This window comes from Phyllobates terribilis, unplaced genomic scaffold (genome assembly GCF_046119375.1).
Source record: "Phyllobates terribilis strain yellow unplaced genomic scaffold, ASM4611937v1 Scaffold_5__5_contigs__length_657084704, whole genome shotgun sequence".
NCBI classification, from domain to species: domain Eukaryota; kingdom Metazoa; phylum Chordata; class Amphibia; order Anura; family Dendrobatidae; genus Phyllobates; species Phyllobates terribilis.
In genome coordinates this window covers 239186779-239258358 of record NW_027362765.1, presented here as the reverse complement: position 1 = coordinate 239258358, position 71580 = coordinate 239186779, and the positions used below count along the sequence as shown (strand labels likewise).

At 48.9% G+C, this 71580-nt stretch overlaps 1 non-coding gene and 10 pseudogenes across 1 annotated transcript; all 11 read right to left on the bottom strand.

Annotated features, from left to right (window-relative positions):
- Positions 1 to 31947: 31947 nt before the first annotated feature.
- On the bottom strand, positions 31948 to 32048 carry LOC141150901 (U2 spliceosomal RNA; annotated as a pseudogene).
- A 2237-nt stretch (positions 32049 to 34285) lies between these two features.
- On the bottom strand, positions 34286 to 34437 carry LOC141150978 (U2 spliceosomal RNA; annotated as a pseudogene).
- A 2167-nt stretch (positions 34438 to 36604) lies between these two features.
- On the bottom strand, positions 36605 to 36811 carry LOC141150897 (U2 spliceosomal RNA; annotated as a pseudogene).
- Positions 36812 to 37428: 617 nt separating this feature from the next.
- LOC141150875 (U2 spliceosomal RNA) lies at positions 37429 to 37547 on the bottom strand (annotated as a pseudogene).
- A 3677-nt stretch (positions 37548 to 41224) lies between these two features.
- LOC141150928 (U2 spliceosomal RNA) lies at positions 41225 to 41325 on the bottom strand (annotated as a pseudogene).
- A 10042-nt stretch (positions 41326 to 51367) lies between these two features.
- Positions 51368 to 51479, bottom strand: LOC141150983 (U2 spliceosomal RNA; annotated as a pseudogene).
- Positions 51480 to 52699: 1220 nt separating this feature from the next.
- LOC141150990 (U2 spliceosomal RNA) lies at positions 52700 to 52818 on the bottom strand (annotated as a pseudogene).
- A 14738-nt stretch (positions 52819 to 67556) lies between these two features.
- Positions 67557 to 67739, bottom strand: LOC141150884 (U2 spliceosomal RNA). Its single transcript, XR_012246948.1, has one exon. It is a non-coding gene; the product is annotated as a U2 spliceosomal RNA (small nuclear RNA).
- Positions 67740 to 68403: 664 nt separating this feature from the next.
- LOC141150975 (U2 spliceosomal RNA) lies at positions 68404 to 68520 on the bottom strand (annotated as a pseudogene).
- Positions 68521 to 70445: 1925 nt separating this feature from the next.
- On the bottom strand, positions 70446 to 70546 carry LOC141150889 (U2 spliceosomal RNA; annotated as a pseudogene).
- Positions 70547 to 71227: 681 nt separating this feature from the next.
- On the bottom strand, positions 71228 to 71328 carry LOC141150934 (U2 spliceosomal RNA; annotated as a pseudogene).
- Between the last annotated feature and the right edge of the window lie 252 nt (positions 71329 to 71580).

Sequence of the window (71580 nt, the reverse complement as noted above, 5' to 3'; positions counted from 1 at the left end):
CCCTGCTACTAGGCACAAAGTATTTCCTGGGCTAGATGCAGTTAAAAATTTGTAATTAGATACTCTCGTTGGATGCTGAGAAAGCATTCCATAGAGTCTCCTGGCACACCATATATGATTCTCTTAAAAAGCTTGGGGTAGGGGTCTAGGGGACCCTTTTATAGCCAAAATCACGGCCCTGTATCGCAATACGTCACCTAGGCTGAAGATAAATGGAACTGTAGCACCCTGAGGGCTCGGTTGCTACAGAGGTATTGCACCTCACCCAGAGGTGTGATATCTCACTCTCAGGTAAGGATGTAGTGTGGATCAGGACTCGGCACCTGCATGCATTACACCACATTGCCGTGGGGCAGGGCGACCAATATGCCCCTGAGATGGGCACGACAGTCCCTGTCCCTGGCTGGAGTGGGGGGAGGGAACACTGAGGAAGGGGAACCCTGTAGTGCAGGAGCAGGGAGGAAGCAGTTCCTGGGTGCATTGAGAAGGGAGTATAAAAGGTGGGCACCATCTTAGTTCAGTGCAGAGAAGTCTGAGCAGAAGTGGCAGGGAGCAGGGGCTCTGCATGAGCTCTGCTCCGGAGGCGGGCCTAGTAACAGAGGCCCAGGCCTGGAAGAGGGAGAAGGAAGGAAGAGGAGCGGAGAAGGCTCCAGGAACGAGGAACGAAGGGATCTCAGGGGTGCGGACGGGCGAGTCGCCACCGCACGCCCGAATCCACCTGCGTGGAGGGGTCAGGCCAAAGGGGGAGACCAGTCCCCGAAACTAGTGGAGGTAGGAAACGACCCTCAGCTAGAAACAGGAGGCTGTGACATTTTATGTGGCGCAGCCCCTCGCTACACCCTCTAGGAAGGCACCACATAGGGTCAGGGAAACTGGCGCCAAGTTTACCAAGAGGAGGCCCGAGGCAGCCGGACAGAAGGGTTGGTAAGAAAGGCCAGACAAAGGACATACAAAGGGGGTCCTGTGAAGCACTCGAAAGTTATCTGGGAGTTGTCTGAGCCCCTCACCTGGTGAGCACAGTACGACGTGGGCAGCCGTTACCTGCAGACGTGGTCTGGATAATAAGAACTGTGAGTAAAGGCCCTGGACTGCATCACTGACTCCGTGCCATTACTGCTGCTGCCCTGCACCATCACCCCCATCCTCCGCATACACTGCCCTGAGGCTATACTCCTCCCGTGGGGAGTTATGCTACGCTCTGCTGCACCCACAACACCAGCCTCAGCGGTCGCCCTGGAGCGGCGGTTCACTCTGACCGCAATTTACGGGTGGCGTAGTCGGACATTTAAACATCAAAACCACATAAATAGTTCCGCCACTGGTTTGACCGCCCTGAGCCACGGAACCGGGTTGCCGCCACGGAGACTACAACCACCAGCATCCACCAAAAAGGGTCCGGCTCCGGGTGTCCCAAGGCCCAGGGGGCGCGTCAGAACATTTTCATCACCTTTCACAATCACCAATGGGACAAGGCAGGGATGTTCTCTGTCCCCTCTCTTATACATCCTAGTAACGGAGCACCTGCTCTCATCAATTCGCCATAACCCCAATATTAGGTGGATTGAGGTGGGAGGCACCGAGTACAAGTGCTCTCTATTTGCTGATGATGTCCTAGTATATATCACTCAATCACATATATCCATCCATGCTGTTATGGCTGAAATAGATCACTTTGTTACATGGTCGAATTTTAAAATCAATGCAGCGAAGTCTGAGGCCCTCGATGTCTCCCTCCCCAAATCCATATAGGATTCCATCCAGTTCAACTTTCCCTTTGCCTGGCCCTCACAGGGTATCAAATACTTAGGAATTCCTATTCATAGAGACCTCTCCCATCTATGTTATCTTAATTTTGGGCCCTTTATTGAACAACTCCATACAGACCACGGTTGGCAAGTTAGAACTGTAAGATTCACTACGTGAACCACTGGTGTTTTGTGGAAAAGCACATGTACACTGTGTTCCAAATTATTATGCAAAAAGTGTTTAGGAGTGATAAGGGAAGAATTTGTTTGTTTGTCAGTTAAACTCATTGATGGTGATGTGTGTCAGGGCTCTTTATATCACTGTAAGCAATTGCAGACACCTGTGCTAATTAGTTTGGCAGGTGTGTCCAATGAAAGGCAAGACTGCTTAAGAAGGCTGTCTCACATTATTAAGCAGCCTACATTTTCTGCCAAAATGGGAAAGAAAAAGGATGTGTCGGCTGCTGAGAAGCAACAAATTGTGGAGTGTTTAGGTCAAGGCATGACTACAATCAACATTGTGCGATGATCAGGATGAAGTGTCTTGGCAATCAAGAAGTATGTAGCTGATTCACAGTACACACGTGTGCGTGCTGATAAGGGCAAATTGAGGACTCTTTCCTACAGGCAATTACGTCAGGTTGAAAGAGCAGCGGCAAAAAAGCCTTGTCATAGCAGCAGACAAGTTTTTGAAGCTGCTTGTGCCTCCAACGTCCCCCGAACAACAAGATGCAGGGTCCTTCAGAGGTTTGCAGCTGTGCATACGCCATCCTGTCGACCTCCTCTATCCACTTCACACAAGCAGAAACGGCTCCAGTGGGCCAAACATTACATGAAGACTGATTTCAAAACTGTTTTGTTCACGGATGAGTGCCGTGCAGCGCTCGATGGTCCAGATGGATGGAGTGGAGGATGGCTGGTTGATGGACACCCCACGCAAACACGGCTACAGCGCCAACAAGGAGGAGGTGGAGTAATGTTTTGGGCTGGAATCATGGGGAGAGAGATTGTCGGCCCCTTTAGGATCCCTGAAGGCGCTAAAGATGAACTCCATAATGTATGTGGATTTTCTCAAACAGCACTTCCTGCCATGGTTCAAGAAGAAGAACCGTGTATTTCACAGCAAGATCATTTTTCTGCATGATAATGCACCATCTCATGCTGCACATAAAACATCTGCATCTCTGGCTGATATGGGCATAAAAGGGGACAAACTTATGGTGTGACCCCCATGCTCCCCTGACCTCTACCCCATTCAGAACCTTTGGAGCATCATTAAAAGGAGTGTCTATGATGGCGGGAGGCAGTTCACATCTAAGCAACAGCTCTGGGAGGGTATTCTGTCCTCATGCAAAACAATTGAAGCAGAAACCATCCAAAACCTGACAAATTCAATGGACGAGAGAGTTCAGAAGCTCCTTTCGAACAAGGGGTCCTATGTGAAAATGTAACATCACCTAGAATAAAGTTTTGAGTTGAAAACTGTTTGATTTCAGTTTCTAACAACCTGCTAATGCTTATAATTTCAAAAATGACCATTTTTTTGGTCTTTATTAAAATGAAAAGGTTGATCGAAAAGTTTGGGGGATCTAAGAGTGTGGCAACCCAGTAGTCATGATTACTTCGAATTCTGACAATATGAGGGTCATGCTGCAGGTAGTGCAGCAAGAAGGCACTTATGTGTCTTGCGCATCTCGGAGCCCCAAAATTATTTTCCGGGCTAGATGCAGCTAAAAATTATTATTAATTTTAAATCTGGTGAAGCTTTAGTATAGATGGCCTAATAGGATCAGTGCTGCACACTGCTACAAAGCCCAAATTATTTTCCAGCCAAGATACAGATAAACATGATTAGTAATTTGAAAGCTTAAAACGGTTGGTAGGGTGATTTTAACCAATCATCAAGCTTTTACTCTCCCCAGGATGACACAGGGGTAGAAAAGTCGTTTCGGATCCATGATTTGTTCATCTTTATGAACGTGTCTGTCTACATTATCAGTGGAGAGCCGCGTGCACTTATCTGTCAGCACACCACCAGCAGCGCTGAACACACGTTCAGACAGAACGCTGGCTGCGGGGCATGACAAGATCTCCAAGGCGTAAGTGGCTAGCTCCGGCCATTTATCCAGATTGGAAGCCCAAAAAGAGCAAGGGTCCAGTGACACAGTCGTGTCTTCAATGTTTACTTGGAGATACTCCTGTACCATTGTCTCTAGGCGATGACTATGTGTCAGACTTCTTGTCTCCTGTGGCCTTTCAAAGGATGGGCTAAAAAAGTGGTGAAATGATTCCGCAAAATTGATGTTACCAGCAGATACTGTGGTTCTGTTACGGTTTGAGTGCTGAACACTTGACGGTCCCACGGTTGGCAAGTTGGAACTGTGAGATTCACTACGTGCACCACTGGTATTTTGTGGAAAAGCACATGTAAGATTCTGCAACAGTCTCTGCTGATACTCCTGCATGCGTGCATCCCTTTCTATGGCAGGAATAATTTCTGCAAATTTACTTTTGTACCGGGGATCTAACAGTGTGGCAACCCAGTAGTCAGGATTATTTCTAATTCTCACAATTCGAGGGTCATGTTGCAGGTAGTGCAGCAAGAAGGCACTCATGTGTGTTGCGCATCCAGGAGCACCAAGTCCCTGTTGTGTTGGTGGCGAGGTAACAATCATGCTTCCTTCCTCTGTCCTCTCCCCCCAACCTCGCACAACAGAAATGTGATCAAGGTCTCCCTCATCTGATGAGTCTTCCATCAGTTCGTCCTCCACTTCTTCCTGGGCTCCTGCACCTTCCTCACTAGTTTGGCTGCTACCATGCGCCCTGGTAAAATCATCTCCCCCACCCTCACATGCCTGCCGCCTTGGTGCTGCCGACCGTCTGGACCTTGCAGATGTTAGCCCTTCCGCATACAACTCCTCCTCCTCTACTTCCTCCACCTCCTCTTGTGCCACCACCTGACTCCGAATTCTGTTTAACATGTGCTCCAGCATGTAAATCACCGGAATAGTCATGCTGATAATGGCATCGTCAGCACTAAACATCTTCGTCGCCATTTCAAAACTGTGCAGAAGGGTGCATAGGTCCCTGATCTGAGACCACTCCTCCAGCGTGATTTGCCCCACCTCTGGATCTCGTTAGCCCAGGCTATACGTCAGAACGTATTGCACCAGGGCTTGTCGGTGCTGCCACAGTCGCTGCAACATGTGCAGAGTTGAATTCCACCGGGTAGGCACATCGCATTTTAGCCGGTGAAGTGGCAGGCCCAACGACTTCTGTAGAGATGTAAGTCGCTGAGCTGCGGGATGCGAACGGCGAAAGTGAGCACACAGCGACCGTGCCCTCTGCAGAAGGCCATCTAGTCTGGGATAGTGGGCTAAAAATTGCTGGACAACCAGGTTCAACACGTGAGCCATACAAGGCACGTGTGTGACATTGCCCCGGCGAAGGGCCGCACCCAGGTTTGCAGCATTGTCGCACACGGCCTTCCCTGGTTTCAGGTCCAGTGGAGACAACCATTCATGAAATTGGTTCTCCAGAGCTGACCACAACTCCTCAGCTGTGTGACTCACATTTCCCAGACATTTCAATGTAAAAACCGCCTGATGACGTTGAGCCCTACTGCCAGCATAGTAAGGAGGTGTGCAGGATCCCTTCTGCGCAGTTAGAAAGCTTGTGGCATGACCAGACAGGCTTTGGGTGCAGGTGGAAGACCGAGAGGAGGTTGAGGAGGCAGAAGCAGTGGAGGAACTTTGACATAAAGAGGATTGACGCACAACTCGTGGGGACGGCAAGACTTGGACAGCAGCCCCTTGTCCTGCTGTCACCATAGTTACCCAGTGCCCAGTCAGCGACATGTAACGCCCCTGTCCATGCCTACTCGTCCAAGTGTCTGTGGTGAAATGCACCCTGTCACACACAGAGTTTCTCAAAGAAGCGGTGATGTTGTGTGCGACATGCTGGTGGAGCGCAGGCACACCTTTCTTTGAGAAGTAGTGCCGACTGGGCATCTGGTACTGGGGCACTGCGACGGACATAAGGTCTCGAAAATCCTCTGTGTCCACCAGGCGGAAAGGCAGCATTTCTGTAGCCAAGTACTTGCAGATGGTGAAATTCAACCTCTTAGCTTTCTCATGGCTAGGAGGAAATGGTCTTTTACTTGTCCACATCTGAGGGACCGAGGGCTGGCTATTGTGCTTAAACGGGGTTGATAAGGGTGTCCCCGGCAAACAGCCGGTCTGTGAGGAAGATGCAGGCGGACATGTTAGGTTGCCTTGATCCAAAGGTGGTGCTATCGATGTCGGACAGCGCTCAACACCAGCTGGTGTTACCACCTCCAAAGAAAATGATGACCTGCCAATCACGCTGGCTGTTGCGGGTAAAGAGGTGGCAGGTCTGCGCCCCAAAACAGGTGTGACTGCTGTCCCCCCAGTCACAGAGGATGAAGAGGCCGCGGATGCACAAGATATGGCAGACGGTGGTTGGCCCGGCTGGCTAGGCCGCATTGTAGCACACTGAGCTTCCCACTGCAACTTATGCTTCATGTCCATGTGCCGGTTCATGCATGAAGTACTCAAACTATGTATTTTTTGGCCTCTACTTAGCTTTTGCTGACAAATGTTACAGATAACACGAGTTGGGTCATCTTTATCGATCTGAAAAAATGCCCAGGCTATGCAAGGCTTAGCACCCATGTGACCTGAAGAGCCACCACGACTCGTGGTGAGAGGCAGAGTTGTGTTTGAGGATGCAGTTGTTGACGTGCTTCCAGTACTACGTCTCTGTCCAGGAAGGCGCAACCTGACCTCGTCGTCACTAGCATCTTCCTCCACCTCCTCTGCTGACCTCATCTCTTGGCTGACTGTGGGTTGACAGTAAGTGGGATCTCCAACCTCATCATCATCACCCTGTGCGTTATCACACCCGTCGTCCTCAGAGCCAACCTGTTCCTGCCCTGACAAAAAAGTAAAGTTGTCGCTCCAATCAGGTATTTGAGTCTTATCATCGTCTTCCTCATTGTCTCCACCAACAGGAGTTACAGTTTGGGAATGAGGGTCTACATTATGGTCAGAACCTTCTGCGTCTGGTCCTGGATCCGACTCATAAAGATTCTGGGCATCAGTGCAGATCATTTCCTCGTCTGGATTCACAGAAGCGCTGGAGTCGACCTCTGATTCCCAGGCTATAGTATGAGTAAACAGCTCTGCAGACTCAACCATCTGTTCTACCTCATACTCAGACGGGCAGCTGGAGATTTGGGAGCTGTGAGGAAGCAAGTGCGATTGGGGTGACACCTTTGAGGACTGGAGTATTTGTGATGTTGAAGTTGATGTGGAGGAGAGCCCACTTAAAGGAGCACTTGATATCCGTTGAAGCACCTGCTGTTTTTGTGCCTCATCTGGAATTTGTAGCGATTGGCGTGGCCGTAAGAAAGGGATCTTATCACATTGTCCGCTAAAAGAAGTAGACATTTTAGTTTGGCTGGAAGATGGTCTTTCTTCTGCAGATGTTACTGTTGCTTTAACACCTACCCCACGGACACAACCTTTTTTCCCCTTCCCAACACGCCTATTCCCCTTTCCACCAGCAGCAGGCCTTTTTCCACTCATTTTGGTGGTTAACTAATTCACAACTCTGGAGATGTTTGCACAAAAAAACAATGGATGGGAACCGAGCAGAGCTGAGTGGCCAAACTGTGGTATTAGGCCAAAACTATTGGCTGGGTTAGATGTAGAAAAAAATTATATTCAATTTGCAACCTGATGGAGGTCAGTATAGATGGACTAATAGAGAAAGTCCCACACACTGCTAGAAGGCCAAATATTTTTTCAGAGCTAGATGCAGATAAAAATTATTTTTAATTTGCAACCTGATGGAGGTCAGTATAGATGGACTAATAGAGAAAGTCCCACACACTGCTAGAAGGCCAAATATTTTTTCAGAGGTAGATGCAGAAAAAAATATATTCAGTTTGCAACCTGATGGAGGTCTGTATAGATGGATTAATAGAACAAGTCCCACACACAGCTAGAAGCCAAATATTTTTTCAGAGGTAGATGCAGAAAAAAATATATTCAGTTTGCAACCTGATGGAGGTCAGTATAGATGGACTAATACAACAAGTCCCACACACAGCTAGAAGCCCAATATTTTTTCAGAGGTAGATGCAGAAAAAAATATATTCAGTTTGCAACCTGATGGAGGTCTGTATAGATGGATTAATAGAACAAGTCCCACACACAGCTAGAAGCCCAATATTTTTTCAGAGGTAGATGAAGAAAAAAATATATTCAGTTTGCAACCTGATGGAGGTCAGTATAGATGGACTAATACAACAAGTCCCACACACAGCTAGAAGCCCAATATTTTTTCAGAGCTAGATGCAGAAAAAAATTATATTCAATTTGCAACCTGATGGAGGTCAGTATAGATGGACTAATAGAATGATGCTATGCCCAAAAGATTTTACTTCACTAGGTGCAGTAAAAAAATTGGTATTCTATACACAGGTGGTATATCTTGCAACACAGATAGGCTACTCCACTGACTAACACACTCTGCAATAGGCCAAAAAGGATTAGCTTTGCTAGATTCAGCCAAATGCTGTGAAAAAAACTTGCACAGCACTGGCACAGACCTGCCTGGCAAAAACTGATAGGAACTGATGTAACCTAGTCCTGAAAAGGACTCCAATTACAATTAGTCTTTACTCCCACAATCTATCTATTTAAGAGCACAGACCTGCCTGATAAAAGTCGTAGGAAATGCTGTAACCTAGTCCTTAAAAGGACTGCAATCACAACTATTCCCTACTCCCAAGCTATCTGTAGATTTGTGCGAAAATTGGCTTGAAATTAACAAGGTATAGCGCACACAGCAACAGCGGTGCCGTCTAACACGCAGCTGCAGCAGTGAGAAAATGGTGGCGACGGGGAAAATGGCTTGGTCTTATAGGGCAAGGACATGTGACATACACTGCCAATGACACATGCCCTTGCTTGTGTGAAAAAAAGCACTTCGCTCCGTGTGTGCGCTGCTGATAGGCTGACAGATTGCACCTCCCCACTGTAAATGCGGGAAAGAGGAAAAAAAAATGGAGATCTTCATTGTTCCTGCAGAGATCCATCCCCTGCCCCTCCCCCCACCCCGCTGTACACTCAAACTGCGTATTAACATTAATTTTCATCATTACTGAGAAAAAATCCAGTTATGATTTTGGTGCACGAACAGTTATCGAATATAACCTCGAACAGCCGAATTTTTCTCAAATTGTTCGTGTTCGCCGAACGGCTCGAACACCGCCCAAAACAGCTCGAATTTGAGATTGGCGAACAGTTCGAGTAGAACAACGCTCATCTCTATCAAAGAGGTGACCATTAAGGTCGGTAAGGACAACTGGCGGCACAAGGACTGATTATTGTGGACATTGACCGTCATGAGAGTCACCCTAGAATAACCTTGGGAACTAACGTGATTGAAAATTGTCTTGCATAGGTGATTCTCATTTTACAGCAGGTTGCCAAGAACGCCAGTTCCAGCCAGCAGCGTGTGCTCCAAAAAGAGATCCGGGCACTGATGAAGTGGCAACAAGTGGAACTATCTGGTGGTGAGATAGGTAGCGTGAGAATGTGTGATCCGTTCCCTATTGCCATGCCCCCCGAAAAGTGAGATGATGATCTGGTGCCGGGCAGCTATTGGTCTGAGAGGTAGAGACTACCAAGCAATGGTAGAACCCGTCTACTCAGACAGTAGGCCCACCATTTTGACAGCACGGGGGGTGGTCGATGTATGCCATGGGAGGGTGCCCGTCCGCATCATAAATATCGGGGAGAGAGAAGTATACCTGCCCCGGTATGACACTCTAGCCAAATTGTTCACCATAAACCAAAATTCTGTAAGGGCCGTGGAACCCTTGCCTCCATCTCAACCAGAGGAAGGTAACGGCTCTAAGAAACAAATGGAGGACTGGTGTCAGCAACTGCATTTGGGTACTGACTCCACTCCCTCACACCAAAAACAGGGAGTCTACCGGGTGGTTCAGGAGTACGAAAGAGTCTTTAGTAAACACCCGCTAGACTTCGGGCGAGTAAAGGGGGTAGAACATCACATCCCCACAGGAGACCATCCGCCCATAAAGGAAATATACCGACCTGTACCCCCTGCACACTATCAGCATGCAAAAGGGATGTTGTGGGACATGAAGGAGGCTGGGGTAATCAGGGGCAGCTGTAGCCCCTGGGCAGCTCCACTAGTTCTAGTGAAAAAAAAGGACAACACCATGAGAATGTGTGTAGACTACAGAAAGGTCAACCGTATCACACACAAAGATGCGTACCCGTTACCTAGGATAGAAGAATCTTTAGCAGCATTAAAATCTGCTAACTTCTTCTCCACTTTGGATCTTACTAGCGGGTACTGGCAGGTTCCTGTAGCAGAGGCAGACAAGGAGAAGACTGCATTCACCACCCCGATGGGCCTCAGCGAATTCAACTGTATGCAGTTCGGACTCTGCAACGCACCAGGAACCTTCCAACGGTTGATGGAATGCTGTCTGGGACACCGGAATTTCGAGACGGTCCTGTTATACCTGGACGATGTCATCGTCTATTCCAAAACCTACGAGGACCATCTGAAACACCTGGCAGAAGTGTTTGACGCCCTGGCAAGCTACGGCCTCAAAGTGAAACCCTTCAAGTGTCACCTGCTGAAACCAAAGGTGCAGTACCTGGGACACGTGGTGAGTGCTGACGGAGTGGCTCCCGACCCCGATAAGATCACCGTGATTAAAGACTGGCAAAGACCCTCCAGCATAAAGGAAGTGCGGCAGTTCCTCGGGTTGGTAGGCTACTACCGAAGATTCATTCCCGGTTTCACCAAAATGGCGGCCCCTATGCAGGACCTCCTGATAGGTCAATCCAGGAAGGCCGAAAACCAGAAGCCGCCCTTCAGGTGGGAAAAGCTGGAAGAGGAGTCCTTCCGCCAGCTGAAGATGGCCCTCACGTGGGATGAAATCCTGGCGTACCCTGACTACGGCCAGCCCTTTATCCTCCACACGGACGCGAGCAACATCGGGCTAGGAGCCGTACTGTCCCAGATCCAGCAGGGGAAAGAACGGGTAATTGCTTACGCCAGCCGGAAACTACGGCCCACAGAGAGAAACCCTGAGAATTATAGCTCATTCAAGCTAGAGTTCCTGGCCGTGGTGTGGGCTGTGACCGAACTTTTCAAGCATTACCTTGCCTCTTCCAAGTACACCGTGTACACGGATAACAACCCATTGACACACCTGGACACTGCAAGACTTGGTGCCCTGGAGCAGAGATGGATGGCCCGCCTGTCCAACTATGAATTCACCATCAAATACCGGGCGGGACGCTCAAATGCCAACGCGGATGCCCTGTCGAGAATGCCAAACCTACCGGACGTAGGGGAAGATCCAGAAGAACTGGAAGAAATCGAACTCCCTGCGTTCCACCGCCATGGGATTACCCTGTATTCCCACCGTGTGAGGGACAGGCGCTCTGCTACATTCAACCCCTTACCCCACTACAGCTGGGCAGAGACACAAGACAGTAATCCCGCAGTCCGTCTGGTGAAGGAAATGCTGACACAGGCTGATGCCCGTCTTGACCCAGACGCTCCGGAGGAGACCAAGCAACTGTGGAAGGAGAAAAGCAGGCTGTTTCTTTACAAGGAGAAGCTGTGCCGGAGAATGGTCAACTCTAGAACACATGAGCTGACCTGGCAGGTAGTGGTCCCAAGACGAGACGCGGCTATGGTTCTGGAGGCGTACCACGACGGAGCAGGACACTTCGGATGGAAAAAGCTGGAGTTCTTGTTGCGTGAACGGTTCTACTGGGTAGGCATGAGAGGAGCCATCGAGAGGTGGTGCAGAGACTGTGGCTCATGCAACCTAAGAAGAAAGGACCGTGCCAGCCAGAAGAGTCCCCTGCAGCCCATCATCACCAGGCAGCCACTGGAACTGGTAGCCCTGGACCATGTGAAACTGGCTCCAAGCAAATCTGGGTATGTCTACTCCCTCACCATCGTAGATCACTACTCCCGGTTTCTAGTGGTGGTCCCTGTCAAGGACTTAACGGCCCAAACAGCAGCCAGGGTGTAGCATCGGCGTCTCTGCCCCATACTAGGCAGAGACGCCGTCCCTCTCACCTCCCCGCTCCTGGCGCGGCGTCCTCCAGCGCTTCTCTTCCCGCTGCTTCCGGCACGCGCTCCTTCCCCGGCAGTGTGCTTAGGGCGCGCGCGCTCCCCCACTCTTAAAGGGACCGCGCGCGCCGTCCTAAGGAGTCCCCGGCCAATTGCCGGAGGACCTCCCATATATAAGGCACCTCCTCCAAAAAGGAGGTGCCCGAGCCATGTTGTTGCAAAGCCTTCACTCTGCTTCAGCCCTCAGGTCCCGTTACCAATTACTTGCCAGTCACCTGCCAGATTCCTGCTTGTTACCTGCCAGTCACCTGCCTGATTCCTGCCTGTTACCTGCCAGTCATCTGCCAGATTCCTGCTTGATACCTGCCTGATATCCGCTTACCAGCTTGCAAGCCTGCGGTCCGACGGTCTGCTCTCCGACACCTGTCAGTCTGTCTATGGACCAGCCTGCCCGCTCAACTGGGAGCGCTCACCTGTTACCTGCCTGCTAGCCTACCTGGAGGCTCTGCCGTCACTTGCCGTGACCACCTGCCTGTCCAGAGACTCTTGCCCGCTCACCTGGGAGCGCTCACTTGCTACCTGCCTGCTAGCCTACCTGGAGGCTCTGCCGTCACTTGCCGTGACCACCTGCCTGTCCAGAGACTCTTGCCCGCTCACCTGAGAGCGTTCACCCGCTACCTGTCTGCTAGTCTACCTGGAGGTTCTGCCATCACTTACCGTGACCACCTCCCTGTCCAGAGACTCTCGCCCGCTCACCTGGGAGCGCTCACCAGCCACCAGCCCGCTGCCCTTCTACCCAGAGACTGTCCCTGTCACTTGCCGTGACTACCTGCCTGTCTTTCATTGGAGCCACCCGCTTCCTTACAAGGACTGCCCCCTTGTATAGTTGCTCAGAGGTTCCACCTCCCAGACCCGTTACACAGGGCCTTCCAGCTGCACTTCTGCCGTCCACACGGGTACCCGGAGCAAGTGCTGACGGACCAAGGACCAGCCTTCGAAGCGGAGGTCTTCCAGGAGTTCTGCAATCTGTATGGCTGCAGGAAGATAAGAACAACACCCTAGCACCCTCAGACCAACGGACTATGTGAGAAAATGAACCAGGTGGTGATAGACTTGCTAAAAACATTGCCCCTGAAGGAACATAGTCTGTGGCCTGAAAAACTGCCTGATTTGGTGGACTTGTACAATCACATCCCCGTAGGCTCCACCAACTGTACCCCGGCTTACCTAATGAGAGCAAGACCTGGTAGGCTGCCTATTGACCTGGATATGGGAGTCCTGACACCTGAGGACACCTCGCCAGAGGCGGACTGGGATACAGAACGGCAGCAGCAGTATCGGAAAGTACAGGAGAGCGTCGAGCGAAGTCTGTCTCAAGCAAGAGAAAGGCAAGAGAAGGCTTATAACCAGTATGCTCCCGCTGTTCACCTGGTACCTGGAGAGCAGGTCTTGAAGAGAAAGAGGTGGCTCCACAAGTTGGACGACCAGTGGGAGAAGGACCCGTACACCGTACTGCCCTCAAGTCATGAGAACCCAAAAGTATGTATCATCAGTAAGGATGGAGGAGACACCACAGCCATTGTCTCCAGAGACCACCTGAAAAAGTGTCCCGAGCAGCTGCAAAGCCCTGAAGAAGATCAAGAAAACCCTCAACCCGCAGAGGAAAGGGAAGAAATGATCAGTACCGTACTCGGAGACTTTCCCCGGTCCTGGACTCAGATCAACAACGCAGTCGTGGTACCCGTCCTCACCTTTCTCCAGCCAGCCCCTCAAGGACCTACAGAAGAACAGGTAGTGTCAGAAGAGCTGCCGGCCCAGGAGGCAGAAGAATCCATACCAGCAGCCCAGGAGAATCAACCCTCTGCTAGTAGTGAGCCTGCCGTGCCCCTAGTGAGCCAAAGAGTACGCAGAAAGCTGCCAGACCTACCCGCAACACCTCCTACACCCTGTAGTGCAGAACCAGATAGTGGGTTACGTAGGTCCACCAGGAGCACTAGAGGACAAATGCCCGCTCGCTGGAGAATCTAAACTGTGATACCTGTAAACTGCAAATGTTGAAAATGGTTTATGTTTTTGTTGCCTGTTCATTAATTATGTTTCTCTAGTTACCCTTCAGGTTTATTTGGACTGACAGGTTATGGACGCTGAGTAACCGGAACTACATGTAGATAGTTGCACCTTGGTGCCTCTTGCGAAGATGGCCACGGAAGAGAAAACCTGTCTGGCGTGGCCTCCTTGTGGCCCAAAGTAGCTAGCCTCAGCCTTGCAGCCACGCCCAGGGCCAACGCTTGGGGTTTGCTTTGGACAGGTCCCCTACTCTGTGCCAAGACTTCACCTTGTTGGGTGATATGGACACCCGGTTACGGACACGCCGTGACCTCTAAAGACTAAAGCTTCTGGTATATATGTTATTGTATTATTGTTTATACCCTGTATTTGTGTTTTCTTAAAAATGTGTTTAGTCCCGGAGTACTAAAATTCACTAGGGGGGAATGTGGCACCCTAGGGGTCTGGTTGCCACAGTAATAGAAATATTACGTCTGAGAGCAAGTGGGAGGTTTCTCTGGTCAGGAGCCCTAAGCATGCAACACTTCCTGCCCAGACCTGGGAGGGGAGGAATCTGCCCTTATAAACTGGGTCTGGGGCGGGATTAGAGAGTTCAGTCAGAGCCTGGAGACAGTTCCAGACATAGGGAGAGTTACAGCAGGAGCTGTGTAGGAGCAGTAGCTGAAGACCAGGGGCTGGAGCTGAGCAGAGCTCGCCCTGGCAGAAGAATCTGATAACCGGACACCGGAGGCTGTGGGGACTGATATCCACCCAGCAGCAGAAACCAGCCGGCAGGGGATTCCAGGTCCTCTGGCCATAGAAGCCCGGAGGCTCAGTCACAAGGAAGGGACCAGCACCGCCATCCAGGAGCGGAGGCTAACAGAAGGCCCCAAGTCACCAGCCATACGGGTGAGCACCACACGGTATACTCAGGGACGTGGGCTACTTCTACCCGCTTACAGCAAGGTAGCCAGAAAGAGTGCAGATAGACGGGGAGGCCTACAACTCCACCTGGCCAGGGGAACTCCTGTTTGCTCGCAGACTGACCAGGCCCCTTATGTTAGCCAGTATTCCCGGGAGGGTCTGCCTTAATATCACCAGTAAAGACCCTGAACTGCACTGCAAAGACTCTAAGTCATTTCTGCTTCATCACCACACCAGCACTACTAGTGCTCAGACTCCCGTGCACCCTCACCATCAACTACACTGCCCTGGGGCTCCACTCTTCCCGTGGGGAGTCACACTACCTCAGCTGCACACACCATCAGCCCCAGCGGTCTGCCTTGCAGCGGCGGTCCGCGCTGACCGCAATCCACGGGTGGCGCAGTCAGACAATTAACCTAAAACCCCACAAAATACCGCCATCGGCCTGACCACCCTGAGCCACGGGACTGGGTCACCGCCACGGATTCTACAACCCCCAGAGACCCGGCTCCGGGTATCCCACACACGTCCACACTAGGCCCAGGGGGTGAGTCACACACTCTGGCTTAGAAGGCGTGCGAGTGGCTGGCGTAACAGTCCCCCCTCTTTTGCCCCATCTCTTTTGATCAGACAAAAGGAGAAATCTTTCAAGGATAGTAGCAGCGCTGATGTTTTCTGCAGGCTCCCAAGATCTCTCCTCTGAACCAGAACCCTTCCAAATGATTAAATGGAATGTCTTCACTCTTGGAATGTCTTCACTCTTGGAATCCAGAACGTCTTTGACCTCAAAGATATCCGAAGGCCACTCAGGAATGGAAGTAAAAGCAGAAGTATGGACCTTGGAGAAGAGATTCAAGACCACCGGCTTCAGGAGTGAGACATGATTTGCTGGGAGTTCAAGACAGTAGGTCACTGGATTAAGTTGCCTGAGGATTTTGTACAGACTGAGGTACCGGGAAATAAACTTGTATGACGGCACCTTCAAGTGAATATTCCGGAATGGCAGATATCTCTAGGAAGATAATGAGGCGGCGAACCTCTCTTTTTATCTGCATGAGTTTTCATCCGAGACACGGCCTTAAGGAGGGATGCCTGAGTCTGCTACCAGATCTGTACAAAGTCGCTGTACGATGCATCAGCTACTGGTACCCCGGAGGAAGTAGACATAGGAGAGTGCACTTGAGGAGGCTGGGAGTACACCACGAAGAATGGAGATGCTCCGGAAGACTCCCCAACCTGGTTAATGAAGGAATACTCCACCCAAGGGAGTAGTTGTACCAAGTCATCCTGACAGGCAGAGATAAAATGGTGACAGTAGTTCTCAAGAATCTGATTAACCCATTCTACTTGCCCCCTGGTCTGTTGATGGTACTCGGAGGAAAAGTCCAGCTGGACATTCAGCAGTTTGCACAGAGTTCTCCAAAACTTTGAGGTGAACTAGATTCCATGATCAGAGACTATGTGGAGAGGAAAACCGTGGAGATGAAACACATGGTAGAAGAACTGCATAGCGAGCTTAGGAGTGGAGGGAAGGCCAGCCAGAGGAATGAAGTGAGCCATCTTAGAGAACCGATCCACCACAATCCAGATGGTGTCTCTGGTGCCCTTGGAGGACAGTTGGCGTTACTCCTCTGGTGTCTGCTCAAGCTAAGTTTATCCCTTTTGTTTGTCTACCTTGTTGTCTTTAGTTTGTAGTGAGGCCAGATCAGTGCTCATCCCTCCCCCTCCCTATTTAGGGCCAAGCTCTAGGGACATCCAGGGCTTAGGGTCCTGTGAAGATCCGGTGTCTTCCGTGGGCATAGCGCTACTCAGACAACACAGGGTGTTGGTAAAACAGCGTGGCAATGCTTTATTGAACTACAAAGCGGACAATAAACACTTAGAACAGTCCCAGAAAATACCCAAGATGGAGCTGACTCGCCCCCTGGGCTGTGGGGCACTCGGATCCGGGCAATAGGGGGGAATGATGGGAGTAGTAGTGGCAACCCGGTTCCGTGGCTCAGGGTGGTCAGGCCAGTGGTAGTCCGTTTTGTGCTGTTGGTTTTGTCCGACTACGCCACCCGTGGATTTGCGGTCATTAAGAACCGCCGCTGCAGGGCAGACCGCTGGGGCTGATGATATATGCAGCTGGGATGGTGTGACTCCCCACGGGAAGAGTGCGGCCCCAGGGCAGTGTAGTGGATGGTGGGAGTGATGGTAGTGAGAGTCCCGGTGCTGATAGTGCTGGAGGAGCAAGGAGCACACAGACAACAAGTTGCAGTCCAGGGTCTTTACTAAAACAGGTAAACTGACCCATAAACAGTCCCGGCTAGGAGGGGACCTGGATGTCTGAGAGCAACGGGGAAATTGGCCCTGGTCAGGGTGAGGGTGTAGGCCTACCGTGCTTTCTGCGCTCCTTCTGGCTATCTCCTCGTTATAGGGTAACAGCCCACGTTTCCGAGCTTTCCGTGTATTCTCGCCTGTATGGTCTGCGACGTGGGTTCCTTTCTGCTCCCAGCCTTGTACGGCTTTACTGGTCCCTTCAGTTGTGGCAGGGCCTCCAGGCTTCTTAGGCCAAGGAATATACAGTCCCTTGCGGACTGGTTTTCTGCTAGGGGATGTAGAATCCTCCCAGCCTCAGACACCAAAGTCTGGTAAAGTAAGTCTTTTATCTGCCAAGACAGGCTCTCTTCGCCTCTTGTCTCTGGCTTGTGGCTCTCCTCCTACCACACTTCCTCTTAGGTGCAATACAAAACTGTCTGTCCCTGCTCTGCTCTGGGACAAGTCTCAGTCCTGAGACAGGCCTTCAAGTTCTCTCTAACCCTGCCCCCAGCACCAGCTTTTATAGGGGCAGCCTGCTCCCCCTACTGGCCTGAGACAGGAGGTACTGCATGCTAATGTTCCCCTGATTAGAGAACCTCCCCCTTGCTCTCAGACACAGCTTTATTACATTTTGTGGCATCCAGGCCAGGGTGACACATTCCCCCCTAGTGAGATTTAGTACTCCGGGGCTAAACAGTAAATAAAGAATAACATGCATAACCATAAAACATTATCAGGAAAGTGACGCACAAATTGAGTTCTTAAGGTCACAGTGTGGTCTGTGATCGGGTGTCCATATCACCAATACAACGGGGAGCTTTAACCAGGTGGGGGTCTGTCCTACCCCAAGTCCTTCACAGTCTTAGTTCATTCCTTGGTTAGGCTCCGAACGCAGTCCATACAAGGTCCCGGTTATTTAAAGTCCATAACCTTTGAGTCCTTACGGTAGCTGCAAGAAACTGAAATACAGAATTACTAATCTCGCATGTAACTTGGCAAACAATTCAACATTTGGCAACAAGGTTATTTACAATTTTAGTACACTCTATATTTTCCAGCGAGCGGGTATCTGCCCCTTTGTGCTCCTGGTTGACCTACGTAGCCCACTGTCTGGTGGTGGACCAACCTGGCTTTCCCCACTAGCGTTAGGGGTACAGCTACCAGCTGGGTGTACAGGTAGGGCAGGCAGCTGTCTGCGGGTTCTTTGGCTTACCGCAGGCATGGCAGGCTCACTGTCAGCAGAGGGTTGACTCTCCTGGGCTGCTGGTACAGGCTCTTCTGCCTCTGGAACCGCTTGCTCCTCTTCACCTTCCTGCTCTGGTGTTGGTTGTTGCTGTGCCAGTTGCAGGAAATGCAGGACGGGTACCACTATGGCATCATTTATGCGAGTCCAGGACTGAGGGAACTCTCCGAGAACGGTGCTGATCATTTCTTGCTTGTCCTCTGCGGGTTCAAGGTCACTCTGATCCTCTTCTGCACTACGGAGTTGCTCGGGGCACCTTTTGAGGTGGTCTCTGGAGACGACACTAGTGGTTTCTCCTCCGTCCTTGGTGATTACGCACACCTTTGGGTTGTCATGGTCAGACTGCAGTACGGTGTAGGGTTCCCTTTCCCACTGGTCGTCCAACTTATGTAGCCTTCTTTTTCGCTTTAGGACTTGCTCACCAGGTTCTAGGGGACCAGCAGGGGCGTGTTGATTGAAGAGTTTTTCTTGCCTCTCTCTCACCTGGGCCAGGCTCTTCTTCACACTCTCCTGTACCTTCTTGTACTGCAGTTGCCTTTCCGTATCCCAGTCCGCATCCGGGGAGGTGTCCTCAGGTATTAGGACTCCCATCTCCAGGTCTACGGGCAGCTTACCTGGTCTAGCTCGCATCAGGTAAGCCGGGGTACAGTTTGTAGCATTCACCGGGATATTGTTGTATAGGTCTATCAGGTCCGGCAGTTTTTCTGGCCACAGGCTGCGTTCCTCCAGGGGCAACGTCTTCAGGAGATCAATGACTATATTGTTCATCTTCTCACACATCCCGTTGGTTTGGGGGTGGTAAGGCGTTGTCCGGATCTTCTTACAGCCATAGAGGTTGCAGAACTCTTGGAAGATTTCAGCCTCGAACGCTGGGCCCTGGTCTGTCAGGACCTGTTCCGGATACCCGTGTGGACGGCAGAAATATTGCTGGAAGGCTCTGGCCGCTGTTTGGGCTGTCAAGTCTTTTACCGGGACCACCACGAGAAAACGGGAATAGTGGTCCACGATTGTAAGGGCGTAGATGTACCCTGACTGGCTTGGAGCCAACTTGACGTGGTCTAGAGCTACCAGCTCAAGAGGCTGCGTGGTGACGATGGGCCTCAAGGGTGTCTTCTGGCTGGTGCGGTCCTTCCTCCTTAGGTGACAAGGGCCACAGTCTCTGCACCACTTTTCTACAGCTCCTCTCATGCCGACCCAAAAGAACCTTCCTCTTAGCAGGAACTCCAGTTTCTTCCAACCGAAGTGTCCCGCTCTGTCATGGTAAGCCCCCAGGACCATAGCTGCATCCCGCCTTGGGACCACGACTTGCCAGGTCAGCTCGTGCGTCCGGTGGTTAACAATCCTTCTGCACAACTTGCCTTCGTAGAGGAACAGCTTGCTCTTCTCCTTCCATAGCTGCTTGGCTTCCTCTGGGGCATCTGGATCTAGGCGGGCGTCTTCCCGGGTCAGCAGATCTTTCACCAGGCGGACTGCAGGGTCACTATCTTGGGTCTCGGCCCAGCTGTGGTGAGGTAGGGGATTGATCATCACAGTTGTTAGATCCTCCTCCTTCACGCGGTGAGAGTGTTGAGCGGCTCCATACCGGTGAAACGCAGGGAGCTCTACCTCCTCCAGCTCTTCTGGGTCTTCGTCACCCTCAGTTAAGTGAGGCATTCTTGATAGGGCGTCCGCGTTGGCATTGGTTTTGCCTGCCCGGTACTTAATCACGAAGTCATAGTTGGAGAGACGGGCCATCCACCGCTGTTCCAGGGCACCCAGTCTTGCACTGTCCAGGTGTGTCAACGGGTTCTTGTCCGTGTACACGGTGAACTTTGCGGAGTCCAGGTAATGCTTGAAGCGTTCTGTCACGGCCCACACCACCGCCAAGAATTCTAGCTTGAAGGAGCTGTAATTCTCCGGGTTCCTCTCAGTGGGCCTCAGCTTCCGGCTGGCGTATGCGATCACCCGTTCTCTGCCCTGTTGGTTTTGGGACAGTACGGCTCCCAGTCCCACATTACTGGCGTCTGTGTGAAGGATAAAAGGCTGGCCATAATCAGGGTAGGCCAGGATCTCATCCCCCGTGAGGGCCATCTTTAGCTGGCGGAAGGACTCCTCTTCCGGTTTATCCCACTTGAAGGGTGGCTTTAGACTTCTGGACTTAGACTGTCCGATCAGGAGGTCCTGCATAGGAGCTGCCATCTTGGTGAACCCTGGGATGAACCTTCGGTAGTAGCCTACCAATCCGAGAAACTGTCTCACCTCTTTGATGTTCGAGGGGCTTGGCCAGCTCTTGATTGCCGTGACCTTGTCAGGGTCGGGGGCCACTCCTTCCGCGCTTACCACGTGCCCTAGGTACTGGACCTTTGGTTTCAGCAGGTGACACTTCGATGGTTTCACCTTCAGGCCATAGCCTGCCAGGGCTTCGAACACCTCAGCCAGGTGTTTGAGATGGTCCTCGTAGGTCTTCGAATAGACGATCACGTCGTCCAGGTAAAGGAGAACCGTCTGGAAGTTTCGGTGCCCTAGACAGCATTCCATCAGCCGCTGGAAGGTCCCTGGTGCGTTGCAGAGCCCGAAAGGCATACAGTTGAACTCGCTCAGTCCCATCGGGGTGGTGAAGGCGGTCTTCTCCTTGTCAGCCTCTGCCACAGGAACCTGCCAGTACCCGCTAGTAAGGTCCAAAGTAGAAAAGAAGTTAGCTGATTTTAGTGCGGCTAAAGACTCCTCTATTCTAGGCAGCGGATATGCGTCTTTGTGGGTGATACGGTTGATTTGTCTATAGTCCACGCACATTCTCATGGTACCGTCTTTCTTTTTCACCAGAACCAAGGGGGCTGCCCAGGGGCTACAGCTGTCTCTAATGACCCCAGCTTCTTTCATCTCTCTTAGCATGCCCTTTACGTTCTGATATTGTGCAGGGGGTACAGGTCTCTGCCTCTCTTTTATTGGTGGGTGGCTTCCTGTGGGGATGTGGTGTTCTATCCCTTTTACTCTGCCGAAGTCTAGCGGGTGCTTACTAAAGACTCTCTCGTACTCCTGTACCACCCGGTAGACTCCTTGTTTTTGGTGCAGGGGAGTGGAGTCAGCACCCACATGGAGTTTCTGGCACCAGTCCTCCTTTTGTTTCTGGGAGCCATTACCCTCCGCCTGTGGAGATGGGGGCAAGGGTTCCACGGCCCTGATAGCTTTGTGTTCGACCACAAACAGCTTGGCGAGTGTAGCGTACCTGGGTAAGTGTACTTCCCTCTCCCCAATGTTGAGGATGCGGACGGGCACCCTCCCATGACGGACATCAACCACCCCCCGGGCTGTCAAAATGGTGGGCCTGCTGTCTGAGTACACGGGTTCTACCATGGCTTGGTAGTCTCTACCTCTCAACCCGATTGCAGTCCGACACCAGATCATCATTTCACTTTTGGGAGGCATGGAAATGGGGAATGGGTCACTCAGTCTTACGCTACCGATCTCAACACCAGACAGTTCTACCTGCTGCCGTCTCATCAGGGCTTTTATCTCCTTGTTGAGGACTCTCTGTTGGCTGGAACTAGCATTCACCGCCACCTGTTGTAAGATTACAATTACCTCTGAAAGACAATTTTCAATTACATTAGTACCCACAGTTATTTTAGGGTGACTTTCACGACGGTCAATGTCCACGATAATTACTCCCTGTGCCGGCAGTTCAACTTTACCAATTTTAATGGTCATCTCTTTGAACCCCATCTGCGGCACGGGCAAGCCATTACTGGCGATGATGCTCAAGTTACTGTCTGGATACCGTGTGATATCAGCATCAGTCCAATACTGCTTAAAAAGTACATAAGGGATAGTGGTTACTTGCGACCCAGTATCCAGCAATGCGCTCATGGGGATACCGTCCAGCACCACGGGTAAAACCGGGCGCCCCCCAACTTACTTATCACGCCAATTATAAGGGCCTGGTGATCTTATGCCTGGGGGTTGGCCCTCTGCCCCAGGTTGGACCCGTTTAAATTACAGTACCTGGAAATGTGTCCGGGCTGGTTGCATCGACGGCAAATGGGCTGTCCATCCTCTGCGTAGCGGTCTGTGGGCCTCCCTCGGAACGACGGGATCCTCCTCTGTTGACGCCACGGGACATCCTCCGGACTTGAAGCCAGCTCGATGGGTCTTGACGGGTCCACTTGCAACGCCTGGACGGTCCTGGTCAACGCTGCGACACTCCTGGTCAGCTCCTGGACTTGGTGGTGCAGGTCTTTCGACGAGGCTTGGTTCAGGGCCTGTGCATCAGCCCCCACGGGGTCCATAGAGGAGGGCGCCGCCTCCTGTTGGTAGGTGAGAGCAGGGCGCCGGGGGTTTATAGCGCCACTGGTCGCAGATTCACGGAGCACCCTTATGGCCCTGTCTTTAAATTGGGCAAAGGTCAGGTCGGGGTTCTGAAAGAACATGAGGCGCAGTTGGGCCCTGTGGGCGCTAGACAGCAGACCTTCTATGAATTGTTCTGTTAGCAGCTTATCCGTTTCCTGCACACTGCCAGGGTCAGTTTGTTGAATAGCCCTCAAGGCTTCCTGCAGATTTAGGTCATAGTCTCTGATGCTGTCCTGTGCCCGCTGCTTACATCTATAGAACCTCATTTTAATCTCAGCAGAGGTATGTGTGTCAAAGGTACCCCGCAGCAGAATACCCTTCACAGTCCTTTTCTCCTCAGTGGGCCATGATTTTACCTCCCTTTGGGCTGCGCCAGTTAACTGCCCTGTCAATATGCTGACCTTCTGCTCCTCTGTCAGGGGGTAAACCTGGAACAAACTGTACAGCCTTTCTTTAAAGTCAGTTAGGGCATGGGGCTCCCCTGAGTATTTGGGCAGCCAGGCCGCTCCAGGGATGTAGGGCAGGGAAAAGGGCATCACCGCTGCTGCAGCTGCGTTGGTGGTAGTGGGCGCCTCTGTGTCCGACATCTTCCTTCCCCCTAGTTAAGCGTGGCCTACCTTCCGACGATCCTCTTCTGTAGGCCGCGGCTCCGCTGCTGCTGCTCTGGACGAGGACCTTGCGTCGCGTCCTGATGACGTCAGCGTCGCTCTCTCTCCCTTCCAGGACCTTGCGCAGCGTCGGTGCGTGGGGCGGAGCTTCGGATCTCGCGCGGTTTTGACGTCCACGCCCCTCCCGCGCGGCGTCCTGAAGATGGCATCCGATGGCGGGAAGCAGCTGCGGATGGCGGGAAGACGGCAGAAGACGGCGGGAAACGGTCCAAGATGGCGTCTGATGGCGGGAATCGGCTCCGGATGGCGGGAAACGACTCCGGACGGCGGGAAACTTCGCCACAGGTAAGTTACAAAAGTCTTTTTCAGGCACGCAGTACCCGGTGGTTGCGGGCACGAAATCCTGCCGACTACGCCAAAGCTGACTTGCCCCCTGGGCCGTGGGGCACTCGGATCCGGGCAATAGGGGGGAACGATGGGAGTAGTAGTGGCAACCCGGTTCCGTGGCTCAGGGTGGTCAGGCCAGTGGTAGTCCGTTTTGTGCTGTTGGTTTTGTCCGACTACGCCACCCGTGGATTTGCGGTCATTAAGAACCGCCGCTGCAGGGCAGACCGCTGGGGCTGATGATATATGCAGCTGGGATGGTGTGACTCCCCACGGGAAGAGTGCGGCCCCAGGGCAGTGTAGTGGATGGTGGGAGTGATGATAGTGAGAGTCCCGGTGCTGATAGTGCTGGAGGAGCAAGGAGCACACAGACAACAAGTTGCAGTCCAGGGTCTTTACTAAAACAGGTAAACTGACCCATAAACAGTCCCGGCTAGGAGGGGACCTGGATGTCTGAGAGCAACGGGGAAATTGGCCCTGGTCAGGGTGAGGGTGTAGGCCTACCGTGCTTTCTGCGCTCCTTCTGGCTATCTCCTCGTTATAGGGTAACAGCCCACGTTTCCGAGCTTTCCGTGTATTCTCGCCTGTATGGCCTGCGACGTGGGTTCCTTTCTGCTCCCAGCCTTGTACGGCTTTACTGGTCCCTTCAGTTGTGGCAGGGCCTCCAGGCTTCTTAGGCCAAGGAATATACAGTCCCTTGCGGACTGGTTCTCTGCTGGGGGATGTAGAATCCTCCAAGACTCAGACACCAAAGTCTGGTAAAGTAAGTCTTTTATCTGCCAAGACAGGCTCTCTTCGCCTCTTGTCTCTGGCTTGTGGCTCTCCTCCTGCCACACTTCCTCTTAGGTGCAATACAAAACTGTCTGTCCCTGCTCTGCTCTGGGACAAGTCTCAGTCCTGAGACAGGCCTTCAAGTTCTCTCTAACCCTGCCCCCAGCACCAGCTTTTATAGGGGCAGCCTGCTCCCCCTACTGGCCTGAGACAGGAGGTATTGCATGCTAATGTTCCCCTGACTAGAGAACCTCCCCCTTGCTCTCAGACACAGCTTTATTACATTTTGTGGCATCCAGGCCAGGGTGACACAGTACAACATTACACAGTCTCACCCTTCCTTCTCCGCCTGCCTGGGATAGAAAAGCTGCGACTTTGGAGACTTCCAGGGCCGACTACCTCAACCAGTGGCCCTACGCTTCTGGTGAGCCCCCATAGAGACAAGGTAGCAGCAAGCTTAGGAAGCTAGCAGTCCATCGAGGTACAAGGCCAGGAGACCTGAGTGTCCCAACCTGGCCTACGCGAGAGTTTCAGTGGGTTGCAGGCCACCGATGGGTCCCTCCTGCCAACCCCAAACAACATATCTATGGGGCCAGGTGACTTCCTTGTTCCACCCTGGTCTCCCCAAAATGTATCCATGTCTCTCTGATGGTCAATGGAGCAGATCCGAATCTTTCCAGTCAGGGCCGGTACCCTTAGGCTAGAATCATACAGAACACAAATCTGAGTCTCTTTGGTAATGCCACGTAATCCAACTGCTGTCCTGAAGGATGTCTCTCATTCTCCTTGTAAAGTCTTTCTGATGCTCCTTGATTCTCTCTCCCAAGTCTGACTGCTACAAAAACACATGTCCCTTCTGCTTCTCTGGGCTCAGCCTCCTAAATGGCAGAACTGCTCTCACCCTCCTCCCCCAAAGCTAAATGTGCATTAGTGGAGGTATCTTTTTCAGGTGACCTCATCACGTGGGTCTATATGTGAGACACTTTCAACACTTACACAATGGGCCTAGACAATTTTTTGAACAATGGTTAGAGGCTCCTGAGATACTAATGAGATTAGTGGAATGCTGGACACTTTGCAAGTTAAATTAGTGTACATAAACTGACGAACAAGGAGAACATTAGTAAAATACAGCCAGCAATCTCTAATAAAACACAATAATGTATTTCTCTTGGATTAACAAATCTAATCATCTGGCTAATTAAAATTTTACTCTCTATCGTCACAGGTCCTGCTTGGCGATAGGTGTGGAACCTATATAGGGATGGTAGGGTAGGCAGGGTGATATTAGATCTGCCTAGGGGTCTCCACTCCCCCTTTCCCTAGGGTTTGGGCTTCCTCCCCCTCTTCCCTTCGTGTTGCACTTTGTCTTTCCCCCACTTTGTGAGACTATCACTGGCCTTGCATAAATAGAAAAAAAAAAAAAGCCGACACGTGGTTTTATTTGTGTGTGTGTTTTTTTTTTTTTCGGGTGTTTTTTTTTTCTTTCTCATGGATCCTGTTGCAGAGCTGGTAAAATAGTTGCTCAGGCTGTCTCTGGAGGTGACTGACCTCCACTATGAGGTTCAGCAGCAGCAACAGTGGCTGTCGGTCCCTAATGTTGGGGTCTCTGTGGGTAGGCCGGTCCAGCTTGAACCCAAGGTTGGTCTCCCGGACAGGTTTTCATTAGGTAGGGACAAGTTTTTTGTGTTCAAGGAAGCTTGCAAACTGTATTTTAAACTTCGCCCTTACTCATCTGGAGATGAGGAGCACCGAGTCGGGATTGTGATCTCACTACTGGATGGAGATCCTCAATCCTGGGCTTTCTCTTTGCCACAGGGTTCGGTTTGTCTCCAGTCTGTGAAGGGGTTTTTCAGGGCTCTAGCCCTTATATATGATGATCCTGACCGAATCTCCTTGGCTGTGTTCAGGCTGCGTCGCCTTCAGCAGGGCAATCGGTCAGTAGAGACGTATAGCTCCAAATTCCACAGATGGGCAACTGATACAAAATAGAATAACACAGCTCTCAGAAGTCAAATTTGTCAGGGCCTTACTGAAAGGTTAAAAGATGTTTTGGCAGTGTATGTGTGACGCTCGCAGCCCTGCCCTGGGAAGATGGGGGTACTCGGAGCCAGGTCAGATGTCGAGGGGATGTAGCCGTGGCCTGGACCCGTTCCGTGCCCAGGGCCGTCACATTAAAAATAATGGGCTATCGGTGTTGATGAGGACGAGTGGTGGAATTGAGACTACGCCACCTGCTGTGTCTGGTGATGCGCCACCAGCACTGCTAGCAGTCCTCTGAGGCTGGATGTTATGGCAGCTTGAGATGTTATGACTCCCCACAGGCGGAGCTGGGCTTCAGGGCAGGGGAGCAGGAGGATGGAAGGAGTAGTTATAGGAATACTCTGGTGCCGTGTGGTGCGGTGCAGAATAAAGAGTCCGGAGGCCTTAGGGGTAGTCTTCCAGGTCTTTTACTCACGTTATTGTAAGCAGCAGCAAGGCTTCTCCCTGCTCCTCACGGATTACTGCGGTCACCAGAGACGAGGGCTCAGCGCACCCAGGATATTCAGGCACTTCGATCAGGACCCTCTGAGTGTTCCTAAACTGTCCCCTTCGACCTCTCCTGTCCACGTGCGTGCAAAGGCTGGGTCTCCCTCTGGACTATGCACAGATTTGGGGCACGGCGGCAATTGCTGTTCCGTCCGTCCCGCGACGGGATCCACTGTAGCCTTCCGGGCTTCTCTGACAGAGACGGGAAGTGGCAAAGTCAGATGTCGGGGGCCGGTACCCCTCTTGCAGCAGGAATCCCTCTGCCTGGGCCAGAATGGAGAGTACAGTTGGCGTACGCCGCTCCGTCCATACTCCCTGGGATCCTTTTGCTTGTGCAGCTGTTTCACTATAGCTCCCGACCTTCTTGAGCAAGGCAACTTGACCGGGGTAGAGACACTGTTAACTCATACCCGCTCCTCGTGTCAAGGTCAGAGCACGAGGACCGTGCATCAACAACATGCTGCAGGCTCCACCACATGGCCGTTGCCAGCTGTGAAGATCACACTCCATGAATAGGAACTAAGAATCAAGAACCTTGTGCTCAAGATAGCTGGCTATTATATATCAAATTATGTGTGTAAACTAAAACTGTGTTCTATCCTTCACCCACTACATGGTTCCCCTAACTTTTGGTTCCCCCCCCACTTGTGATCCTGCTGAGGCAGCACTATGGTGCATACTTGCCTCCCATAGGTCAGGAGTGTGTAGTGTTGAATGTAGATTAGGGTCCTGACCAGTGCACCTTCCTTACCTGGGTGAGGAGACACTACACCTGCTGACAGGCTGCAGTATCCCCCCTTGTGGCGACCGAACCCTCAGGGGCGCCACATATGAAACCCCAGAGTCCTTTGAGGCTGCCATGTCTTTAGCTATATGTGTTGATAGACGCCTTCGGCATAGGTGGGTGAGACCGCATTCTCCAGAGCCCTCTTTTCGGGGTAATGCCCCTTTGCCGGGGGAGCAGTCTGGGGGTGAACCTGTACTGGTTCATGTAGTTAGGGGGTGCCCCTGCATCGTACCTTTCCCCTGAGATCCGCCAAAAAAAGGGCGTGTGTTTTTTTTCTAAGCAAAAGGAAACCCGATTAACTCTTGGTAGTCTGGAGTTGGATAATCAAGGGGTGCGTTTATCATCAACCTGCAGTTCTCGGTTTGTGCTCACGGCGAGGTGGTGCTAGAGAGTAAGACTGAGAATATTTCTGTGTTTGTTGACAGTGGAGCTGGAGTCAGCATGGTTGATGCTGAGTTTGTGAGAACTCATAGTCTTGCTTGCTGTACTTTAGCTAAGCCCATTCCCAACTTCGCCATCGACTCAGCGCCACTTGCACAGAAAGCTCTAATTCAGATTGTACATAATGTAAGACTGAGGGTGGGGTCTATTCATTGTGAGATAATCCCTAGCTTTGTCCTGGACGGTCTTCTCACTCCAATTGTACTGGGTTTGCCCTGGTTGGTGAAACATAATCCGATAGTGGATTGGCAATTCAGAGAGATCATTGAGTGGGGAGATTACTGCCATGGGAACTGTTTAAACATTTCCCTTTCTACAGTCTCTACAAAGACCTTACCTGCATTTTTGTCTGGTTTTGAGGAGGTTTTTTCTGAGAGGGGGTGTCAAGATTTGCTTCCTCATCGTGCATATGACTGTCCTATTAACCTGACCCCCAGAGCTAAACTACTAAAGTCCAGACTGTATGATCTTTCTGGCCTTGAGAGACAAGCCATGAAGGATTTCATTGCAGAAAGTCTGGAGAAGGGACATATCAGACCCTCATCTTCGCCTGTGGCAGCAAGGTTCTTCTTTGTGAAGAAAAAAGATGGCTGTCTGTGTCCCTGTTTAGATTTACGGGAATTAAATCAAATTACCATCCGAGATCCATATCCTCTTCCTCTGATTCTAGATTTGTTAAGCCAGGTTGTGGGAGCTAAGGTTTTCTCCAAGTTGGATTTAAGAGGAGCCTACAATCTGGTTAGAGTCACAAAAGGGGATGAATGGAAAACAGCATTCAATACCCCTGAAGGGCATTTTGAGAGTCTGGTTATGCCTTTCGGTTTGACAAATGCACCTGTGGTGTTCCAATATTTCATTAATGATATCTTCCATCATTTGGTGGGCAGGTTTGTGGTGGTCTATCTGGATGATATTTTGGTTTACTCATCTGATTTTGAGACACATCGGTGGCATGTTAAACAGGTGCTTCAGATATTAAGGGATAACATACTATATGCCAAACTAGAAAAGTGTGTTTTCGCTGTCTAGGAGGTGCAGTTTTTGGGGTACCTGTTGTCATCTTCAGGTTTTCAGATGGATCTGGAGAAGATCCGTGCTGTCCTTGATTGGGACCATCCCGAGAACCTGCAGGCTCTACAGCATTTTCTGGGCTTTACTAATTTTTACCGGAAATGTATCCAAAATTATTCGGTAATTGTGAAACCCCTCACTGAAATGACAAGGAAGGTGTCTGATCTTTCTAAATGGTCAAATGTCGCCCTGCAGGCTTTTTCCTCCCTAAAGAGCTGTTTTGCCACAACACCTATACTCAGTCAATCCAGTGTTTCACAGCCCTTTATTGTGGAAGTTGATGCGTCGGAGGTGGGGGTTGGGGCTGTGTTGTGTCAGGGTCCGTCCCCAGGTAAATGGCGTCTATGCGCTTTAGTTTCTAAGAAATTATCTTTGGATGACAGAAATTTTGACTTGGGTAATAAGGAAATTTTGGCTATTAAATTGTCGTTCGAAGAATGGCGACATTGGTTAGAGGGGGCTGTCCATCCTATTAGTGTTATCACGGAACATAAGAACCTGTCATATCTTCAATCGGCTAAACATCTCAACCCTAGGCAAGCTAGATGACCCCTGTTTTTTAATAGTTTAAATTTTGTTGTCACTTTCCGTCCAGGTGTCAAAAATGTCAAGGCAGATGCTTTGTACCGGAGCTTCCCTGTTGGTGGTGACCATGAGAACCCTGCCCCGATTTTGCAGAAGGGGGTAGTCATTTTGGCATTGTACCCTGAACTGGAGGGTGAGGTGTTGGAGGCTCAGGTGGATGTCCCTCCCTCCTGCCCCTCAGGAAGGTTATTTGCACCACCTAATTTGTGCCACAAAGAAACAAAGGGAACATCACAACTCTGTGCTTGCTGGTCATCCAGGTGGTAAGGCAACTGCGGACCTCCTTTCTCGTAGTATTTGGTGGCCGGGGTTGCATCGGGATGTGATTGAACATGTATCTGCTTGTAGTATTTGCGTGCGTTCTAAAGTATCGCATACTCGTCCCTCTGGTCCTCTTCTTCCGCTACCTATTCTTAGCAGGCCATGGTCACACTTGCCCATGGATTTTATTACTGATCTACCGGTATTTGCAGGCCAAACTGTGGTTTTGGTGGTTGTAGATAGGTTTAGTAAAATGGTTCACTTCGTCGCATTACCTGCACTTCCGAATGCCAAGACTCTTGCTCAGGTGTTTATAAGTGAGATCGTGAAGTTTCACGGGGTTCCCTCCGATATGGTGTCAGATCTGGGGACCCAATTTGTTTCAAAGTTCTGGAAAGCATTCTGTTCTTGACTGGGGGTGCAATTATCCTTTTCCTCTGCCTTCCATCATCAGTCGAATGGGCAAATAGTGCGCATTAACCAGAACTTAGAGACTTATCTCAGGTGTTTTGTCTCCGAAAACTAGGAGGATTGGGCATCTTACTTACCGCTGGCAGAATTTGCTATTAATAATCATCGCCAAGAATCCACCAGCAGGTCCCCGTTCTTTGGTGCATAGGGTTTCCATCCATAGTTTGGTACTTTTAGTGGGGAAGGGGCTTCGAGAGTTCCTAAGGAGGAACATTTTGCTCTCTTCTGTGTGGCAGGGGGTTCTGAGTAATTTGAAGATCATGGGAGACAGGTACAAATGTATGATTAACCAGAAACGCTCGCCATGTCTGGACCTAAGTGTGAATGACTTTGTGTGGTTTTCTACCAGGAATATCAAGTTGAAGGTTCTTTCCTGGAAGCTGGGACCTAGATTTATTGGTCCCTATAAAATAACCGCCGTCATTAACCCAGCAGCATTTTGTCTTGAGCTACCTCAGGCCCTTAAGATCCACAATGTCTTTCATAGGTCTCTGCTTAAGAAATATGTAGAACCTCTTGAGTACTCTCCCCTACTGCTGCCCCCAATCATGGTTGATGGTAATCTGGAGTTTCACATTTTGAGGATTGTAGATTCTTGTCTCCAGCGTCAATCCCTACAGTACTTGGTGCACTGGAAGGGTTATGGTCCAGAGGAAAGGATGTGGGTTTCAGCATCAGAGGTGAATGCCCCTAGGTTGGTTTGTGCATTCCACACCTCTTATCCTGAGAAACCTGGTCCTGAGTGTCCGTAGGCCACTCGTAGAAGTGGAAGGTACTGTCATGGGTGTGTCAGATGTAGTAGACAGTCGCTCTGGATATGACTATAGAAGATCACTGCACTTGGCATTACAGACACCTTTTTAATCCTTTTTCCTTTTTCCTTTAAGACCCAGCGGCGACCTCCCTCCTGCTGCTGATTGACACACCCTTTCCAGGGAGTTAAAAACACTCAGTTTGCTCCAGGCAATCGCCTGTGATACTTTTATGTACCCTTGTGAAGGCTTGGAGCACTAGCCATCGGCTAGCTTCTTGTTAGAGGGCAATGGAACAATGGGATAATGGAATAATGCAAGAATGCAAGAATGGAATAATGGAACAGGCATTGCACGTGTCATAATGGGCTCCTGGCTTTTATCTAGCTGTGCTGCAGCAGCCAGCTTCAGTCTGTAGGGAGCCTGCAGACTGGGAAGCAGGGGGACAGCTGCTTGTCTGTTAAATAATAAGCTATCCGCTCTATCCACCCACTTCTTGATCTTGAGGCGCTTGGGACATTATGGGGGAGGAGAGAGGAGAATGTGTGAACATTTGTGGATGTATAAGGGACGTATCAGATGTTAAACTGATAAGAAAAGATGCTACACTCGATCTTAGCCAAAAGGCCGAGAAGCGATTACCTGAATTGGTTTTGGCCTGTGGCTGCTCCCTGGCCCCAAGAAGGCACCCATTGTAGGAATAGGGACGAAAACTCCCCTTAGGAAGACTCGTTGTTCATCAATAGACACCTTAAAACACACAACTATACTGCTTGTTGCAGATGCACCCCACACATTTTTAATATGCATAAGTTCATCTATTTTCACACATTCTCCCCCCCTAATGTCCCATGTGCCTCAAGACCAGGGAGGGGAGTAGAGAGGATAACTAATTAATGAACAAACGAGCAGCGATCCCCCGGCTTCCCAGTCTGTAGGCTCCCTACAGACTGAAGCTGGCTGATGCACCGCCAGATAAAAGCCAGGAGCCCATTATGAAACGTGCAATGTCTGTTCCATTCTTGCATTATTCCATTGTCCCCTTGTTAGGGGGCAATGGAACAATGGGACAATGGAATAATGCAAGAATGGAAGAATGGAACAGGCATTGCACTTCTCATAATGGGCTCCTGGCTTTTATCTAGCTGTGCTGCAGCAGCCAGCTTCAGTCTGTAGGGAGCCTGCAGACTGGGAAGCAGAGGGACCGCTGCTCGTCTGTTCAATAATTAGCTATCCTCTCTAACCCCCCCTTCCCGATCTTGAGGCACTTGGGACATTAGGGGGGAGGAGAAAGGAGAATGTTTGAAAATTTGTGGATGTACATTACAGACCAAAAGTTTGGACACACCTTCTCATTTAAAGATTTTTCTGTATTTTCATGACTATGAAAATTGTACATTCACACTGAAGGCATAAAAACTATGAATTAACATATGTGGAATTATATACTTAACAAAAAAGTGTGAAACAACTGAAAATATGTCTTATATTCTAGGTTCTTCAAAGTAGCCACCTTTTGCTTTGATGACTGCTTTGCACACTCTTGGCATTCTCTTGATGAGCTTCAAGAGGTAGTCACTGGAAATGGTCTTCCAACAATCTTGAAGGAGTTCCCAGAGATGCTTAGCACTTGTTGGCCCTTTTGCCTTCACTCTGCGGTCCAGCTCACCCCAAACCATCTCGATTGGATTCAGGTCTGGTGACTGTGGAGGCCAGGTCATCTGGCGTAGCACCCCATCACTCTCCTTCTTGGTCAAATAGCCCTTACACAGCCTGGAGGTGTGTTTGGGGTCATTGTCCTGTTGAAAAATAAATAATGGTACAACTAAACTCAAACCGGATGGAATAGCATGCCGCTGCAAGATGCTGTGGTAGCCATGCTGGTTCAGTATGCCTTCAATTTTGAATAAATCCCCAACAGTGTCAGCAGCAAAGCACCCCCACACCATCACACCTCCTCCTCCATGCTTCACGGTGGGAACCAGGCATGTAGAGTCCATCCGTTCACCTTTTCTGCGTCGCACAAAGACACGGTGGTTGGAACCAAAGATCTCAAATTTGGACTCATCAGACCAAAGCACAGATTTCCACTGGTCTAATGTCCATTCCTTGTGTTCTTTAGCCCAAACAAGTCTCTTCTGCTTGTTGCCTGTCCTTAGCAGTGGTTTCCTAGCAGATATTTTACCATGAAGGCCTGCTGCACAAAGTCTCCTCTTAACAGTTGTTGTAGAGATGGGTCTGCTGCTAGAACTCTGTGTGGCATTGACCTGGTCTCTAATCTGAGCTGCTGTTAACCTACGATTTCTGAGGCTGGTGACTCAGATAAACTTATCCTCAGAAGCAGAGGTGACTCTTGGTCTTCCTTTCCTGGGGCGGTCCACATGTGAGCCAGTTTCTTTGTAGCGCTTAATGGTTTTTGCAACTGCATTTGGGGACACTTTCAAAGTTTGCCTAATTTTTCGGACTGACTGACCTTCATTTCTTAAAGTAATGATGGCCACTCGTTTTTCTTTACTTAGCTGCTTTTTTCTTGCCATATTACAAATTCTAACAGTCTATTCAGTAGGACTATCAGCTGTGTATCCACCAGACTTCTGCAGAACACAACTGATGGTCCCAACCCCAATTATAAAGCAAGAAATCCCACTTATTGAACCTGACAGGGCACACCTGTGAAGTGAAAACCATTTCCGGTGACAACCTCTTGAAGCTCATCAAGAGAATGCCAAGAGTGTGCAAAGCAGTCATCAAAGCAAAAGGTGGCGACTTTGAAGAACCTAGAATATAAGACATATTTTCAGTTGTTTCACACTTTTTTGTTAAGTATATAATTCCACATGTGTTAATTCATAGTTTTGATGCCTTCAGTGTGAATGTACAATTTTCATAGTCATGAAAATACAGAAAAATCTTAAAATGAGAAGGTGTGTCCAAACTTTTGGTCTGTACTGTATAGGGGACGTATCAGATGTTAAACTGATAAGAAAAAATGCTACACTCGTTCTTAGCCAAAATGCCTAGAAGCGATTAACTGAATTGCTTTTGGCCTATGGATGCACCCTGGCCCCAAGAAGGCACCCATTCTAGGGATAGGGACAAAGACTCCCCTTAGAAAGACATGTTGTTCATCAATAGACACCTTAAAACACACAACTATACTGCCTGTTGCAGATGCACCCCACACATTTTTAATCTGCATAAGTCCACCTATTTTCACACATCCCCCCCCCCCTTAATGTCCCACACGCCTCAAGACCGGGGGAAGGGGTAGAGAGAATAACTAATTAATGAACAAATGAGCAGCGGTTCCGCTGCTTCCCAGTCTGTAGGCTCTGTACAGACTGAAACCAGATGCTGCAGCACCGCCAGATAAAAGCCAGGAGCCCATTTTGACCAGTGCAATGTCTGTTACATTCTTGCATTATTCCATTGTCCCATTGTTAGGGGGCAATGGAACAATGGGACAATGGTATAATGCAAGAATGGAAGAATGGAACAGGCATTGCACGAGTCATAATGGGCTCCTGGCTCTTATATAGCTGTGCTGCAGCAGCCAGCTTCAATTTGTAGGGAGTCTGCAGACTGGGAAGCAGGGGGACCGCTGCCCGTCTGTTCACTAATTGGCTATCCTCTCTAACCCCCCCTTCGTGATCTTGACGTGCTTGGGACATTAAGGGGGAGGAGAGAGGAGAATGTGAGAAAATTTGTGGATGTACACTACCGTTCAAAAGTTTGGGGTTATTTAGAAATTTCATTATTTTTGAAAGAAAAGCACATTTTTTTTCAATGAAGCTAACATTAAATGAATCAGAAATACACTCTATACATTGTTAATGTAGTAAATGACTATTCTAGCTGCAAACATCTTGTTTTTATTACAATATCTACATAGGTGTATAGAGGCCCATTTCCAACAACCACCACTCCAGTGTTTTAATGGTACATTGTGTTTGCTAACTGTGTAAGAAGGCTAATGGATGTTTAGAAAACCCTAGAAAACCCTTGCACAAGTATGTTAGCCCAGCTGAAAATGGTTTGGCTGATTTGAGAAGCTATAAAATTGACCTTCCTTTGAGCTAGCTGAGAATCTGGAGCATTACATTTGTTTGTTCTATGAAACTCTCAAAATCACCAGAAAAAGAGAACTTTCATGTGAAACTCGACAGTCTATTCTTGTTCTTAGAAATGAAGGCTATTCCATGCAAGAAATTGCCAAGAAACTGAAGATTTCCTACAACGGTGTGTACTACTCCCTTCAGAGGAGAGCACAAACAGGCTCTAACCAGAGTAGAAAGAGTAGTGGGAGGCCCCACTGCACAAGTGAGCAACAAGACAAGTACATTAGAGTCTCTAGTTTGAGATATCGACGCCTCACAGCTCCTCAATTGGCAGCTTCATTAAATAGTACACGCAAAACGCCAGTGTGAACGTCTACAGTGAAGAGGCGACTCCGGGACTCAGGGCAAAGTGGCAAAGAAAAAGCCATATCTGAGACTGGCTAATAAAAGGAAAAGATTAATATGGGCAAAAGTACACAGACATTGGACAGTGGAAGATTGGAAAAAAGTTTTATGGACAGACGAATCAAAGTTTGAGGTGTTTGGATCACACAGAAGAACATTTGTGAGACGCAGAACAACTAAAAAGGTGCTGTAAGAGTGCCTAACACCATCTATCAAGCATGGTGGAGGTAATGTGATGATCTGGGGTTGCTTTGGTGCTGGTAAAGTGGGAGATTTGTACAAGGTAAATGGGATTTTGTAAAATGAAGACTATCACTCCATTTTGCAACGCCATGCCTTACCCTGTGGGCAGCGCTTGATTGGAGCCAATTTCATCCTACAACAAGACAATGACCTAAAGCACACCTCCAAATTATACATGAACTATTTAGGGAAGAAGCAGGCAGCTGGTATTCTATCTGTAATGGAGTGGCCAGCGTAGTCACCAGATCTCAACCCCATTGAGCTGTTGTGGGAGCAGCTTGACCGTATGGTATGCAAAAGTGCCCATCAAGCCAATCCAACTTGTGGGAGGGGCTTCAGGAAGTATGGGGTGAAATTTATCAAGATTACCTCAGCAAATTAACAGCTAGAATGCCAAAGCTCTGCAATGCTGGAATTGCAGCAAAGGGCGCATTCTTTGACGAAAGCAAAGTTTGAAGGAGAAAATTATTCTTTCAAATAAAAATCATTATTTCTAACCTTGTCAATGTCTGAACTATATTTTCTATTCATATTTGCAACTCATTTGATAAATAAAAGTATGAGTTTTCATGGAAAACACAAAATTGTCCGGGTGACCGCAAACTTTTGAACGGTAGTGTATAGGGGACGTATCAGATGTTAAACTGATAAGAAAAGATGCTACACTCGATCTTAGCCAAAAGGCTGAGAAGCGATTACCTGAATTGGTTTTGGCCTATGGCTGCACCCTGGCCCCAAGAAGGCACCCATTGTAGGGATAGGGACCTTAGGAAGACATGTTGTTCATCAATAGACACCTTAAAACACACAACTATACTGCTTGTTGCAGATGTTCCACACACATTTTTAATCTGCATAAGTTCACCTATTTTCAGAAATCTCCCACCCCCCCTAATGTGCCTCAAGACCGGGGGGGTCGGGGGTAGAGAGGATGACTAGTTAATGAACAAACGAGCAGTGGTCCCCCTGCTTCCTAGTCTCTAGGCTCCCTACAGACTGAAGCTAGGAGCCCATTATGACACGTGCAATGTCTGTTCCATTCTTGCATTCTTGCATTATTCCATTGTCCCATTGTTAGGGGGCAATGGAACAATGGGACAATGGAATAATGAAAGAATGCAAGAATGGAAGAATGGAACAGGCATTGCACATGTCATAATGGGCTCCTGGCTTTTATCTAGCTATGCTGCAGGAGCCAACTTCAGTCTGTAGGGAGCCTACAGACTGGTAAGCAGGGTCACCGCTGCTCGTCTGTTCAATAATTAGCTATCCTCTCTAACCCCCCCTTCCCGATCTTGAGGCGCTTGGGACATTAGGGGTGAGGAGAGAGGAGAATGTGTGAAAATTTGTGGACGTACAGGGGACGTATCAGATGTTAAACTGATAAGAATAGATGCTACACTCGATCTTAGCCAAAAGGCCGAGAAGCGATTACCTGAATTGGTTTTGGCCTATGGCTGCACCCTGGCCCCAAGAAGGCACCCATTGTAGGGATCTCAAGAGAACCACTTGGCCCCCACTAACTGGTTAAACAAGTCAGGAATTAACGGCAATGGGTAGGAATTGCATACAGTAATCTTATTAATTTCACGAAAATCCAGACATGGACGTAAACCACCGTCCTTTTTTTTTAACAAAGAAAAATCCAACTGCCACAGGCGACTTAGAAGGTCTAATGTGACCAGCAGCCAGACTAGTCTGTATGTACTCCTCCAAGGCCTTTCTTTCAGGGATAGTCAGATTAAACAAGCGACTCTTGGGAAGAGTAGATCCCGGAACAAACTCAATGGCGCAATCATAATCCCTATGAGGGGGTAAAACTTGCGGCTCCTCCTTCGAAAAAAAACTCCAAAAATCTTGAACAGGTACAGGTAAGTCCCCTTTTTCCACAGCCGCAATGCGACCATTACAACATTTATCATAGCACTTCGGACTCCAAGACTTAATCATATTAGTAGACCAGTCCAGCAAAGGATTGTGCAGTTTTAATCAAGGCAATCCTAGAACGACCGGAGAGGGTAAATTATTTAATACAACCAAGTCCAAAATTTCTTGGTGAAGTCCATTGATAGTGAGGGGAAATGCAGCAACCTTGTGAGTAATACATTTCAAGGGAGTGTTATCAATAGCAAACCCAGAAATAGGTGATGACAAAGGTTTGGATTTCAATTTAAGTTTTTCCAAAAACCCTTTATCAATCACATTAAGTGTGAACCACAATCCACAAATACCTGAAATTCAATCAAATTTTCCTGCAAAGTAGTACTCCCTGAAAGAAATACTCCTGCAGAACGTAAACAAGCTATACAGGCGTACCTGACCTTTTTTTTCTTTACTTAAACGAAGCTCACAATACTTAATCAAATGGTCAGCTTTACCACAATAAAGACACAATCCCTCGGCGAACGTCCGGTCTCTTTCCTGAGAGCGGAGCGACATCGCCCCAACCTCCATCGGTTCTTCGCCGTCTGAGCAGATTTTCTGGGGACTAGGACCTGGCATTACAGGAGTCTTTACCTCATTCTGCCTAGATCTCAGCCTCCTATCCACACGAACAGCTAATTGCATGGCATGCTGCAGAGTCTCAGGTGCGGGGAATGCAATTAGCAAATCCTTAACCCTTTCACTCAGACCAGCAAGAAATAGACATTTCAGAGCAGGATCATTCCATTTGACTTCTGAAGCCCACCTTCTAAAGTGTGTGAAATAATTTTCAACATCACCTGACCCCTGATTCAAACGCTAGAGTTCTGCCTCAGCAGATGAGATTCGATCAGGATCGTCATATAATAGACCCATAGCAGAAAAAAATTCTTCTACCGACCTTAACCCCTTACTTACCGGGGACGTATTAGTACGCATATTTGCGATCCCCCCGTTCAGTGAGGGCTGCTGCGCTGAGCCCTCACTGAACGGAGCACATGTCAGCTGATTCTTACAGCTGACATGTGCCCGCAACAGCCGCGGGTGGAATCGCGATCCACCCGCGGCTGTTAACATGTTAAATGCTGCTGTCAATCTCCGACAGCAGCATTTAACGCGCGCTTCCGGGTAGCGCGTCATAAGCCCCGCCCACCGGCGACCCCGTCACGTGATCGCGGGTCGCCGATGGGCGTGCATGACAACCCAGGGTCTGCAGCAGACGCCTGTGGTTGTCATGATCTTGTCGCTATGAGCGCCACCTAGTGGTCGGCGCTCATAGCACAGGACCATTTCTGCTGCATGCAGGGGACCTGCTCGTCCCCTGTATGTAGCAGAGGCGATCGGATAGTTGCTGCTTCTAGTCTCCTATGGAGACTATAGAAGCATGCAAAAAGTAAAAAAAAAAAGTTTTTAAAAATATAAAAAAAAATAAAAAAATATAAAAGTTTAAATCACCCCCCTTTCGCCCCATTTAAAATAAAATATATAAAAAAAAACCCCACATACACATATTTGGTATCGCCGCGTTCAGAATCGCCCGATCTATCAATCTAAAAAAAGAATTAATCCGATCGGTAAACGGCGTAACGAGAAAAAAATTCTAAACGCCAGAATTACGTTTTTTGGTCGCCACAAAATTGCAATAAAATGCAATAACGGGCAATCAAAACATCGGATCTACCCCAAATGTTATCAATAAAAACGTCAGCCCGGCGCGCAAAAAATAAGCCCTCACCCAGCCCCAGATCCCGAAAAATGGAGACACTACGGGTCTTAGAAAATGGCACTATTTTTTTTTTTTTTTTTTTACCAAATTTTGGAATTTTTTTTCACCACTTAAATATAAAAGAACCTATACATGTTTGGTGTCTATGAACTCGTAATGACCTGTAGAATAAGAAGGGCAGGTCAGTTTTAGCATTCAGTGAACGTGGTAAAATAAATAAATAAAAAACAACTGTGGTATTGCACTTTTTTTGCAATTTTACCGCACTTGGAATTTTTTTCCCGTTTTCCTGTACAGGATATGGTAAAACTAGTAATGGCGTTGAAATGTACAACTCGTCCCGCCAAAAATAAGCCCTCACATGGCCATATTAACCAAAAAATAAAAACGCTATGGATCTGGGAACAAGGGGAGCAAAAACGAAAATGCAAAAACGAAAAATGCTCCGTGGCTTAAGGGGTTAAGCATGGGTCATTAGGTTGGAGAGAAAAGGCCCACCATAAAAAACATTAGGCAGTCCTACCTTGGGTTCCACAAGATGCACTCCAGAACAGCTACTTACGTGTTGCCGGAGCTCAGCCACCTCCAGAGACAATCCCTGTAAGCGTCGAGCCAAATCCTGGACGGAAGTCATACTGATCCCCGAATTTCTTTTCTTTTAGTTTTTTTGGGCTGGACTTACTGTTATGATCTGCAACAAGTACTAAGGAAAGAAGATGTTGCGGGCTGCCTGTTCCTTGCAAATAGACCCGCCTAAGTCCTCGGCTAGTCTGAATGAAGACCTAATGCATAAAGGGAAGGGGTCCCTAAAAGAACTGAGGACTGGAACAAAAAATGGGACACCTCCTGAACAGAGAACGTTGTTGCAGAACACAAAAAGATAAACTGACAAAAAGGTACTAGAGGTCCCAGAAGACCAAGCGAACTGACAGAGATAAGCACAGAAGCACCTGGCTAGCAAAACAGTCAAACAACACTGAAGTCCAGCACAGCCAAAAGGGCGGAGCTGGAATATAAAGGCAGATGGTCACATGACCGCAAAACACAAGATGGAAAAAACAAACAGGAGGGTTCTAACAGTAGGCTCCCTACAGACTGAAGCTGGCTACTGCAGCACCACCAGATAAAAGCAAGGAGCCCATTATGACACTTGTAATGTCTGTTTCATTCTTGCATTCTTGCATTATTCCATTGTCCCATTGTTAGGGGACAATGGAAAATTGAGACAATGGAATAATGCAAGAATGCAAGAATTGAAGAATGGAACAGGCATTGCATGTGTCATAATGGACTCCTGGCTTTTATCTAGCTGTGCTGCAGCAGCCAGCTTCAGTCTGTAGGGAGCCTGCAGACTGGGAAGCAGGGGGACTGCTGCTCGTCTGTTCAATAATTAGCTATCTTTTCTAACCCTCCCCTTCCCGATTTTGAGGTGCTTGGGACATTAGGGGGGAGGAGAAAGGAGAATGTGTGAAAATTTGTGGACGTATAGGGGATGTATCAGATGTTAGACTGATAAGAAAAGATGCTACACTCGATCTTAGCCAAAAGGCCGAGAAGCGATTACCTGAATTGGTTTTGGCCTGTGGCTGCACCCTGGCCCCAAGAAGGCACCCATTGTAGGGATAGGGACTTAGGAAGACATGTTGTTCATCAATAGACACCTTAAAACACACAACTATAATGCTTATTGCAGATGCACCCCACACATTTTTAATCTGCATAAGTCCACCTACTTTCACACATTCTCCACCCCTTTAATGTCCCACGTGCCTCAAGACCTGGGGGGGTAGAGAGATAACTAATTAATCAACAAACGAGCAGCGGTCCCCCTGCTTCCCATTTTGCAGGCTCCCTACAGACTGACGCTAGCTGCTGCAGCACTACCAGATAAAAGCCAGGAGCCCATTATGACACGTGCAATGCCTGTTCCATTCTTGCATATCTGCCAGATATGCCAGAATGGAACAGGCATTGCATGTGTTATAATGGACTCCTGGATTTTTTCCAGCTGTGTTGCAGCAGCCTGCTTCAGTCTGTAGGGATCCTGCAGACTGGGAAGCAGGGGGACCGCTGCTCGTCTGTTCAGTAATTTGCTATTCCGATCTTGAGGCGCTTGGGACATTAGGGGGGTGGAGAGAGGAGAATGTGTGAAAATTGTGGACGCATAGGGGACCAGGACCCGTGGAAGCGTGATAGACACGCGAAAAGGCCGTCGTCCGCAAAAGGTGCTGCTTCACTGCATTTTTAATGGAAATGGAATAAAAGAAGATTTTATTACATCGGTGTGCCACCTCGCTTTCTTCATGTATGAATTGCAACCCGCTAAAAACTCCGTCATCTCCGTTGTTCTCCTCTCCTTAGAAAGAGTTTTAAACACCAACAAAAGAGAATGCAAATTCAAGAAAAAATCCAAATTTGGAAAATCAAACCCCCCATCTCTCTTGTCTACTCATGACTATTGATCTTCTAATCTTCTCCATTTTGGAAGACCAAAAAAACATTCAAAGTCTCCTTGTCATTCTTTTCAACCATAGCTTCCCAGGCGGAAAAATAACACTTGTGTACAATAGTAGTGGCAAAATAACGGCCTTAATAACCAGAACTTTACCTTTCAAGGAAAGGCCAAGCATTTTCCAAAAAGTCAGTTTCTTCTCAATCTTCTCTTCAACCACTTTAAAACTTTGCTTCCCTTTTAAATCTCTTTCAAAAGTTACCCCCAATACATTAAATTCATTTTTCTGAACCACACCCTCTACTCTAACCATTCTTTCCCTTCCAAAGTTACATAACTGACACTTCCCCCAATTTACCCTCATTCCGGCTATGGCACAAAAAATTTTCAAATGCAAATTGGTCCTATTCAAACCATCCTGGGAACTACACACTAAAACTACATCATCCATATACCCCAGCGATTTTACTTTACCTCCCCCACTGCCCGGAATAAAACAACCGTCAATACATTTATTTTTCTAAATACTTAACAACAAGGGTTCTATTATACACACAAACAAAACTGGAGACATTGGGCATCCCTGTCTAACCCCCGACCTACTCTTAAAGGACTGCCCCACATTACCATTAACTATCACTTGATTACTCACTTCCGCGTATAAACTCTCTATTACTTTTAGAAGTTTTACCGGCAAACCAAGTTTAGCTAAAACAGAAAAAAGAAACCTATGAGACACTTTATCAAATGCTTTTTCGAGATCAATAGATTCTAACAAAAGACTAAAATTATTATTATTAGCATAAAAGATCATATCTCTCAATAAAATTAAATTGTCAGATATTCTTCTGTCTGGTACTGCGCAACTCTGATGTTACCCAACCATATAATGTACAACTTGACTTAATCTATTTGCAACAATCTTACTAAAAATCTTTTAGTCACAGTTTAACAAAGTAATAGGACGCCAATTTTTAACTTCCCGCTTATCCCCTTTTTTATGAATTAAATTAACCACCCCCTCTTTCATTGAAGCAGACAAACCAAAAACAAAAACATACTGCATGACCTTACAAAATTGCTCACCTACTATTGACCAATATGCAGAATAAAATTCAATTCCACAGGGAACCCATCCTTCCCTGGGGTTTTCCCTTTGGCCATACTTTCCATCACTTGCCTAACTTCCTCTTCTTTCACCTCTGAGTCCAGAAATTCATATTCAGAAACCGGGACATTATTTTCAAGCACTTTACAATATTTCTTGATTTCTTCATCAGTAGCAGCATTATCTTTACTAAACAAAGCCTCATAAAATCGAGTTATTCCCTTTACCATATCTTCCCCATGCAACTCTCCTTCAGATGACAAAATTGAAGTAAAAACCGCTTTACTATTAAAACTCTTCTTGAAAAAATATCTTGAACACTGCTCATTTTCTTCTAAGTGCCTCACCTTGGACTGAAACACAATTTTCTTCCCCCTTTCCATCATCCCTTTCTTTATCCCTTCCTCAACCTTTTTCAACTCCTCTTCTACCCCAATACCCAAACCTCTGAATTTATTTAAAGTGTCAAGCCTCCTCACCAAAGCCGTCTCCTCTTCTCTCTTCTTTCTAGCTCTTTCGTGTCCCAATCTCTTGAAATAATTAGAAAAAGGAGAAGAAATGAGTATTGCGGCATAAAAAGCATGATTTTATTCAATAAAAATTACATAATGACATATACAAAAATCACATCACAGGGGGTATAAAGTGCACGGTGCCAGATATCAGGGGGTCACATGAATAATGGGGCAAACGGACTACATGGGTGTAAGTAGTTGTACACAAATGCTGACGGTGAGCATGGGATCATGTATCAAAAATAAATAACGGGAACCACTACTCAGTAATATATTGCTCAGTACCAATGGCAAATGATTAAATCAGAGTATATAAGTGGTCCCAATTAATGTCCAGCCCACCCCTCTATATCAAAGAAGCGTCACATGAGTAACTCACCCTAAACGGATATGCGCAAGACCCTCAAGTCACTGGGACCCCCCAAAAGAGGTGATGATGAAAGCAGTGCGCCCCGACGCGCGTTTTGCCGATCTTTATCAAGAGGCGCATGTCTTAGAGCGCCTAAAGGACCTCTATATATATGCCCCTGACCCATCATGTGACCATAAGGATCAGGGAAGCCCATTGGAGTCTGGTGGCGCGTGCTCCCGGAGCCCTGCCCCCCCGCCGCACGCATCCAGGCCGTCATGCCCCAGGCGCGTGCCCGGGAGCGCACCGGTTGACACGCCCCCTAGGGCATGCCAGGGACATTGAGATGGCCGGGCTTGGGCACGGAAGAGCAGGGGACCGCGGCGCAAGCGCACAACTCCAAAGTGGATATCTAAGGTAACGACAGCCGCATTCACAACGTTATAGGAGAGAGGAGAATCGAATACAAGAGGGGAGGCACACCAGTCCTGTTATGATAAGAAATTATTCAAGCGGCACAAGTTGCCTCTTCATCTATGCGTCTATGTAGATGTACAACAGTAGGGACACAGGCATGTCATCCCCATAATCAGTGGGTGAAAACCACAAAAAACCCCAACCACAAGAACCGCCATAAAAAGGGGCACAGAAGAAATACCCGCACAGTGACCACAGGGGAAGGAGCCCACCGTGGGACCGCGTGACCCAAAGGGATTGGATGGGGGAGGGACATAGTGGCTGGAGACAAGGAGATCCCCCAGATTCTTAGCACGTCTGGCCATCATCAGTGGGTAATCACCCACAGCATCCCTTAGGGAGGGCTCCGTGCTAAGAATATTCCAGTGTCGGGAGAGGACCCGCCTCATAGTCCCCCACTCATGATTGAATGTGGACGTCCTTTACATCATCTGATGGTTCCCGCTCTTTTAAAATCTCTAAATTTATCTCATGTAGTACAACCCATGAGGTGTATTACGCCACATGTGGCTGTCAGAAGATATACTTTGGATTAACCACCAGAGAAATGAGAATTAGAGTGCAGGAACATGAGCAGCCAAATCAGTGACGGACCCCCGGGAGCTCAAAACATTACCACGCCATTTCAAAGCAGTCCATAACTGTGACCCACGCACCTTGCGAGTGCGCGGTATAGACGTGATACAATTGGGCTCCCGGGGTGGCAATGCCAAACAATGTCTGGCGCAAAAAGAGGCCAGATGGATTACCATTTTGGATACTTTGGCTCCGCGTGGCCTAAATGAAAGTTTGGGGTTTTCCTCATTCCTATAATTATAGTTCTTCGCTTCTGATGCTTTCCCGCTGCTCCCTCTCTGGATTTATATCTGGTTATGATGATGTTTTAGTTTGTTGTTTTTATTTTCTTTGTTTTTAATATTTTCATATGTTCTTCTCTCAATCCGTACATATAGTGTCACCATACCTACAAGCTCTGAGTGCCTTACCTTGGCCCATATATGGAACCTGGGACACGACGCATCCAAACTAGAGAAGGATAAGGAGATGCTCCAATTTCTTTTCCCCTTTCCCCCTCTCCTTCTCCCCCCTCTCCCCCTTTTTTGTAATAGATTTGATATCTATGTGAAACTGTTGCATATATTGTATAGTCCCACCACACTTGTTTGCTCTACATGGGTATTTCTTCTGTGCCCCTTTTTATGGGGGTCTATATGGGGGTTCTTGTGGTTGTTTTTTTTTGTGGTTTTCACCCACTGGTTATGGGGATGACATGCCTGTGTCCCTACTGTTGTACATCTACATAGACGCATAGATGAAGAGGTAACTTGTGCCGCTTGAATAATTTCTTATCATAACAGGACTGGTGTGCCTCCCCTCTTGTATTCGATTCTCCTCTCTCCTATAACGCTGCGAATGCGGCTGTCGTTACCTTAGATATCCACTTTGGAGTTGTGCGCTTGCACCGCGGTCCCCTGCTCTCCCGTGCCCATGCCCAGCCGTCTCAATGTCCCCGGCGCGCCCCTGGGGGCGTGTCAACCAGCGCGCTCCTGGGCTCGCGCCTGGGGCATGACGGCCTGGATGCGTGCGGCGGGGGGGCGGGGCTCCGGGAGGGAGCACGCGCCACCAGACTCCAATGGGCTTCCCTGATCCTTGTGGTCACATGATGGGTCAGGGGCATATATATAGAGGTCCTTTAGGCGCTCTAAGACATGCGCCTCTTGATAAAGATCGGCGAAATGCGCGTCGGGGCGCGCTGCTTTCATCATCACCTCTTTTGGGGGGTCCCAGTGACTTGAGGGTCTTGCGCATATCCGTTTAGGGTGAGTTACTCATTTGACACTTCTTTGATATAGAGGGGTGGGCTGGGCATTAATTAGGACCACTTATATACTCTGATTTAATCATTTGCCATTGGTACTGAGCAGTATATTACTGAGTAGTGGTTCCCGTTATTTATTTTTTGATACATGATCCCATGTTCACCGTCAGCATTTGTGTACAACTACTTACACCCATGTAGTCCGTTTGCCCCATTATTCATGTGACCCCTTGATATCTGGCACCGTGCACTTTATACCCCCTGTGATGTGATTTTTGTGTATGTCATTATGTAATCTTTATTGAATAAAATCATGCTTTTTATGCTGCAATATTCATTTCTTCTCCTTTTTCTAAATATTTATCACATGAGTAGGCAACAATCGGCCCAGGGTCTGGCATTCTTGACCAGATACCGTGGTCCGTCCACCTTTATAAGGTGGGCCACTGTTTGTTCTCTTGAAATAAGTAGCAAATTTCCCTTTAGCCCAATCCTACCATGACAAAATATTACTAAAATCTTTCTGCTTGACAAGACAATGATTAAAAAGACTCTTAAAACCCTCACCCACCTCTTCTTCTTGTAATTTGTCAGTGTTAAGCTTCCACAGACCTCTGCCAAAAGAAACCGAATCCATTACACTAAACTCCGCCCTCACCATCTTGTGATCAGAAAAGGTATTTGCCATATGACTACACTTAATAATCTTTAACCCTTCAGACGCCAAAATAAAATCTATTCTAGATTTACACACCCCGCTCTCTGCTATATATGTATATTTTTCATCAACCTTAACCAAAGTACCTGCATCCTGTATTGGATCATGTAATAACTTAGAGGAAATATCCAGTCGGACCTCCGAGGAACTCTCCCTATCCAACACCGATCTTATATAATTAAAATCGCCCGCAATCACTGTAAAAACCCGACCTGGCATAAAAAATTTCAAAGTTTCAAAAAAGGATACCCGTGCCTGTTTCTCAGCTGGAGCATGTGACTCGCCCCCTGGGCCGTGGGGCACGCGGAACCGGGCGATAGGGAGACGTTGGGGGTAGTAGTGGTGGCGGCCCGGTCCCGCGGCTCAGGGTGGTCAGGCCAATGGTAGTCTGCTACGTGCTTTAGATAATGTCCGACTACGCCACCCGTGGATTGCGGTTATTAGGAACCGCCGCTGCAAGGCAGTCCGCTGGGGCTGATGATGGGTGCAGCTGAGGTGATGTGACTCCCCACGGGAAGAGTGCAGCCCCAGGGCAGTGTAGTGGATGCTGGGAGTGATGGTAGTGAGAGTCCCAGTGCCGGTAGTGCCGGAGGAGCGAAAAAGCACACAGACAACGTACTGCAGTCCAGCGTCTTTACTCACGGTTAATATCCAAGTCACTTCAGCTGGCAATGACTGCCCGAGCCGTGCTGCGTCCACCAGGTGTGGGGCTCGGTCAACTCCCAGGCAGTTCAGGAGCATGGCACAGGACCCCCTTTAATCCCTTCTCTGGCCTGCCTCACCAGTGACCCACTTTTGTCCAGCTGCCGCGGACCTGTGCGGTTAAACGTGGGCCCCGTCCTCCGCTGTCCTATATGGTGCCTTCCTAGCAGGTTTGATGAGGTGTCGCACCAATATATGATCACGACGACCGGTCTTTGGCTGAGGGTTGTTTCTCCTCCACCAACTTGGGATCCGGTACCCTTAATCTGCCTGACCCTGCACCCTGGATTCTCGTGGGTTCTTAGGGTCCCTTCCACCTTCTTGTTCCTGAGCCCTTCTGTTTCTCTGTCTCTCCTTCTTTGCAGTTCCTTTCTGTTTCTGTTCCTTTCTCTTGGAGCTGAGATGAGCCAGAATCTCAGCTCCCCTTCACCTCCTCCTCGGCCTCTTCTCCAGGCCCACTTCTCCTTCTCCTCTCAGGCTCTGGCCTCTTCCCTAGGCCTGCCTCTGGAGCAGCACTCAGCCTGAGCTGCTGCTCCCTGTCAGCTCTCCTCTCCTCACAGACTGAACACTGATCTAAGATGGTGCCCACCTTTTATACCTCCCTCTAGCCATGAGCCCAGGTGACCAGCAACCAATGGGCTCCTACCTACGCTCAGGAACCGCCCCCTATCTGCCCCTACAGCACTGGGTGTTCCACCCCCCTCCCCACTCCAGGCAGGGACATAGTCGGTAGTGCCTGCACTTATGTCTAGTGGGAGCACCGTTGAGCTGTCCCTCGGAAATGGGGTGTGTGTGCTGTATGCAGCTAACTGAGCCCTGGTCCATACTCCATCCTTACCCGGGAGTGGAATATCACACCTCTGGCAGAGGTGCAATACCCCTGTAGCGGCCGAACCCTCGGGGCGCTACACATGTATATTAAAAATTCTTCCCCTCTCCCCCAAAAAATCAAACTCCACAATAATAAAACGACCCGGTACAAAAATCCTGAAATACTGAACATCAATATTACTATTTCTAAGCAAAAAACCCACCCCCTCATTCCTACTGCTTGAACTTGGGGACCAAAAGACTTACTGTGTTTCCATTCATCCTCTCTAGGGAATCCCTTTAAAGCACGCTCTTGTAAACATATTATATCAGCATTTGTTCTACTCAGTAAATCAAAAATGGCCGCCCTTCTATTTTCTGCCCCTATACTTCTAACATTCAAGGATGCTACAATCAAACTCATAATGAAAAAATAGATAACAAATCTCCATCTCTTATCCATCAGAATCATGTTTTCTTAACAAACTGACTTGTATCCTGAAATTTTTCCACAACCTGAGCTTTTAAATATACACGGACAGGCGAGCCAGGGGACCCTGTGTCCTCACTGCTCCCTGAAAACAAGATATTCTCTGCAGATAAAACACCATAAGGATTAGGGTGTTCAAACCTAGGTCTCTTGGCGACAGCCACCTCAGGCCCCTCCTCCAAACCCAACTCTAAAGAGGAACCCTGTCTCTGCTCGAAGTCAGATCATCATCCGACTCACCAGGCTCAAACCCTGGTGCACTAATCGGACTCAAGACACTGCCCTCCAGTTCACCCACCACATTACTCATTGCACCTAACAAAACCTCCATCCCAGAAACCGCTTCTGCCGAATGACTAATTCCCCCACTTAGGGCCCCACCCGCAGTCTCCTGCAGGGAGTCTTCAAACTCATCTTCCAGAGTAGTATCCCTGTGGTCTGACTCACTCTCCCCACTGTCGGAAGGGAGCCCCACTACTTCGGCATTCACTACCCCAGTTTGTACCAGTTGCTGGGTAACTCCCACTTCACCTGACTCAGCTGATGTTCTACCAACACCTGTTTTCCTCTGCCGCAGTTTCACCTCAGACTCCTCCACATTCAACTCCTTACCCCTCCCACCACCATTTTATATCACATGGGTATAAGAAAAAAGACTCTTCCCATCCTTAACAGGACAATTCCTAGCAAAATGTCCTGCCGGACCACACAAGTCACAAACCCTAACATGTGGACATGAGCCTGGCTTATGACCAGGGATTCCACAGTTCCTGCAAACAACAACCCTGTCACATTTAAGCCATGTGTGCCCATATTGACCACAGAGACGACAAAACTCCATCTGTACTTCAAAAAAGCAAAAACCCCTTTCTCCACCGATGGAAAAGGACGCTGGGGGGCATTTGAATCCACTACCTTCTTTCTTCTTGAAAATCACAAAATAACGTCTCTTCCCATTGGGTATTCCCCAAAAGTTTTTCATGTTCTCTCCCCCTTCAATATGTTCACAAAAGCGACTCAGATAAGCAGAAATTAAAGCGTCATTCACTCTGGGATTATACATGTGAACAATCAATTTCTTTTTAACTTGTTTAAACAAAGTCTCGACTTTTATCTTATCCAAAATAGGGTTATCAGTATCTTCAATCTTCTGAACCGCATTCATACAGGTCACTTCATTAAACAAGGTGAGATCATATATACCTTGACTTGGAAAATCCTGTAGGCAATCCACATCTTCAACTTTAAGAATCAAAATCCCAAAGATAACCTCCTCCACGATATTCTTCGTCCTTACTTCAGTCTTGAAAGCAGGCAAAACCTGAAATTGGATTGTATCCTTGGCTCCTTGACCCAACATCTTTATCGAATCTTCGCACCTTGGAAATCGCCGACTCGTTTACCCAGGGTCCCCACAAGGAGGACGCCCGGGAAGCCTACTAACAAAGACCCAAACTAATTCCCCCAACCAGACCTTAGACAAAAGGCCGAGAAGCGATTACCTAAATTGGTTTTGGCCTATGACTGCACCCTGGCCCCAAGAAGGCACCCATTGTAGAGATAGGGACAAAGACTCCCCTTAGGAAGACATGTTGTTCATCAAAAGACATCTTAAAACACACAACTATACCGCTTGTTGCAGATGCACCCCACACATTTTTAATCGGCATAAGTCCACCTATTTTCACACATCCCCCCCCCCCCCCCCTTAATGTCCCAAAGGCCTCAAGACCGAGGAATGGAGAAGAGAGGATAATTAATTAATGAACAAATGAGCAGCGGTCCCCCTGCTTCCCAGTCTATAGGCTCCCTACAGACTGAAGTTGGCTGCTGCAGCACCGCCAGATAAAAGCCAGGAGTCCATTATGACACATGCAATGTTTGTTCCATTCTTGAATTCTTGCATTATTTCATTGTCCCATTGTTAGGGGGCAATGGAACAATGGAATAATGCAAGAATGCAAAAATGGAAGAATGGAATAGCCATTACTCGTGTCATAATGGGCTCCTGGCTTTTATCTAGCTGTGTTCCAGCAGCCAGCTTCAGTCTGAAGAGAGCCTGCAGACTGAGAAGCAGGGGGACCGCTGCTCGTCTGTTCAATAATTAGCTACCCTCTCTAACCCCCCACTTCCCAATCTTGAGGCGCTTGGGACATTAGGGGGAAGGAGAGAAGAGAATGTGTGAAAATTTGTCTACGTATAGGGGACGTATCAGATGTTAAACTGATAAAAAAAGATGCTAGGCTCAATCTTAGCCAAAAGACCGAGAAGCGATTACCTGAATTGGTTTTGGCCTATGGCTGCACCCTGACCCCAAGAAGGCACCCATTGTAGGGATAGGGACAAAGACTCCCCTTAGGAAGACATGTTGTTCATCAATAGACACCTTAAAGCAAACAACTATACTGCTTGTTGCAGATGCACCCCACACATTTTTAATCTGCATAAGTCCACCTATTTTAACACATCCCCCCCCCCTTAATGTCCCACGTGCCTCATGACTAGGTGGTTGGGGGGGTAGAGAGGATAACTCATTAATGAACAAAAGAGCAGCGGTCCCCCTGCTTCCCAGTCTGTATTCTCCCTACAGACAGAAGCTGGCTGCTGCACAGCCGACAGATTGAAGCCAGAAGCCCATTATGACACGTGCAATGTCTGTACCATTCTTGCATTATTCCATTGTCCCATTGTTAGGGGGCAATGGAACAATAGGACAATGTAATAATGCAAGAATGCACGAATGGAAGAATGGAACAGGCTTTGCACGTGTCATAATGGGCTCCTGGCTTTTATCTAGCTGTGCTGCAGCAGCCAGCTTCAGTCTGTATGGAGCCTGCAGACTGGGAAGCAGGGAGACCGCTGCTCGTCTGTTCAGTCATTAGCTATCCTATGTAACCCCCCCTTACCAATCTTGCGGCACTTGGGACATTGGGGGGGAGGAGAGAATGTGTGAAAATTTGTGGACGTATAGGGGACATATCAGATGGGGATAGGGACAAAGACTCTCCTTAGGAAGACATGTTGTTAATCAATAGACACCTTAAAACACACAACTATACTGCTTGCTGCAGATGCACCCCACACCTTTTTAATCTGCATAAGTCCACCAATTTTAACACATTCTCCCCCCCTTAATGTCTCACGCGCCTCAAGACCGGGAAGGGAGGTAGAGAGGATAATTAATTAATGAACAAATGAGCAGCGGTCTCCCTGCTTCCCAGTCTTTAGGCCCCCTACAGACTGAAGATGGCTGTTGCAGCACCGCCAGATAAAAGCAAGGAGCCCATTATGACATGTGCAATGTCTGTTTCATTCTTGCATTCTTGCATTATTCCATTGTCCCATTGTTAGAGTACAATGGAAAAATGGGACAATGGAATAATGCAAGTCTGTAGGGAGCCTGCAGACTGCGAAGCAGGGGGCCACTGCTCGTCTGGTCAATAATTAGCTATCCTCTCTAACCCCCACTTCCCGATCTTGAGGCGCTTGGGACATTAGGGGTGAGGAGAGAGGAGAATGTGTGAAAATTTGTGGACGTATAGGGGACGTATAAGATGTTAAACTGATAAGAAAAGATGCTACACTTGACCTTAGTCAAAAGGCCGAGAAGCGATTACCTGAATTGGTTTTGGCCTACGGCTGCACCCTGACCCCAAGAAGGCACCCATTGTAGGGAAAGGGACAAAGACTCCCCTTAGGAAGACATGTTGTTCATCAATAGACACCTTAAAACACACAGCTATACTGCTTGTTGCAGATACACCCCACACATTTTTAATCTGCATAAGTCCACCTATTTTCACACATTCTCCCTCCCCCTTAATGTCTCATGCGCCTCAAGATTGGGGTGTGGTGGAGAGGATAACTAATTAATGAACAAACAAGCAGCAGTCCTCCTGCTTCCCAGTCTGTAGGCTCCCTACAGACTGAAGCTGGCTGCTGCAGCACGGCCAGATAAAGGCCAGCAGCCCATTATGACACGTGCAACGTCTGTTCCATTCTTGCATTATTCCATTATTCTATTGTCCCATTGTTATGGGACAATGGAAAAATGGGACAATAGAATAATGGAAGAATGGAACAGGCATTGCACGTGTCATAATGGGCTCCTGGCTTTTATCTAGCTGTGCTGCAGCAGCCAGCTTCAGTCTGTAGGGAAGCTCCAGACTTAGGATCGGGTGGACCGCTGCTCATGTGTTCAATAATTTTCTTGAATCAAATAAATTTTTATTGATCATATTTAGACATACAATAATTTCCAAGGCATTAATTTTTTAAAAGGTAAACAAGGAACAAGAACATTCCAACAATCCCCTCCTCCCCCCACCCCTTTCCGACAGCACCCCTTCCCATAACCAGTAGAGAGGAAAATAGAAAAAGCTTCAAACAATAAAGAAATTTCTATTAATCAGTTATGGTAGAAAACCAGTGGTGTATTATTTAAGTGTTAATTTGTACTGTATTCTATAAGTTTGGAATCAGTGCTCTCAAATTCCCTTGTATTGTATCCATGCTCCCATATCTTTTCAAATGTGCTCAGCTTCCCTCTTTTTTTGTATATTCCTTTTTCCATTTGTATAATAAATTCCATTTGTCTAAGGAATTATTCTTCAGAAGGGGGATCAGCTCCTATCCATTTTCTTGCTATAACTTTCCTAGCACAATAGAGTAATCTAGCAATGGCTATTTTTATATTTTTATCAGCTAGTAGTTCTTCTACATAGCCCAACAGACATGTAACAGGGTCTCCTGGGACCTCGCATCTATACGCGCCTTCAATCTCGGCAAGGACCACAGACCAGAATCTTAATTGTCTAGGGCATTCCCACATCATGTGATATATGCCCGCTTCCTCTCTTCCACATCTTGGGCATTCCGAGTTATCTTTCAACCCCATTTTATGCATAATTAATGGAGATCTATAGACTCTGTGGATTACATAAATATGTGACAGTCTAGCAGGTTCGCTCATCGAAAGCATAGGTATATATTCCAATATGTTTTCCCAAATATCATCCCCTATGATTCCTACTTCCTTTTCCCATTTATTTTTAGATTTTATTGGATACTCCAGCAGGAAAGTATGCATCAAGTCCTTATACGTGCCCGAGATTACTCCCCTGGTGGTCCCCTCTTGACAAATACATTCCATAACTAGATCAGTTTCCACTACCATAAGTTTCCTGATTTTTTTGGGTTTGGATTGCATGATTAATCTGTCTATAGTGATACCATTCTGAATTTGGCAACAAGAATTCTTTCTGTAGCTGTGAGAAGGATTTAGCATTTTCCCCTTCCATTATTTGATACATATAATTAATTCCTTTATCTAAACATTCTCTTATGATACCAATCTTTTGCATCTCTGGAAGATTATTATTATTCCATATAGGGGTAAATTTAGTCAATCCCTTTACTCCCCTCACTCTCTTTACCATGTTCCAGATTTTATGTATGAGGTCCATTGTAGGCATTTTTTCCCCCAACCTATTTATGTCTCCTCCCTCCAATCCCTTAAGTATTTGCCTTCCTCCAATGGAATGTTCCAAAATTCTTTTTGTAGATCCACCAGATCCTAAACATGACCATCCTCTAACATGTTGACTCTGCGCTGCCAAATAATAGATCTCCGGGTTTGGTAGTGCCAAACCACCCTCCTCTTTAGGTCGTTGGAGAGTTTCTAGCTTTATTCTTGCCTGCTTCTTCCCCCATACCAGAGCTCTGATTATTACATTTAAGGACTTAAATCTCTTTTTAGATATCCAAATAGGAGCGTTATGTAGGATGTATAGTAACTTGGGCATCAAAATCATTTTAAAATTATTTATTCTCCCTACCACCGTTAAATGTAGTTTATTCCATATATCTATTTTAGTTTTCAATTTTTGAAGTAGTGGCGATAAATTAATATTAAGATAATCTGTAACTGGTAAAGATATTTGTATTCCTAAGTACTTAAACTCTTTTTTACTCTGCAAGCTATCAACATCTTTCCCTTTATTTGTCAGCTCAGCATCTTGATCCACCTTAAATAAGACTGATTTGGACCAGTTAATCTTCAGCCCCGATATCATCCCAAATCTCTCAATTATCTGCATGGCATGGCTCAATGATTTATCTGAGTCACTCAGAAATAATAATAGATCATCTGCATATAGAGCAATTTTTTCCTCTAATATTCCGTATTTGAACCCTTGGATCTCATTTGTTTCCCTAATAATTGCAGCCAAAGGCTCAATTGCCATGGCAAAGAGAAGCGGCGACAGTGGGCACCCCTGTCTGGTTCCTCTACCCAAATGGAACGAAGGGGATATTGCTCCATTAATTCTTATCTTGGCAGTAGGTTATGAATACAATAATTGCACCCATTCAATAAATTTTGGTCCAAAGACAAATTTTTGCATAACTGTCAATAAGTAGTTCCATTGTACACTATCAAATGCCTTCTGGGCATCCAGTGAGGTGATTATTCTACGGCCTGGGTTATCAGTTTTAAGTTGAAGATTAAGATATAATCTTCTAATGTTAACAGCAGTGGATCTATTGGGCATAAAGCCAGACTGATCCGGATGTATGTGAGGAAATTACCCTAGTTAACCTATTAGCTAGGACTTTGGCCAGTATTTTAACATCAGCTGTCAGTAACGAGATTGGTCTGTATGATTCAGGTATTTTAGGGTCTTTCCCCTCCTTAGGGATCACCACTATCAGCGCCTCCCTCATAGAAGCCGGTAGTATTCCCCCCTCATTTGACTCTTTAAATACTTTCAACAGTTTAGACAGCAGGAGTTCAGCAAATTGTTTGTATACTTCTGATGGTAACCCATCTATACCTGGGGCCTTCTCATTAGCCATGCCATGTAGAGCGGTCTCCTTTTCCTCAATAGTAATGGGAGAGTCCAGCCTTTCTCTATTTTCAGAGTTTAGTTTAGGGAGCGTAATTGGATTAACAAAATTATCTATCTCCTCAGAAGTCCCCATCCCTTCCGATGAATAAAGTTTTTTATAGAAGTCGCTAAAGATTTCCAATATTCCCTCTAATTCAGTAGTGATCTTCCCCTTATCATCAATCATTTCATGGATAAAGAAACTATTCCTTTGTGCCGATGCTATAACCGATAATAAATGCTCAACCTTTTCCTCTTCAGCATAAAAGTTAACTTTCCGAAATGCCTGCATTTTTGTCATTTTATCAATTAGGATCTTATTTATCTCATCCTGTGCATTTTTAAGACTGCGTTGTACCTCAGGAGTATTACTTTTTGTGGCTTCTTCCTCCGCCCTTTTCAATGCTTTTAGGCCTTCTTTTTCTTCTTTTTGGGTTTGTGATTTACGCCTACAAATGTCCCTAAACAATAATCCTCTCAGAAAGGCCTTCATCGCGTCCCATTCTATCAATTTGTCAGTACTACCATCATTATTAGTAAAAAATTCTTTCAATTCTTCTTCTATACTCTGAACATTAAGATGTTGTAACCATACGGGGTGCATTTTCCATCCCTCTCTAACTATTCCTTTTTGAGATCCGTACCCAATGGTTACCATAACTGGGCTATGGTCTGAGACTATTCTAGGGAGGTATTTTACCTCCTTTATCATGGAGTCTGCTAGTTCATCTGCCAATGCCAAGTCTATGCGTGATAATGTACCATATGTGGAGTGGCATGAATAGCTTCGTTTCCCTGTGTTCCTAACCCTCCATGTATCAATCATTCCAATTTCTTTTATGAAGTGGCCGAAAACTGTATTAGTACTTTCCTGTATGTTTGATTGCCTCTTACTCCTGTCCCAAAAATTATCAGTTACGTTATTAAAGTCTCGCATCATCAAAAACGGTAATATTCTTCCTCGTTCAGCGTATTCTCGCATTAGTCTAATTTTGGTGCTAGAGTAAGGGGGGGGGGATGTATAGTGCCGCTATACACATCGTGACCCCCAAAAAGTTCCCCTTAACTGATACTCCCTGCCCCTCTGGATCAATATAAACATCCAATTCTTCAAAAGGTGTGGACCTATTAATTAGAATTGAGATTCCTCTGGCATAGTTAGAAAAGGTAGAGTGGTATGCTTTCTGTATCCATCTCCTATTTATAACCTGAGTTGTTTCCTTTAGTAGGTGTGTTTCTAAAAGACAAATTACCGATGCCCCTTGGTCCTGCAAGCTTTTAAATATCGTTGCTCTTCTGGTTTTCTCCGATAAACCCCTAACATTCTAGCTTATAACTTTAAAACTACCCATAAAATACAATTAACAATGTTTCCTTTTCCTCTATTTCTCTCCTTTGCTGTCGGTGCCCTCCCCCCTCCCCTTCTCCCCCCTCCTCCCCCCTCCCCTTCTCCCCCCTCCTCCCCCCCTTTCCTTCCTCTCCTTCCCTCTTTGAGTGCTCTCTAGAAGCTGTGGGTTCTCCATTCCTGTTTGGGCTCCTAAGTTAGAGATTCTCCTAACTACTTCACTTATAATTCCCCACCGTCCGCCGTTCCCAAAGGTACTTTCTATAAATTTTTACCACCAGTATCATAAATCTTAAGTATCAAATATTCTTAATATAATTAATATTTCCCCCCCCCCGCCACCGTCTTGCCCTTCACCAAGGGCTCAAATTTAACATCCGTACATCTCCCAGTGACTCCTTTCTTCCCCCCTCCCCTCTTTCACAAAAGAGGGAAAGATTTTAAACTCATTATATCAACAGGACAACAAGAAAAAAAACAAAAAACAGCCCAAATTGGTCCTGAACAAACAAAATAGATAGCAAAATGTGACTAGAAGGCAAGGAGCAAAAAATAAAAGCCCCCCCTCCAGTTCCCTTGTCCAGGACAGCATTGTAGGGTTGCCTATTGTACTCTGTAAACGGCATCTGTCCAAATAGGCAGTTCCCATTATTAAATAGTCACTGCGTACGTCAATAAGAGTTCTCAGCCGACCTTTCTCTTAAGGAATATTTAAAGTGTCTTAGCAGACTCTCATTTTCCCGCTTGTATAGACTTAGCATTAACATCAATCCATTCTGCTGCATCCTCTGGCTTTGTAAAAAAGAAAACTTTATCCATAGCAACCACTCGCAGCTTGACTGGAAACAGTATTGAGTACGTTGCACCCAGTTCTCTTAGCCGTCTTTTTACTCCTCCAAATTGCATTCGCTGCTTCTGTACAGCTATCGAATAATCAGGATATATGCCAATTCGTTGGCCGTTTATTGTGATCTCTTCACTTTCCCTTGCTTTACGGATAATGATATCTCTGTCTCTATAGTGAAGTAGTTTAGCTATTATAGCACGTGGTCCTTTTCCCGGGGGTTGAGGCTGCAGTGGTACTCTGTGAGCCCGCTCCACCGCAAAAAATTTAGTAAGAGAATCCAAATCTTTCCTTCAGCCATTTTTCAATAAAATCAGTGGGATCTCTTCCCTCAGACTTTTCTGGCATTCCAACTATTCTAATATTGTTTCTTCTAGAGCGATTCTCCAGGTCTTCATTTTTGGCCATAATTCCTGAGATTTGTTGTTTAAATTGTTTTTCAGATTTTGTAAATTTATTAATCTGATCTTCATTTTCTCCCACTCTGGTTTCTACCTCGCCAGTCCTGATATTAGCCTTTTGCATATTTTTTTTAATAGTGGCCACTTCAGATTGCACTCCCAGGACTTGCTGTGTTAATGTGGTTAGTGCCTGTGATGAACCTGTAGCCGCCATCTTGGTAATGATAAATCATATCCAGGGATGGCCACACTTCAGCAGCCCCCACCCTTGGGACCTTCTGTTAAAACGTCAACTAGATAGTTTCCCCCCATCCAGGCTCCTGTAAGATAAGAAGCCTACTTAACACTTGAATGCTAGGAGCTTCAAAGACTTCGAGAGGAAACACAGCCAGCAGGGGGGGGTGCTTCGTCTATCTGTACCTGACCATTTGTCCCATAGGACTAGTTTCTTTGTCTGTCACAAGCATGGAGGCATAAGATATAGAAACATGAATAGTACACGCATGTTGCGTGGGATGGGCCAATAAAAAAATATCACGGCGTCCCGGAGCCATTGCGCACACAAGCCTCCGCGGTAGACGTTTGTACGTGCTCTGGAAGCCAAGATATAGCGCGGAGCCATTCCTGAGGACCGTATGGTATCATAATTGATATCAAAAGGTCGGTTACGGCGGCCCGAATCCATGGGAACCCCTGGGGGTATCATGAGACCATCCCAGAAGAAGTTATTGGGTTCCATAGAATTTGGGCTTCTGATCGAAGTTAGACCTGAGGGTGGAGACTGAGCCAGCTGACCTCACCAGCAGTGGGCGGGACGGGGCAGGTAAGATAGCAGGACAGACAAGAGACAAGTCAGTCTTGACCCAAGAGTGGTGTGCTGAACATCTGAGCACCAGCTGAGGCCACCAAGGGGAGGAGCAGTTTGACCATGCGGTGGTAGGCCTCAGCCTGTAACAAAGAACCGTGCCTGCGACCGCAGAATCCTCTCCCTGCGTCACAAGAAAATCAAGAAACCGGTAACTGATATGCTGTGGTGATTCTGTGTGTTGTATTCCATTGTTGTATAGTTTAGCCTGACCTTATACCTGTGTATATTTAGTTGTATATCGTGTATCTAGTGTATTATTATAATCAATTACCTCAAGTAATTGTGGGCCTGCCTTTTATTCTGCATAACGAACGCACGTCCGTGTGAGCTCGGCTCAAGCCAAAAACGCTACCCAGGGTTGGTTCCTGACCCGATATAGGCCCATTCACGGACTGGGCGTATATCTAAAATAGGGACTGGTGGCAGCATACCAACTGGGGATTGGGGAAGGCTGGTAGTGACGGTCGGAGGTTCAGATATATATATTCCTGGCGCGGCCAAGGAAGATATATATACCGCCCTCACTACAGAGGGCCCCGATACCCAGTAGGTTACAGGACAGTCTCCCTGGCGACCGCTTATCCTAGGTGCAGTTCCTTGACTGACCTGAGGCTAAGAGGGCGCTAGCGAGTTGTGCTGTGTAGTGACGTTACGGTTTAGTGACGTTGAAGGGATAACACACTACCGTGTTCCCTGCGCTGGTTGCAGCTTCCTGGCACTACTTTCTCTAGGTGCAGTACCTTGACTGACCTGAGAGGTAAGGGGGCGCCAGAGAGCTGCACCCACCGGCCGGCTTTCATCACATTGGTGGCAGCGCGGTGGGATTGCAGAATAATAGTGTTGTGGGACCCCTACTCCCAGGCACTAAAGACTGCCAGTGGTAACTTCCACTGCTGGAGTCTTAAGGTCAGCCCAACGTTAGACGGTCAGGCTAAAAGTATAACAAGGTGTGTGCAAACTCAGGGTTGCAGCGGTGTCGGTTACCAAGATGGCAGACGGCACCAGGAGCAAGACCCTGCAGGAGGCTAATGCTACGGTCCGTGTGGCAGGAGGGGAGGACATTGTTACTCATGGCGAGGAGGAGTCCAGCCCGGGCACCTCAGGGAGCCAGTCCCCAGTATACGGTCCCGCAGTGGGCTGCCCACCACCTACCCAGCCCAGCCTGTCCAGATCACAAGCCCTTTTACAAGCGGCTATGGCAAGTCTCCAGTCTCATGGCGATGCCGTCTACAAAACCCTCCTGGCAGCATCAGAGAAGGCAGCGGAGGAGGAGCGCGAAGCTGCAGAGCGCCGGGAGGCTGCGGAGCTTGAAGCTGCAGAGCGCCGGGAGGCTGCGGAGCGTGCAGAGCGAGCTGCGGAGCGCCAGCACCAACTGGACCTGGCCCAGCGGGGGCTTCCGCTAGAGCAACCAACCCATCAGGAGACCAAGTCGTCCAAAGTCCGAGCTGAGGACTTCCCTCTACTGGAGAAGGATGGGGACCTGGACTCCTTTCTGGTGGCATTTGAACGGACCTGTCTTCAGCACCATCTGGCCCGGGATCAGTGGGCCAGATACCTGACCCCCCGTTTGAGGGGTAAGTCCCTGGATGCCTTGGGGGACTTACCTGCCGGGGAGGTACAGAACTACGACTGCATCAAGCGGGCCCTGATCCGGCAGTACAACCTCACTCCCGAGTCGTACCGCCAGAAGTTCCGGAGCCTGCTGCGTGGCCCCAAGGACACCTGGACCGATCATATGCGGGCGCTGTTGAGAGCCGCAGAGCACTGGACCTCGGGTCTAGCGCTTACTACCCGCCAGGAGGTCCAGGAACTGTTCGTCACGGAGCAGTTCTTGTGGAACTGCCCAGAGGACCTCCGACAGTTCCTCCGTGACCGAAAACCAACAGGGGCTTCTGCTACAGCCGCCCTGGCAGACGAGTATGCCAATAACAGGGCGCCTGAGCTGAAGAAGTCTGCCAGCAGCACCTGGAGAGGGGGTAAGCCCAGTCATGCCCCTGTTTCCCCGGCCCCTAGAACACAAGGGGTGTATCCCCCTGTTGCCCTCTCCAGGCAAGGACCAGACGTAAGACGTTGTCATCTATGCAACAAACCAGGACACTTTAGGGCTGAGTGTCCCCAGCGCCAAAAGACCCCATCCCAGTCCCAGAGAGCGCCCAATGTTTTGTGTGTGGGAGGGGGTGGTGGTAGGTCCCTGGACAACATCCAACCCGTCACCATAGGCCGTTCTGCGGTCATGGGACTGCGGGACACGGGCGCTGAACGAACACTGGTACGGCCTGAGGTGGTGTCCCCCCAGGACTTGGTACCAGGAAAGACTCTTTCCGTCTCCGGGGTTGGAGGCGTGGAGCCGGCACTTCCCGTTGCCATGGTGTATTTGGACTGGGGTGCCGGGAGGGGGATGCGGGAGGTGGGAGTAACGCCAAATATTCCCGCAAATGTTTTATTAGGGACCGACTTGGGGCGTCTAGTATCGCAGTATGTACCCTCTGAACCCCCAAGTTCGGCCCCCCAAGAGTGTATTGATTTGTCTGCTGCTAATGCCAACCATGTTGTATGTAGTGTGCGTCCTGCTGAGGAGGAGGGAGTGAAACCTGAGGGTAACACCTGCACAGACACAACACAAACAGGGTTAGTGAAAGCAGGTGGGGAGTGTGGGGATGCCCGCAGAGGTGCTCAGCCGGCGTGCCGTGACCTCTTGTCCTCCGGTGAGGGAGGGGGCGGGCAGGATTCTGTAGAGGGAAGCTCAGGGATGGAGAGGGGGGCAGCTACCGGCAGTGTAGGGCTCCCAGGGGTATCCAGGCTGCTGAGTATAGGCCCACTGCAGGGGGAGGAACAGGCCATGGGAGGTGGGGGTGTCCCAAGAGAGGAGCCGCCAGGTAAGACCCCAGGGCAGGAGTTCCCCACATCCGAGATGTCCAAAGGCCTAGGAAGCCTGCCTGATCGGGCGGCTTGGTCAGAAACAGAGGGGAAGCAGGCACTACCCACGGTCACAGCGGTCATAGCCGCTGTCACCAGGAGTGGGAGCGCCGGAGCCCAAGGAGCCTTGCAGAGGTCCGACGGCTTCCCCACTTCTGACCAAGTGTCTGCCGGGTCAGACAGCGGCCAGGTGACATGCCCGGAGGGGCTGACAGAGGATGTGGCAGTTTCGTCGATTCTGGCCACATCAAGTCAGGAATTTCAGGCTGCGTTGGAAGCAGACGACAGCCTGAAAGCTCTCAAGGAACAGGCGGCACAGCCTCCCATGGAGTCAGACTGCGAGCGTGTGGTCTGGGACCAGGGACGGCTGTACCGGGTAACGGTCCAGCAGGGTTCACCGGAGGCGTGGCCCAGGGACCGACAGTTAGTGGTACCCTATCCGTTCAGGGCGGAATTGTTGCGGATCGCACACGAGATTCCGATGGCCGGACACCTAGGGATCGCTAAAACCAAGGCCAGGATAGCTCAGCATTTCTACTGGCCTGGGATGGGAGCCGCGGTGGGTGCCTACTGCCGTTCGTGTGACACCTGTCAGAGGGTGGGGAAGGCGGGGCCGCGCCCCAAAGCCCCACTGGTAACTCTGCCAATCATCGAAGAGCCTTTCTCGAGGGTCGCTGTGGATCTTATTGGACCTCTGTCCACTCCCAGCCACTCCGGGAAATGCTTCATACTCACGGTAGTGGACTATGCCACCCGGTACCCGGAAGCGGTAGCTTTGTCGTCCATTCGGGCCGACAAGGTGGCTACCGCCTTACTGGAGATCTTCTCCAGAGTGGGTTTCCCCCAAGAAATGCTCACCGACCGAGGGACCCAGTTCATGTCGCGGCTGATGGAGTCCCTCTGTAAGCAAATGCAGGTGCAACATCTGGTGGCCAGCCCGTATCACCCACAGACTAATGGCCTGTGTGAGCGGTTCAATGGCACCTTAAAGCAGATGCTTAAGATGTTGGTCGACTCCCACGGGAGAGACTGGGAGCGTTACCTCCCACACCTCCTATTTGCTTACCGGGAGGTTCCGCAGGCCTCAACGGGGTTCTCCCCCTTTGAGCTCCTGTACGGGCGACGGGTATGGGGCCCCCTGGCTCTGGTGAAGGAAGCATGGGAAGGGGATTTGGCCACCCCCGAGGTGTCGGTCATCGAGTATGTCGTGCGCCACCGGGACAGGATGATGGCCTTGGCAAAGCTGGTGCAGGACAATATGGCCCAGGCCCAGGCCGACCAGAAGCGGTGGTACGACCAGAATGCTTGTGAGAGGACCTACCAGGTGGGTCAAAAGGTGTGGGTACTGGTCCCCGTACCACAGAACAAGCTTCAGGCAGCCTGGGAAGGTCCCTACTTCGTGCACCAGAAACTCAATGCCGTCACCTATCTGGTCACCCTGGATCACGCCCGTGGAAGGAGGAAGGCCTTCCACGTGAACATGATGAAGGCTCATCATGAGCGGGAAGCGACTGCCCACCCAGTGTGCAACCTTCCCGAGGAAGGAGAGGTAGAAACCCTCCTGGATCTGCTCACCCAAGCCAAGGCGGGTGGGTCCATCGAGGATGTGGGGGTTGGCCACCAGCTCACGGAGGACCAACGGTCCCAGCTGGGGACCACCCTGCACCCCTTCCGGGGGCTGTTCAGCAGCCTGCCCGGAAGGACTGAGATGGCTGTCCACGACGTGGACACTGGCGATCACCCGCCGATCCGGCGTTCAGCATATCGGGTCTCTTTCGAGGTGCAGGGAAACATGCGCCAAGAGATAGACGAGATGCTGAAGCTGGGGGTGATCCAGGCATCCAGCAGCGCGTGGGCCTCGCCTGTAGTCCTCGTACCAAAGAAGGACCGAACTACACGGTTCTGCGTGGACTACCGGGGGCTCAACGCTGTAACGGCCACCGATGCGTTCCCCATACCACGCATCGATGACCTGCTCGATCGGATGGCCGGGGCTAAGTACCTGACCATCATGGATCTGAGCCGGGGGTACTGGCAGATTCCTCTGACCCCCGCGGCAAGGGAACGCTCTGCCTTTATCACCCCTTTTGGACTGTACGAGTCCACAGTGATGCCATTCGGCATGAAGAATGCCCCTGCCACTTTTCAGCGGATGGTCAATACGCTGCTTGAGGGACTTGAAGGGTACGCGGCTGCGTACTTGGACGATATTGCAGTCTTCAGTCCCACTTGGGAGGATCACCTAGAGCACCTGCGGCAGGTGCTCGGTCGGATCCACCGGGCAGGCTTGACCATCAAGCCGGAAAAGTGCCAGCTGGGCATGAGTGAGGTCCTCTACCTGGGTCACCGGGTAGGCGGGGGGGTTCTGAAGCCAGAACCGGGGAAAGTGGATGCCATCGCATCCTGGCCCACTCCTAGGACCAAAAAGCAGGTGATGTCCTTCTTGGGGACCGCCGGGTACTATAGGAGGTTCGTCCCACACTATAGCACCCTGGCCAAGCCCCTGACGGACCTCACCAAGAAGAAGCTGCCCGTCGCAGTCGACTGGACAGTCGCCTGCGAGACAGCTTTCGGGGCACTCAAGGCCGCCCTAAGTAGCTCCCCTGTACTGCAAGCTGCCGACTTCGACCGGCCGTTTGTGGTACAGACCGACGCCAGTGACTTTGGCCTCGGTGCTGTGCTAAGTCAGGTCAACACGACAGGCCAGGAACATCCTGTCTTGTACCTGAGCAGGAAGCTACTGCCCCGGGAGGTGGCTTACTCCACGGTGGAAAAAGAATGCCTGGCAATTGTATGGGCCCTGCAGCGTCTGCAGCCCTACTTGTACGGGAGCCATTTCACCGTGGAGACGGACCACAACCCCCTCAGCTGGTTACACACGGTCTCTGGGTCGAATGGCAGGTTGCTACGCTGGAGCCTCGCTCTCCAGCAGTACCACTTCTCCATTCGCCACAGAAGAGGCCGTGACCACGGTAACGCTGACGGGTTATCCCGGCAAGGGGAGGGTGCAGAAGGACGCACGGGGGAACACAGGAATGTGCTACCCCCTCGCGCCCTCGTATAGGGGGAGGTGTGATGAACCTGTAGCCGCCATCTTGGTAATGATAAATCATATCCAGGGATGGCCACACTTCAGCAGCCCCCACCCTTGGGACCTTCTGTTAAAACGTCAACTAGATAGTTTCCCCCCATCCAGGCTCCTGTAAGATAAGAAGCCTACTTAACACTTGAATGCTAGGAGCTTCAAAGACTTCGAGAGGAAACACAGCCAGCAGGGGGGGGTGCTTCGTCTATCTGTACCTGACCATTTGTCCCATAGGACTAGTTTCTTTGTCTGTCACAAGCATGGAGGCATAAGATATAGAAACATGAATAGTACACGCATGTTGCGTGGGATGGGCCAATAAAAAAATATCACGGCGTCCCGGAGCCATTGCGCACACAAGCCTCCGCGGTAGACGTTTGTACGTGCTCTGGAAGCCAAGATATAGCGCGGAGCCATTCCTGAGGACCGTATGGTATCATAATTGATATCAAAAGGTCGGTTACGGCGGCCCGAATCCATGGGAACCCCTGGGGGTATCATGAGACCATCCCAGAAGAAGTTATTGGGTTCCATAGAATTTGGGCTTCTGATCGAAGTTAGACCTGAGGGTGGAGACTGAGCCAGCTGACCTCACCAGCAGTGGGCGGGACGGGGCAGGTAAGATAGCAGGACAGACAAGAGACAAGTCAGTCTTGACCCAAGAGTGGTGTGCTGAACATCTGAGCACCAGCTGAGGCCACCAAGGGGAGGAGCAGTTTGACCATGCGGTGGTAGGCCTCAGCCTGTAACAAAGAACCGTGCCTGCGACCGCAGAATCCTCTCCCTGCGTCACAAGAAAATCAAGAAACCGGTAACTGATATGCTGTGGTGATTCTGTGTGTTGTATTCCATTGTTGTATAGTTTAGCCTGACCTTATACCTGTGTATATTTAGTTGTATATCGTGTATCTAGTGTATTATTATAATCAATTACCTCAAGTAATTGTGGGCCTGCCTTTTATTCTGCATAACGAACGCACGTCCGTGTGAGCTCGGCTCAAGCCAAAAACGCTACCCAGGGTTGGTTCCTGACCCGATATAGGCCCATTCACGGACTGGGCGTATATCTAAAATAGGGACTGGTGGCAGCATACCAACTGGGGATTGGGGAAGGCTGGTAGTGACGGTCGGAGGTTCAGATATATATATTCCTGGCGCGGCCAAGGAAGATATATATACCGCCCTCACTACAGAGGGCCCCGATACCCAGTAGGTTACAGGACAGTCTCCCTGGCGACCGCTTATCCTAGGTGCAGTTCCTTGACTGACCTGAGGCTAAGAGGGCGCTAGCGAGTTGTGCTGTGTAGTGACGTTACGGTTTAGTGACGTTGAAGGGATAACACACTACCGTGTTCCCTGCGCTGGTTGCAGCTTCCTGGCACTACTTTCTCTAGGTGCAGTACCTTGACTGACCTGAGAGGTAAGGGGGCGCCAGAGAGCTGCACCCACCGGCCGGCTTTCATCACAGTGCCTATTTACAAAAAGACACCACAGCAAATACATCCTTAATGGTGGGGTTTTCCTTTGCATCACCCTCCTCCTGTGCTACTTCAGACATAGCTTCTTCATCAATATGACTACCCTCCTGGGACATGTTTTCCTCCCCCTCAATTGTTTGCCCCATCTTTTCATCCTCCTCCGTCTCCTCTCCTTTATCCAGCTCCTGTTGTTTGTCTCCTTCCACATTACGTGCATACCTCTCCAGCCTCACCGCTGCACTCATGCGACGCTGGTAAGCTGCGTTGGCTCTGGCCGCCTCCTCCTTCTTCTCAGCGCCATCTTGGGAGCCATTTCCGTCTCCCCAGCCCGCGTCTTTCTGCCTTCGGCGGGTCATCTCTGTACCTCTCCGCACATCGCAGCTGCCTCTCTGATGATCCGCAGCGCTTCCTCCACCCTCCAGTCGGCTGAGACTGACGGTGACGGCTGCGGGTCCACTGCAGTATCAGGTAACGGCGGGAGAGCGCGGAAAGCACAGCCGCTCACATTGCCTACCAGGCTCCGCCCCCATGTGTTCAATAATTAGCTATCCTCTCTAACCCCCCCTTCCCGATCTTGAGGCGCTTGGGACATTAGGGGGGAGGTGAGAGGATAATGCGTGAAAATTTGTGGAAGTATAGGGGACGTATCAGATGTTAAACTGATAAGAAAAGATGCTACACTCGATCTTAGCCAAAAGGCCAAGAAGCGATTACCTGAATTGGTTTTGGCCTATATCTGCACCCTGGCCCCAAGAAGGCACCCATTGTAGGGACAGGGACAAAGACTCCCCTTAGGAAGACATGTTGTTCATCAATAGACAGCTTTAAACACACAACTATACTGCTTGTTGCACATGCACCCCACACATTTTTAATCTGCATAAGTCCACGTATTTTCACACATTCCCCCCCTCTTAATGTCCTACGTGCCTCAAGAACGGGAAGATGGGATGGCGGAGAGGATAACTAGTTAATGTACAAACGAGCAGCGGTCCCCCTGCTTCCCAGTCTGTAGGCTCCCTACAGACTGGAGCTGGCTCCTGCAGGACCGCTAGATAAAAGCCAGGAGACCATTATGACATGTGCAATGTCTGTTCCATTCTTGCATATTTGCATTTCTCCATTGTCCAATGTTAGGGGTCAATGGAACAATTGGATAATGGAATAATGAAAGAATGCAAGAATAGAAGAATGAAACAGGCATTGAAGGTGTCATATTGGGCTCCTGGCTTTTATCTAGCTGTGCTTTAGCAGCCAGCTCCAGTCTGTAGGGAGCCTGGAGACTGGGAAGCAGGGGGACCGCTGCTCGTCTGTTCAATAATTAGATATTATCTCTATCCGCCCCCTTCCTTATCTTGAGGTGCTTGGAACATTAGGGGAGTGGAGAGAGGAGAATGTGTGAAAATTTGTGGACATATAAGGGACGTATCAGATGTTAAACTGATAAGAAAAGATGCCACTCTCGATCTTAGCCAAAAAGCCGAGAAGAGATTACCTGAATTGGTTTTGGCCTATGGCTGCACCTGGCCCCAAGTAGGCACCCATTTAAGGGATAGCGACAAAGACTCCCCTCAGGAAGACATGTTGTTCATCAATAGACACCTTGAAATACACAACTATACTGCTTGTTGCAGATGCACCCCACACATTTTTAATCTGCATAAGTCCACCTATTTGCACACATTCCCCCCCTTAATGTCCCACGTGACTCAATACCGGGGATGGGGTGTAGAGAGGATAACTAATTAATGAACAAACGAGCAGCAGACCCCTTTCTTTCCAGTCTGTAGGCTCCCTACAGACAGAGGCTGGCTGCTGCAGCACCGCCAGATAAAAGCCAGGAGCCCATTATGACACATGCAATGTCTGTTCCATTCTTGCATTATTCTTTTGTCCCATTGTTAGGGGGCAATGGAACAATAGAACAATGGAATAATGCAAGAATGAAAGAATGGAACAGGCATTGCACGTGTCATAATGGGCACCTGGCTTTTATCTAGCTGTGCTGCAGCAGTCAGCTTCAGTCTGTAGGGAGCCTGCAGACTGGGAAGTGTGGCGCCCCAAGGGTTCGGTTGCCACAGGGGTATTGCACCTCAACCAGAGGTGTGATATTCCACTCCCAGGTAAGGATGGAGTGTGGACCAGGGCTCAGTTAGCTGCATACACCACACACACCCCATTTCCGGGGGACAGCTCGACGGTGCTCCCATTTATATATATGCAGGCACAACTGACCATGTCCCTGGCTGGAGTGGGGAGGGGGGAGAGAACCCTGTGATGTAGGAGCAGAAGGGGACGGTTTCTGGAGCATAGGAAGGAGCTCATTGGTTGCAGGTCACCTGAGCTCAGACACAGTGAAGCAGATAAAAGGTGGGGGCCATCTTAGGAGGGGGTTCAGTGCAGTGAGTTGGAGAGAGAAGGAGTTCAGCCAGAGAGGGCTGACAGGGAGCTGTGGCTCAGCCTGAGCTCAGCTCCACGAAGCAGGCCTAGGGTGAAGGCCGGAGCCAGAAGGGAGAAGAGGAGAAGGAGAAAGAAGGAAGAAAGGTGGAGAGAAAGAGGAGTAGAAAGGCTCCAGAAACAAGAAGGCAGAAGGGACCCTAAGAACCCACGAGATAACGGGTGAAGGGCCAGGCCGCAGAAGGGTACCAGATTCCCAAGTTGGTGGAGGTAAATTATCCCTCAGCCAAAGACCGGAGGGCGTGATCATCTATTGGTGCGACCCCCTGCTACACCCACTAGGAAGGCACCACATAGGGTCAGGGAAACCGGCGATAGGTTTCACCAAGAGAAGGCCCGAGGCAGCTGGACAGAAGTGTGGTCACTGGTGGGGCACGAGAGGCCAGAGAAAGGACAGAAGGGGGTCCTGTGCCATACTCCTGAATTGCCTGGGGGTTGACCGAGCTCCTCACCTGGTGGACGCAGCACGGCTTGGGCAGTCATTCCCTGCAGAAGTGACTCGGATAACAACTGTGAGTTAAAGACCCTGGACTGCATCACTGACTCTGTGTGATTTATGCTGCGCCTGCACCATCACCCCCAGCATCCTATCATGCTGCCCTGAGGCTACACTCCTCCCGTGGGGAGTTATACTATCTCTGCTGCACGCGCCAACAACCTCAGCGGTCTGCCTTGCAGCGGCGGTCCTCCCTGACCGCTATCCACGGGTGGCGTAGTCAGACATTCAAAACCATACAAATAGACTGCCACAGCACTTGGTCTGACCACCCTGAGCCACAGGATCGGGTTGCCACTACTACCCCCATCATCGCACTGAAGCCCTGTTTCGGGTGCCCCACGGCCCAGGGGGCGAGTCAGAAGCAGGGAGACCGCTGCTCGTCAGTTAAATAATTAGCTATCCTCTCTAACCCCCCCTTCCTGATCTTGAGGCGCTTGGTACATTAGGAGGGAGGAGAGAGGAGAATGTGTGAAAATTTGTGGACGTATAGGGGACATATCAGATGTTAAACTGATAAGAAAAGATGCTACACTCGATCTTAGCCAAAAGGCCGAGAAGCTATTACCTGAATTGGTTTTGGCCTATGGCTGCACCCTGGCCCCAAGAAGGCACCCATTGGAGGGATAGGAACAAAGACTCCCCTTAGGAAGACATTTTGTTCATCAACAGACACCTTAAAATACATAACTAAATTGCTTGTTGCAGATGCACCAAACACATTTTTAATCTGCATAATTCCACCTATTTTCACTCATTCTCCCCCCTCCCTTAATGTCCCATGTACATCAAGACAGAGGGGAAGGGGGTAGAGAGGATAACTACTTAATCAACAAACGAGCAGCGGTCCTCCTGCTTTCCAGTCTGTAGGCTCCCTACAGACTGAAGCTGGCTGCTGCAGCACCGCCAGATAAAAGCCAGGAGCCCATTATGACATGTGTAATGTCTGTTTCATTCTTGCATTCTTGCATTATTCCATTGTCCATTTGTTAGGGGGCAATAGAACAATGGGACATTGGAATAATGCAAGAATGCAAGAATGGAAGAATGGAACAGGCATTGCACATGTCATAATGGGCTCCTGGCCTTTATTTAGCTGTGCTGCAGCAGCCAGCTTCAGTGTGTAGGGAGGCTGCAGACTGCAAAGCAGGGGGACCGCTGCTTGTCTGTTAAATAATTAGCTATCCTCTCTAATCCCCCCTTCCAGATATTGAGGTGCTTGGGACATTGGGAGGGAGGAGAGAGGAGAATGTGTGAAAATTTGTGGACATATAGGGGACATATCAGTTGTTAAACTGATAAGAAAACATGCTACACTCGATCTTAGCCAAAAGGCCGAGAAGCGATTACCTGAATTGGTTTTGGCCTTTGGCTGCACCCTGGCCCCAAGAAGGCACCCATTGTAAGGATAGGGACAAAGACTCCCCTTAGGAAGACATGTTGTTCATCAATAGAAACATTAAAACACACAACAATACTGCTTGTTGCAGATGCACCCCACACATTTTTAATCTGCATAAGTCCATCTATTTTCATACATCCCCCCCCCTTAATGTCCCATGCGCCTTAAGACCGGGGGCAAGGGGTAGAAAGGATAAC